The 62,414-nt window shown below is 36.8% G+C and overlaps 4 protein-coding genes, 1 long non-coding RNA gene and 4 pseudogenes across 6 annotated transcripts; 2 read left to right on the top strand and 7 right to left on the bottom strand.

Annotated features, from left to right (window-relative positions):
- Nucleotides 1-10,266: 10,266 nt before the first annotated feature.
- Nucleotides 10,267-12,825, bottom strand: LOC104724704 (uncharacterized). Its single transcript, XR_015570954.1, has 8 exons — nucleotides 12,696-12,825; nucleotides 12,531-12,580; nucleotides 12,281-12,341; nucleotides 12,099-12,173; nucleotides 11,915-11,993; nucleotides 11,782-11,826; nucleotides 10,731-11,448; nucleotides 10,267-10,655 (listed from the first exon to the last, which is right to left on the bottom strand). It is a non-coding gene; the product is annotated as an uncharacterized LOC104724704 (long non-coding RNA).
- Nucleotides 12,826-32,937: 20,112 nt separating this feature from the next.
- LOC147934728 (uncharacterized) lies at nucleotides 32,938-34,017 on the bottom strand (annotated as a pseudogene).
- A 270-nt stretch (nucleotides 34,018-34,287) lies between these two features.
- On the bottom strand, nucleotides 34,288-35,940 carry LOC104724706 (uncharacterized; annotated as a pseudogene).
- Nucleotides 35,941-38,658: 2,718 nt separating this feature from the next.
- LOC104724708 (protein RGF1 INDUCIBLE TRANSCRIPTION FACTOR 1) lies at nucleotides 38,659-41,095 on the top strand. The gene is made up of 4 exons (XM_010443254.3): nucleotides 38,659-39,115; nucleotides 39,909-40,106; nucleotides 40,198-40,416; nucleotides 40,633-41,095. Exons 1-4 carry the CDS (start codon nucleotides 39,053-39,055, stop codon nucleotides 40,849-40,851), a joined length of 699 nt encoding a protein of 232 aa, XP_010441556.2. The 5' UTR covers nucleotides 38,659-39,052; the 3' UTR covers nucleotides 40,852-41,095.
- Nucleotides 41,096-41,135: 40 nt separating this feature from the next.
- LOC104724709 (protein TORNADO 2-like) lies at nucleotides 41,136-42,944 on the bottom strand. The gene is made up of 2 exons (XM_010443255.3): nucleotides 42,232-42,944; nucleotides 41,136-41,649 (listed from the first exon to the last, which is right to left on the bottom strand). Exons 1-2 carry the CDS (start codon nucleotides 42,727-42,729, stop codon nucleotides 41,338-41,340), a joined length of 810 nt encoding a protein of 269 aa, XP_010441557.2. The 5' UTR covers nucleotides 42,730-42,944; the 3' UTR covers nucleotides 41,136-41,337.
- Nucleotides 42,945-48,319: 5,375 nt separating this feature from the next.
- Nucleotides 48,320-48,420, top strand: LOC147934729 (small nucleolar RNA R71; annotated as a pseudogene).
- Nucleotides 48,421-52,409: 3,989 nt separating this feature from the next.
- Nucleotides 52,410-54,548, bottom strand: LOC104724710 (transcription factor bHLH71-like). The gene is made up of 3 exons (XM_010443256.3): nucleotides 53,933-54,548; nucleotides 53,231-53,698; nucleotides 52,410-52,759 (listed from the first exon to the last, which is right to left on the bottom strand). The coding sequence occupies exons 1-3, from the start codon at nucleotides 54,293-54,295 to the stop codon at nucleotides 52,601-52,603; spliced, it is 990 nt and encodes a 329-aa protein (XP_010441558.1). The 5' UTR covers nucleotides 54,296-54,548; the 3' UTR covers nucleotides 52,410-52,600.
- Nucleotides 54,549-57,010: 2,462 nt separating this feature from the next.
- On the bottom strand, nucleotides 57,011-58,660 carry LOC104728517 (pentatricopeptide repeat-containing protein At5g46680 pseudogene; annotated as a pseudogene). The gene has a single exon (XR_015571091.1). The product of XR_015571091.1 is annotated as a pentatricopeptide repeat-containing protein At5g46680 pseudogene (transcript).
- Nucleotides 58,661-58,756: 96 nt separating this feature from the next.
- LOC104724711 (RING-H2 finger protein ATL30) lies at nucleotides 58,757-60,009 on the bottom strand. The gene is given in 2 exon segments (XM_010443258.3): nucleotides 58,757-59,184; nucleotides 59,186-60,009. Coding segments are annotated over 2 exon segments (870 nt in total). The 5' UTR covers nucleotides 59,896-60,009; the 3' UTR covers nucleotides 58,757-59,024.
- Nucleotides 60,010-62,414: the final 2,405 nt, after the last annotated feature.

The raw sequence follows: 62,414 nt of genomic DNA on the forward strand, positions 1-62,414 counted from the left end.
CATTAAACATATCTAAGTAATTTGCTTGTTAGGTTTAGGGTTTTTTCACAGGGTTTTTATGACTTATTAAGATCTGTTATTTTTAGGGTTCTTAATCTTTTATGATCTTCATTATTGGTTGTTCTTCATAATAATTCTTGATTAATCACCTAGAACTATTATCAAAGGGAATTAATTGATATGAAGATATAATTATTTTCCTGATATGAGCAAAATTACTTTTTAAAAAGAGATTTGATTTAGTAATTTTGTGAACTTATCTAAACCTAAATTTAAAGCTGATTTTTAACCTAGAATTTTACAAAGAGATTTGGATTTTCTGGTTTTAAATTTAGATAATATTTGCAGTGAGAACTGATTTATTTTATAAATTGTGTTTAGAGTTCTAGATCTGATTTTAATTGCTTGAACCTTAATTAATTTATTGATTTAATATTTCATAATTTCCTAAGAAATTCCCTAGGCCTAGCTTTTTGATCCTTTGAATTTTCACACTTTTATTTAATATTTTGCATTGCTTTTCTTAATTTTTAATTCAATTTAATCTGTTTAGCGTAATTATAAAACTCTATAATTTTTATTGTGTAGTATTGAGTCCTTGTGGAATTCGACCTTTAAGTACTACATTGATCTCTTAATTTGAGAGAGTAGCTCTAGGGTTTAATTTGAGCATATTAAGGACGTGTGGCGAGTTACGATGGGACGATCAAAATTGGCCTTTAGAGCCTATATGAGCAAGTGTTAGCTCAATTCTTCTCTTTATGCAAAAATCATTTCTATCAGAAAAACTTGTAAAACTTCTTAAAAAGTTCTTGTTGCTGGGTTTCTCTCTGCTTGAGAGTTGGCATATTGATTCCGTGTTTTCTTGAACATCGAATCGATTGTTTCGGAGATTTGTTGATTGATTGTGAGTTTGATTGTATCAAAGGTATCAGAGTGGTGGAGACGAGAGCGAACACGGAGAAGAAGAAGGATCCGGTGAAAGGAGATCCAGATTGTGATGCGTTGGACGAGAAGGTTTCGCGATTGGAGCTAATTCAGCTGGAAGAGCGAATGGAAGAGCGTCACTGCGAGATGATGCAACACTTGTCGGATATGTACAGGGAGATGCGATGCGCAACGACGGGTAAAGCACCGGTGGTTCAGAATACTCCAGATCTGAAGGTATCAAGATCATCAGCGTCTATGGAGGTTCGTTCCGGTTTTGGGGAATCACATAGAACTCCGCGACCTGAGGTGGTAAGATCTGAAGCTCAAAACTATTATAATGGAGTCACAAGGTTGGGTCGAATTGATTTCCCTAGATTTGATGGGGATAGGATTAAGGAATGGTTGTTTAAGGCTGAAGAATTTTTCGTTGTTGATTTCACACTGGATAATATGAAGGTTAAGCTTGTAGCAATCCATTTTGATAGTCACGCAGCTGCTTGGCACCATTTATTCATTCAATCTCGAGTGGGATTGGAAGTTTTGTATGATTGGGAAGGTTATGTGCAACTGTTGTAGGAAAGGTTTGAAGATGTTTGTGATGAACCCATGGCAGAGCTTAAGCAGTTGCAAGAAACTGATGGCATAGTGGATTATCACCAGAAATTTGAGTTGATCAAGCTCAGGGTGAATCTTTCGAAAGCTTATTTGGTCAGTATTTATTTAGCTGGGTTGCGGTTGGATACTCAAATGCATGTGAGGATGTTTCAACCTCAAACGATATGTCACTGTTTGCTCTTAGGCAGGTTGTATGAAAAGGCGCATCCTAAGAAACCTTTTACAACAACTTGGTCTCCTAAGTCAAGCAATAGTGGTCCGACTATCAAGTATACAAAGGAGAATGATGTTAGGACAGATCAACAATGGGGAAGAGGTTCTGTCAAATTTGTTGCTCCAACGCCAAAGAAACTATCTCAGCAGGAAATGAGTGAGAAGAGAGCTAAGGGTTTGTGTTATCTGTGTGACGAGAAGTATGGATGTGGAGGAAGAGTTTGTAGATGCAGAAGAAGTGTTGTGGGGAGAGTGTGAGGCAGATCTTAAAATCATGCCTCAGATTTCAGTTAATTCTATATCTGGAATATATGATCATGAAACGATGAGAGTTAAAGGGACCTATGATAAGAAGATCTTGTTCATTTTAATTGACTCAGGTTCAACACATAACTTTGTTGATTCAAAAATGGCAGCTAAGTTGGGTTGTAAGTTAGAAGATGCTGGATTTTCTCGTGTTTCAGTAGCTGATGGGAGAAAGTTGGCAATTGATGGTCGTGTGTCAAACTTTACATGGAAGTTACGGGATCAACCTTTCAATCTGACGTGTTACTGATTCCTTTACAAGGGATTGATATGGTACTTGGAGTGCAATGGCTCAAAACGCTGGGACCAATTACTTGGGAGTTCGAAGAATTGGAGAATGGGTTCAAATACAAGGGCCAAAGGGTGTTATTGCATGGTCTCAAGTCTGGTTCTGTAAGAGATGTGAAAGCACAAAAGTTAGAGAAGGTACAAGACGATCAGACTCAATTTGATGTGCTATGTGTGCAGAGGAAACAGGAAGAACAGAGTGGAGAAATTTGTACTCTTAGCACTGTGACAAAAGAGACAAAAGCTGAGGGAGTTATAGGTCAGTTGGTGGAAGGGTTCCCTGACCTCTTTGTTGAACCGGCAGAGTTACCACCATTCAGAGAACAACATAACCATAAGATCAAGCTGTTGGAAGGATCTAATCCGATGAATCAAAGACCGTATCGTTATGCTATCCATCAGAAAAATAAGATTGACAAAATTATGGAAGAAATGTTATCTGGTGGAACCATTCAGGTTAGTTCTAGTCCCTATGCTTCCCCAATAGTGTTGGTAAAGAAGAAAGATGGATCTTGGAGGCTTTGCGTTGATTACAGAGAATTGAATGGGATGACTGTAAAGGATCGTTTTCCAATACCGATGATAGAAGACCTTATGGATGAATTGGGAGGATCAAAGGTTTACTCTAAGATTGATATTCGTGCAGGGTATCATCAGGTTAGAATGGATCCTAGTGACATTCATAAGACTGCATTCAAGACTCATAGCGGCCATTATGAGTACATAGTAATGCCATTTGGCATTACCAATGCGCCTGCTACTTTTTAGAGCTTGATGAATTCAGTCTTTAAGGAGTTTTTGAGGAAGTTTGTGTTGGTATTCTTTGATGATATATTGATCTACAGTTCTTCCTTACAAGAGCATGTTTATCATCTGAAGTGTGTATTTGAAGTAATGAGGAAGAATCATCTATTCGCCAAAATGAGTAAGTGTGCCTTTGCGGTTGATAGGGTCGAGTACTTGGGGCATTTCATTAGTTCAAAAGGCATAGCAACGGATCCGCTGAAGGTCAAGGCAATAGAAGAGTGGCCAAAACCAGATACGGTAAAGCAACTGAGATGATTCTTGGGTATGGCTGGTTACTATCGCTGCTTCGTCAAAAACTTTGGAGCTATCGCCAGTCCTTTGCATGTATTAACGAAGAAGAAATCGTTTGTGTTGTCAGTGGAGGCTCAGGAAGCTTTTGATCAATTGAAGTTGGCCTTATGTCAAGCACCAGTGCTTGCATTACCATTGTTTGATAAGCAGTTTGTTGTAGAAACTGACGCATGTGGTCATGGTATTGGGGCTGTATTGATGCAGGAGGGGCATCCTCTAGCCTATATTAGCAGACAATTGAAAGGAAAGCAATTGCATTTGTCTATATATGAGAAGGAGTTGTTAGTTGTCATATTCGCAGTAAGGAAGTGGAGGCATTACTTGTTACCGGGGCACTTTGTTATTAAAACTGATCAACGCAATCTCAAGTATTTGTTGGAACAAAGGTTAAACACTCCTATTCAACAGCAGTGGTTGCCTAAACTGTTAGAATTTGACTATGAAATTCAGTACAAGCAAGGCAAGGAGAATTTGGTGGCTGATGCATTGTCTAGGGTGGAAGGTTCTGAAGTGCTGCAAATGTCCATGTCTATTGTGGAGTGTGATCTGATGAAAGAGATTCAAGCAGGGTATGAGACGGATGATTCATTAAAAAGTTTGATTCTACAGCTAAACGACATTATTCTTGGAGTCAAAAATATCTTGAGGAGGAAGAGTAAGATAGTGATTCCATCAAGTACAGCTTTGAAAGATAAAATTCTTTAGTGGTTACACTGTTCTGGAGTTGGTGGGCACTTGGGAAGAGAGGTTACTCATCAGGAGGGTGAAGGGCGTTTTCTATTGGAAAGGTATGGTGAAGGATATTCAAGCTTACATCTGAAGCTGTAGCTCTTGACAACAATGTAAGAATGATAATATTGCTTCTCCTGGAATCTTACAGCTTCTGCCTATTCCTGACACTATTTGGAGTGAAGTCTCTATGGACTTTGTTGAGGGGTTACCTCTATCTGCAGAAAAGTCCGTGATTATGGTGGTGGTTGATCGTCTGAGTAAAGCCGCCCATTTTATTGCTTTGGCACATCCTTATAATGCTTTGTCAGTGGCTCAAGCTTATCTGGATAATGTGTTTAAGCTTCACAGATGCCCTACTTCCATTGTTAGTGACAGGGATACCATGTTCACTAGTGAATTTTGGCGTGAGTTTTTCACTCTGCAAGGTGTGACTTTGAAGATGTCTAGTGCATACCACCCACAGAGTGATGGACAGACGGAAGTAGTCAATCGGTGTTTGGAGAATTATCTGCGTTGTATGTGCCATGATCAACCTCACATGTGGAGCAAATGATTGGCTTTAGCAGAGTTCTGGTATAACACCAATTACCACACATCCAGCCGTATGACGCCATTTGAAGTTATGTATGGTCAAGCTCCTCCTATTCACTTACCATATCTTCGTGGTGAATCTAAGGTGGTTGTAGTAGCTAGATCTCTGCAGGAAAGGGAGAATATGCTGATGTTGCTGAAGTTCCATCTTCTTCGAGCTCAGCACCGTATGAAGCAGATGGCCGATACACATTGTACTGAACGTAGCTTTGCCATTGGTGATTTTGTGTATGTGAAGCTGCAACCATATCGCCCGCAGTCCGTGGTGATGCGAGCAAATCAAAAGTTGGCTCCAAAATATTATGGACCATATATGATTGTGGATAAGTGTGGTGAAGTAGCTTATCGCCTTGCTTTACCCGACTATTCGCAAATTCATCCCGTCTTCCACGTCTCGCAGCTCAAGGTATTGGTGGGTAATGTTCTTACGACAACTCAACTACCATCTGTTCTGCAAGATGTTTTCAGGAAGGAACCGTCGAAGATTTTGGAGAGGAAGATGGTTAACTGCCAGGGCCGTGCAGTGACAAAATTTTTGGTTCAATGGCTCAATGAACCGATGGAGGAAGCGACCTGGGAGTTTCTTTTCGATCTTCAAAAGAAATTTTCGAAGTTTGAAGCTTAGAACCTTGCGGTCAAGGTTCTGCTAACAAGGGAGATGTGATGCAGAACCGTGCGTGTGAGCTCCCACGTGTGGAAATTCACATGTTGGTGGATGAATAAGATGAGGACGCGTGGCGAGTTACGATGGGACGATCAAAATTGGCCGTTAGAGCCTATATGAGCAAGTGTTAGCTCAATTCTTCTCTTTATGCAAAAATCATTTCTATCAGAAAAACTTGTAAAACTTCTTAAAAAATTTTTGTTGCTGGGTTTTTCTCTGCTTGAGAGCTGGCATATTGATTCCGTGTTTTCTTGAACATCGAATCGATTGTTTTGGAGATTTTTTGATTGATTGTGAGTTTGATTGTATCATTTCGAAGAACCCTAATTTAAGAAAATCAAAGAACAGCCATTGAGATATGCCGTCGGTGGAGATGATTAGTTACCAAAAATTGAATCACTCTCCCCTGCTTGCAATAGATTTTTGAGAGAAACCTTCTCTTGTTTTGCAATCTATTCGTCGAGAGAGAGAGAGAGGAAGAGAAAAAACTAATCGACAATTTTTTTTTTCTCGACCAACAATTATCGAACACGTTGACAACTCTTACGATTTCTTAAACCTCCTAATGAAGAGGTACTTCTTAGAAATATCCATATTTTTGATTTAAATTTAATTAGATAAAAGCTAAGAATTTACACTAAGAAGTCCCAATAAAGATGTCCTAAATATACCAAGAGGTCGACTCTCGTGTTTCACGAAAGTCGCACTTGCCTAGGAAATCTTGAGAGACATACACAAGGTGTATGGCGTCGTCCCACAATAAAAGTTTATAAATATGTTGGTGGAAAACTGGTAATTGTATATGAAGATGGCATCAGTTGAGAAGGCGATGATGCTTTGGTGTTGTCAAATTATAGTCGAGCATGTTGGCATGATATTATCTTTGTAGTTTACCCATAAAAAATATAATAGGTATTGTAGTGCTAGATACTATTAAAATTGTAGTTGCAATCTTGCTCTAGTCGATTTGTTTATAGACTACGTCTCATGAATATTGAGCGCGTTTTAATGATGTTACTCCATATTTATGGATTTTAATGGATTGTTGGTATGTTTATGAACATATATGAAAGTCTATGTTGTAGCTAAATCTATATGTTCAAGTGAGACGTCTGGGTGCAACTTTGAACGAGTCTAAAGTAAAAGATATATATAGTTTTTAAAAACGTTGCACTTGCCTAAGAAATCTTGAAAGACATACACAAGGATGCCATACACAATAAATATTTATAGATATGTTGGTGACAAAATGGTAATTGTATTGTATATAAAGATTCTATCGGTTGAGTAGGCGATGATGCTTTGATGTTTTCAGATGATAGTCAAGCGTGTTGGCATGATACTATCTTTATAGTTTATCCATAAAAAAATATAGCAGGTACTGTTCTGCTAGATACTATTTCCGTTTCAAAATAAATTTTTTTGCTAGACGACAAAAGAAAAAACAAAAAAGGATTTTTTGCTTTCTCTTTTTTTTCTCTTTTTTTTTCTCTTTTTTTTTCATGTAAGTTTCCATGCAAATTTCAATATATATTTCAATAATTTGTAATCATTATTATTTGTGCAGCGGAAAAAAATCGTAATATGTGTGTTTTTATCTTAAATATCTTATATTTGGAAGGAAAAGAATACTATTAAAATTGTAGTTGCAATCTTGTAGATTTGTTTATGAACTAAGTTTTATGAATATTAAGTGCGTTTTAACGATGTCACTCTATGTTTATAATTTTTTTGTGGGTTTTTGGTATGTTTATGAACATATATGAATGTCTAAATTGTATCTAAATATCCGAGTGCAAATGTGAAAGAGCATAAAGTAAAAGGTACAAATAGTTTTTAAAGAGGTTTGGTTTCCATATAGTGGCATCAAGAGTAGTTTTTGCCATACTTTTCTTTCAAAGACGAGAGAAGCGTTTAGGTGAACTTTGGATCGCTTTGAACGCATGAAAATTATAACCCTACCAAATTACACTGACCTCGTGTGTTTTTAAAAAAAATCGTGCAAAAAGAGATGTAATCCGTACGGAAAACTTCAAAAATGTGAATTGGTGTAAGTCAACAGTTGACCCCAGAAAAACTGTAGTAGTAGTTTGAGTTTTCAAGTAGAGAGTCCAAAATATAGATTTTGGAGTTTATAGTATCATCCTGATTTTATGTTTTATCTATAGATATAAATTTATACAATTTTATAGGTTTGTGTGGAAAAAGTAGACTATTTTCTCTTTAATTTTTTTTTGTAAAAAAATCCATTATGCTTCGGTTCCATTTTCTAATGGAATACGATAACTTCCAAAATAAACTACCCACTCCTAGTATGAATACAAGTTTCTTTGAATATCTAACTTATATCTGGTCAGTAGTGTTTCAACCTCAAGTTATACGTTTAATTATATAAAATACCAAGCATTAAACAAACTATTAAAATTTGAAGTCCCATCTACATCCTCATAACCAATCATAAAAATTGATAGTATATCTTTAATTTGATATAATTTACCACACTAACTATTTCGAAACGCCAAATGATATCATTTTTTTACCAACCAAAAATGCAAGAACGGTGTTCATGACCATACATATTTTATAATCTAACACAACAAAGCTAAAAAATTATATTTTATGTATGTTCATGACCATACAGACACTATGTTTTTCAACAAAACTAACATTGAAATTCAAGTTGTGCGTTTAACACAAACAAACAAACAACAACAACAAAAATTGAATGGTAAAAATGGAATAGATGTATACCGAAAGGCTACAACTGAATTTTGACATCAATCATAAAGAAAAGTGTGATTAAAACAAAAGGCATATAACAGAATAAAGAAATACACATTGCATTCTAACTAAATACACCAACCATTCGATAGAGTTCCAACTGCAAAGACTAGAGTTCCAAGCGCAAAGACTAAGAGACCAAAAGATAGGCACTAGTGTTGTAAAAAGATTAAGGCAGAGAGTACAACAAGTGGTAAAAACTAACATAATAATCGTACAAGTGTATGATGCAACTTTTGAGAATGTCAGTTAACATGTTTGTACCGATCACCAAGGATTCAGAAAATAACACGAAACAAATGCATTCATGATTTAACAAAAATACTACCATAATCTGCACGAGTCTCAACAATGTTCATTTATTTCGTAAAACAAGAGAATTTATGACATTTTCAGTTAGTGTATAGATATAGTAAACACTCAAGCCAAGGGGTATATATTATAGAATCTAACACAGTATTCATTAGAGTATAATGCATCATTCTATAGTAAATCCAGAATTCCAGTTTCACATGCTTAGAACAATCACCAAGGGTTTAGAGCATAACGCAAAACAAAGACATTCGAGATTCAGTAATATTATTACCATAATGTGCATTACTATCACAGACATTTAAAAATAAGTAACTACAGTAGATCCCAAGATGAATCTATTTTATTAAATGAAAAAGTTATTTATACATACAAACACCAAAACAGAAATATTAAGTAGTTTCAACACACAATATAATGTTTCAAAAGCCAAAGTAAAATCAACCTTTACTCAGTGGATGATGCAAAATCCTAGGATGTATAGATATAGTAAACACTCAAGCCAAGGGGTATAAATTATAGAATCTAACACAGTATTCATTAGAGTATAATGCATCATTCTATAGTAAATGCAGAATTCCAGTTTCACATGCTTAGAACAATCACCAAGGGTTTAGAGCATAAAGCAATACAAAGACATTCGACATTCAATAATATTATTACCATAATGTGCATTACTATCACAGACATTTAAAAATAAGTAACTACAGTAGATTCCAAGATGCATCTATTTTATTAAATGAAAAAAAGTTATTTATACATACAAACACCAAAACAGAGATATTAAGTAGTTTCAACACACAATATAATGTTTCAAAAGCCAAAGTAAAATCAACCTTTACTCAGTGGATGATGCAAAATCCTAGGATGTATAGATATAGTAAACACTCAAGCCAAGGGGTATAAATTATAGAATCTAACACAGTATTCATTAGAGTATAATGCATCATTCTATAGTAAATGCAGAATTCCAGTTTCACATGCTTAGAACAATCACCAAGGGTTTAGAGCATAAAGCAATACAAAGACATTCGACATTCAATAATATTATTACCATAATGTGCATTACTATCACAGACATTTAAAAATAAGTAACTACAGTAGATCCCAAGATGCATCTATTTTATTAAATGAAAAAAAGTTATTTATACATACAAACACCAAAACAGAGATATTAAGTAGTTTCAACACACAATATAATGTTTCAAAAGCCAAAGTAAAATCAACCTTTACTCAGTGGATGATGCAAAATCCTAGGATGTATAGATATAGTAAACACTCAAGCCAAGGGGTATAAATTATAGAATCTAACACAGTATTCATTAGAGTATAATGCATCATTCTATAGTAAATGCAGAATTCCAGTTTCACATGCTTAGAACAATCACCAAGGGTTTAGAGCATAAAGCAATACAAAGACATTCGACATTCAATAATATTATTACCATAATGTGCATTACTATCACAGACATTTAAAAATAAGTAACTACAGTAGATCCCAAGATGCATCTATTTTATTAAATGAAAAAAAGTTATTTATACATACAAACACCAAAACAGAGATATTAAGTAGTTTCAACACACAATATAATGTTTCAAAAGCCAAAGTAAAATCAACCTTTACTCAGTGGATGATGCAAAATCCTAGGATGTCATTCACATGTTTAAAACAATCACCAAAGTTTTAGAGCAGAAGGCAAAAAAATTCTTTCAAGGTTCAAGGAACACAAACTACATAAGTTAATCTACGAGAGACTCTACATCCACTATATAGAATAAGAGAGCTTATGATACACAAGCACTGAAACATAGAGAATAGTAAAATTAAAATACACAATGCGCTCATCTAGAAACGCAAGCAATTTTTATGATTTTCAAACTGAAAATAGTACCTAGTCTCTCGAATTGGAATCTGTTCCCAACTGCGTCATCATTAAGGCTTGATAAAAGCACTAGAAACTACCACTTTGGAGTTCAGGATGTTGTATGGGTCTCTCACTTGTGATTTTCATATACTAATTACAAACAAGTTTCGAAAGCACTTAAACAAAAATAAAAAGGTTTGAAAGCATATACCTATCAAAATTCTTAACAATCTGAACACCGTGACTTGAGAAGCACATACCTGAAAGGAAAAGAAAAAAAGAATTTGTTAGTCTTCATTTTATGTGAATGTATATACTTACCTCGTTGGGCTAACCTTCTTTAAGCCGTACGTTGGTCCAAGTTCTGGTCATTTTTACCATCAAACAAGTCACAATCTTGTCTTAAGATTTCTTTAGTCCGCTCCATCCAACATATCGCAACTCATTTCCTTACATGCATGCACTACCCTTACAATGTCTTTTGACTCCTTTGTCTTATGGTTTTCCATTCTTTTATGTCTTTGTCTTAGGAATCATTAGGCCGCAAGGTCAGTCATTCATGTCTTATGGTTTTTACCAGCCGTGGGTACTAAACTTTGAGAACTCTTTGGTTCTTTCTTCATGTCTTATAGTTTTTACCAGCCGTGGGTACCAAACTTTGAGAACTCTTTGGTTCTTTCTTCATGTCTTATGGTTTTTACCAGCCGAGGGTACCAAACTTTGAGAACTCTTTGGTTCTTTATTCATGTCTTACGGTTTTTACCAGCCGAGGGTACCAAACTTTGAGAACTCTTTGGTTCTTTACTCATGTCTTGTGGTTTTTACCAGCCGAGGGTACCAAACTTTGAGAACTCTTTGGTTCTTTATTAATGTCTTATGGTTTTTACCAGCCGAGGGTACCAAACTTTGAGAACTCTTTGGTTCTATGTCTTTTTTCTTTTCCCATTCCCAACATGCATGCACTACCAAGCCAACAGTTCACGGTTTTGCTCGGGACAATGTCCCCAAAATAGAATATGACAGAACACCATTAGATTAGTGTCTGCCCATGATCTTTTTTGGGTTTTGAAAAAAACAAAACCAAAACAAAACCATCAAAAACTAAAATCCCCGATACATAAGAATCCGCAAAACAAGAAGCCAGAACCAAATAAAGGCTTTGAATTCTTTGTTAAAGAGAGGATCCTTCTTTGTAAATGGATCAAGAAAACGAAAACCAAAATTAAAACCACAATAATACAAAAGCCAATTGCTTAAATACAGGAAAAATAAATCTGATCAGATCATGAACTCAATCAGTTGTAATAATTCGACTTCAATCCTCAAAACAAAATTGAAAAACAAAACATAAAACACAAAAACAAAATGAGAGAGACAGAGTAATACCTCGATGAAGCGGAGACAAGCTTCCATGGATTAGATTCGAAACCCCTAAAACAAAAGTTAAATACAACAAAGGATTAGTAAGATTTCGAAACCTTAAACAAAATCACGAAGAGGTTCAGGGTAAGAAACTTACGAGGAAGAAGAAACAAAACGGATTGAAATAGCTTCTTGCCCGAATCAAACCAAACAACCCTAGATCAGATCAGTACAACCTATATATATATATATATAAGAATGATTAGTGAGTAAAAGTAAATCTAGAAACCTTTAAAAAAAACAAAGAACACGAAGAGGATCAGAGGAGTAAGAACCCTAACCAAATCAATCACGAAGGAGACCAAGCCCAGCCGATTGTTGTAGTTTCGTTCTCGAATCAAACCAAAAACAAAACCCTAGATAAATCAATACAACATACATAAGAGCGAGCGATTACAAAATAAACTTATGAATCCTAGAAAGGAACTCACGATACAGAGAAATTGAAATACATAGAACTAACCTTAATCTGAACCAATCATCACGAAGGAGACGAAGCCTAGCCGATTATAATAGTTTCATGCCTGAATCAAACCAAAAGCGAAAACCCTAGAAAGATCAATACAACATCTATAAGAGCGACTAGAAAAAAAAAAACTTATCAATCGTAAAAACGATAAGAAAAAAAAGGAAAAAAAAAGAAAAATTTGGGGAAAAAGAAGAAGAAACCCTAAAAACACACACACACAGAGGATCGGAGGAAGAAACCTTACCAAATCACCACGAGGAAGAAGAAGCCCAGTCGATTGTAACGGTTTCGTGCCTGAATCAAATCAATATCAAAACCCTAAATCAATATAAGAACGATTACACAAAAAATTATACAATTCCTGAAAACAAATTAGCGATACAGATTGAAATACATAAGATTACTCAACGTGAATTTCCTCAGCAGTCGTCGAATCGAAGCATTCTTCATGCGAAAACCCCCGAAGCGAGAAAAAAAAATTGGGAAAATACAAAATAGGGCCTCATTTGTATTTAGCTTTAGGCCTCATTTTAAACCATATGTTTCTGATATATATATAAAGTATAAAGAAAAATAATCTTTTGAAGTAGTTGAAAAAAAAAACCTTCATGAGGCATTGTTGCATTTTACAACTTTCATATTGACTACACAAATGTGTGATCATACTTAAATATAATTTCTCTGTTTCGAAATTAGGTGACAAAGAAGATTCGTGTAGCAAAATAAAATAAGTTGAGGTTTATGTTGGTGGCTTCTCAACCTTCAATGAGCTTCAGATCTGCTAATAAATCTCTAAGAGGATATTAAGATTAGCCTTGTTAGTGCAAGTGGATACATTGATGCTGGGGTATTTTAAAAAAAATTCTTGGATTCACCCCTTTTTATTCTTCCCCACTTAATCAACTAATCAAATTACAACAATTTTATATTTTCTAACTGGTGGAGAGCTTCTACTCCTCCCTTTAGCTTTTCTTGTGATATTTGACTTCTGTTCCTCCACGGTATCTGATATAGAGGCCATTTTTTAATCTAGCTTCCCAGAACTAGACTCACCCACCTCTGCCTGCGACACTCCCACTCCTAGGGATATCTTGGTTTTGGCGATAGCTACCCCTTTGGGAACAAAGCCTGCATCCTTTCCCTCCACAAAATTCTTCTTCATGAGAGGCAATATATTGTGTGTTTTAAAGATCAAATTTATATTTATAGTTTGTCGAGTAACTATAACAATTTTGCATAATCTAATAATTAATAGTTTTAAATATTTCAAGATTTTTTAGGTAATAAGTTTATTTATAATGATAAGTTTTTTGTCTCAAAACTTTTAATAGCAAACAGAAGAATACACAATTAGAACACATATTCCTTTTCGATTATCAATATTTCCATTTTTAATTAAAAATCACACTAAATATTGATATTAATTAATTTATATACTGAGATATACATATAAATAATCACACATCACGATATCTACTAATTTATTTTCATTTTTTATATTTATGTATAAATATATATAAATCTATATTTATTGTAAATAAGTTTTCAGTTAATGAGTTGGAGATAATTCAAGAGTAATATACTCCTCTCTATAATTAATTATAATAACTATTGAAAGCATGTTGTTTAAATTACTATGGTAATAATACTAAAAGGAACATTTTTTTTTTGATAACTGTTAATTATATTACCAAAAGGAACTTGAAGTTTACAAGAGTTTAATTAGGTAACTACAGCCAAAAAAAAATTAAAAAGCCATAAGTTACAGGAGAGCAGATTAACCGAAGCAAAAAAAATCTCAGTAGAGGTGCGCTAGCCATTTGAGTAGAAGTCCTTTTCCTTGCTTGATGTATTGATGAGCTAAGAGGATGTCTATGATTGTCCTGTCAAGAAGTCTAAACAGATAATGGCTTGGGAGACCAGTTTCTTAAGCGTGGAGGAAAGACCTACCGTGGTACCTAGGAGCCAAGTGATCAGAGTTTGCCAAGAGGTAAAAATGAGGTTTGGGAGACCAAGCTGTGGGAGGACTAATCCCCAAACTTGGAGGGAGTAACTGCAGTGAAGAAACAAGTGGTCCTTGCTCTCCATTCCATTAGAGCATAGATGACAATTTGTGTCTATATTCATTCCCCAATTGGCAAGTCTCACTTTCACTGGGAGCCTATTGAGATTTGCAACCCAGAACGTGAACGAGTGTTTGGGAATACCTTAGCGGTCAATGCACTGAAAGCCACAAATAGCAACACCAATTCACAATGCCGGTTCACTCAACCGGTTGGTTTGGTTCACTATATCGATGAAGAATGAAGATAGTAAATTTCACTGATTCGATTCGGTTTATTCTTTTACGGTGTATTATTCTATAATTTGGTTCACTGTATGGATTATACAATATGAAATTACCAATTTGTGATTGGTCCCATAAAAAAGTAAAATAATGTGTAATACAAAAAAAAGTGTGTGTGTGTGTGTTAGTGTGGGGGAAAGGATGGATATTTCTGGGTCAGATATGGCGTGCCGTGTCTCACTGCTTCACTTTATTTCAAAAATATGTTTAATATATTGTCATTGTGGGCATATGTACGATACCTAGATTTTTCTATAGGGGCCAGTCCACTTCTCGATGGTATTTTTGTTATCTTTCTCGTTGATATTATTTGTTGTTAGCTTGCTTTTTAACAACATAGGATACAAAAAAAAAACATGCAAATATCTTCTTTTCTTTTTTTGTCATCTCGTTAATATATATTGAGAAGAAAGCAATTACAGTAAAATATCTTTCAACTGTTTTACGAAAATGAAAAACAAGAGACATAGTTTAGTTCTCCTATGTATATAATATATTAATCTTTTGAAAAATGATTCATAATTAATTTTTTCGATTTCTTCACATGCAATTTCAGTTACGATCATTTCTTTCAACCTTTTAATTATTTTTGGAACAGAGAAAACTCCAACTTTTTTTTTCAAAGATACTTTACGAAGTTTATGGATATTATATGTTGTTTTAAGCATATGATCTCTTTTGCAGATTTTTGTTCAAAATCTTTGTGACTATGAACAAAAAGTTGTATATATCGTTTAGCAAAAAATACCAAAAGTTGTTTAAATGAACAAAGGACTTCTCATGATGATCGAGATCATAAATTGCACATAAATTATGTGTCATCTTTAGTAGTATAATAGTTTTGCCTTGTTTTTTTATTTCTTTCTATTTTTGATGCGGATGTCATATAACATGTATGTGTACGGCCTTTTAAATCTCTAAAGACATAGTTTATGCATGGTGTGATTCATGACACAAGAACGCTTACTTGTCATGCCAGTAAATGTTTCTAAGTATGCATGTTTCATGGAGGCTAAATTAACTACGTAATTAACGTGATATTTAATCACCATCAAAACTTATAATTAAAGATCGTGAGTGAACTTATTTGACAAAAAAAAAAAAAAAAAAAAAAAAAAAAAAAAAAAATCTTGAGTGAACCTAGTGAAAATGGTGCACTATATTAAAGCATCAACTAACTTGGCATTATGGGTTAAGTATAGTTCAGTTTTGTAAGATTGTATTAACTAACATTTCCTTGAGCTGATGAAGTATTTTGTTATCGTAAAATATCCCGCATCGAAAAAATATGAAAGGATTTAATTAATATATAAAGGGTTTTGGTCTTTCTATTCATTGTCAAATGGTTTTAAGTTGGAAACCCACCGTAAAATCCAAATTTAATATGGTATCATAGCAGGTTGATTGTTGGGCCACCCTAGATGTTGTTCCCACATATGCCCACGCTTCAGATGGTCATGTCGAAGCGTGATAGTATAAAGGGTTAAAGTCTCTCTACTCATTTTTAATTGGTTTTGAGTTGGAAACCCACAATAAAGCCCGAATTTAATAAATATTTTTAATTAAATTTGATCATTTGAACTTAATCTATAGTTCTATACTAAATAAAAGTATGAGCTATAAGCTCCTAAAGTCATCCACATGTGATTTTAAACAATCTATCGGGATTTGACATGTCACTCATTAACATTTTCTAAATTTCTAGAAATTTCTATATTAAGAATTATTTTAAACAACCTATCAGGATTTGACATGTCATTCATTAACATTTTCTAAATTTTCAGAATTTTAAATTTATGGAAATAAAAGAACTATGTACAACGTCCCACATCGGCTAGAATTTTTTTAGCCAATGGTTCAGAACCAGTATAAATAAGATTAATATGCTTCCAACAACGAATGAGTAGGAATGCTTTATTTATCAGACGTCCAAATTTAAAAGTTTTATTCGGTTTGATCCAATTTTTTACTTGATCAAATTAAAACTTTAAAAAGTTTCAAAAAAATTGAAACGACCGACCCGTTTTTTTTTAAATAATAAATAATAAATATAATATAATAATAATAAACTACAACTAGTGGTCCCATATCCACTAGCCACCTAGTCACAAACACAATCAACAGCGGAAATAACCAATAATAATTCAATATCCAACATTAATTCCAAATCATAAACTAAAGAAACAAACAACATAAACCAGAGAACCAACAATCTTGAACAACATTCTAGGACTCAACTCTAGCAACCTAACAGAAGCCAGACAACCAAGCGAACCACTAGAGCATCCTCCTCTTCATTTCCTTGATTCCACGATCACACTTTGCCTTTACCTGCACCACAAACACATATTGCAATGCATGAGTATTTAATAAACACTCTGTAAGGCAATCCTCCCATCTACTGGGCTATACACACAAGCAATAAAATCATCTCTAAAAATCAAACAACAATCAACACACAACAAATAACAAACCAGGACTCTGCATCGACCGACACCAACATGCATCGACCGACACCACATGGGGATGCATCGACCGACAGAGGGTTGCATCGATCGATGCTCGATGCACTTGCATCGACCGACACTCGCACTTGCATCGACCGACGCAAGATATACATCGACCGATGCAATGCCGAGCATCGTGTTTTCCCCGAAGCTTCTCGCCAGATCTTCGTTCCTACAACCACAAAACTCGATCCCAAGCCACAAGAAAGCTTCCTAACGTCCAAAATAACGATCTAACAAGTCTAATAACACCTAGCAAGCAAATTAGAGAGTTCTCTAGCTTAGATAAGCCATGGTCCTGCACTTACCTTCGCCAAGACGAATCTGAACCTTAAACCAACAAGAAAACACTTCCAGGAAGCTCCTACAACGATCCCAGCTACAGATCTCTACAGAAACAGCTTCCAATCTCCAGAAATCACCAAGAACACTCAAGAACACTTACGGAACTTTTCTCTCTTTCTTTTTCTCTCAAAAGCGGCCAAAACCCGACTAATGAGACCAAACTCGTGTTAAGGGTTTTCCCTAACCCAAAACGCAGCGTTTAACTTAACTCGTCCGCAGAAAACTGAACCTGCATCGACCGATGCACTATATGCATCAATGCAATCCCCTAAATCGGGATTTCGGTTCACGGATGTTACAATTCTCCCCCACCAAACTAGATTCGTCCTTGAATCTCAAACAACCATCAGCCAAGGACTCCCGTGAAATCGTCTCCCCGGCCCGCACTCCTCCGACCGATCTACGAAAAGTCACCTCTAGGCGATAGACTCACGCTCCAGGCATTATTTGCTCGACTTTTTGGACTTTCCTTTACTCATAGGCCTAAACCTTGAGTTTCTATTGGCTCCTCATCAGGCCTAAGCCTGCTTGCCATAATATTGGCTCCTCATCGGGCTTAAGCCCGCATGCCATAATATATAAGGAAGTCCAATATTTGTCTCTCGGGTTGCCACCCTACAGCGCGCCCCCGGATCGTCAGCCGAAGTCGATATACCAACCATACTCCCAAGCCATAAAGTCTCAGAATATGGCAGTACTCGGAGAACCTAAGTCCCCCAAGAGTCGCGAGCAAACAATTCTGAACACGTCTGAGTCCTTTCCCTAACCAGGTTTCCTTCTCGTGGCTCGCGTAAGACACCACAATGTCCTACCAACCACATATCCCCTCACTGGGATACCTCACTGCCACAAGGGCCGCCACAAAGGCCAAACAAATGTCCTAAACAGGACCGCAACCAAGGCCAAACAAATGTCCTAAACAGGACCGCCACCAAGGCTAAACAAATGTCCTAAACAGGACCGTCACAAAGACCATCTGTCCCGAAGGACTGCCAAAACAGGCACTCTGGCTAAACAGCCCGCCACAAAGGCCACACATCTGGCTAAACAGCCCGACACAAAGGCCACACATCTGGCTAAACAGCCCGCCACAAAGGCCACACATCTGGCTAAACAGTCCGCCACAAAAATCATACAATGTCTCAAAAGACCGCCACTAAGGCCACACAATGACTAGAAAATTCTGCGACTAAGGCCACACAAGCCCCTCCATGGCTTCTTCCACTAAAATGGACAAATTTTAACTCACATAAAACTTTTCACTTTTACCACTTTCCACTTTTGGAAACTTCTAAATCAGGAAACTTTCCTCCAAAAACCCCGCCTCACAGAAACTTTGTACCCCGAGCACCACCTCATCTTGTTACTTAGTCGCACAACCAACCACCCCAAGCGACCAAGTAAACAAGAGAGTTGGACTGGAATACTCCATTCCCTCTCCAGCCATGGATTACAGATGGGACGAGGCTAGACAAGCTCAAGTCGCGGCTTGCTTCTCATACCACTTCTTAAACCTTGCCTTCATCATCGCCTCAAGCTCCCAAGTCTGCTCCTCAACACCATCACAGTCCCAAAGAACTCTCATCAAAGGAATCTTCTTCTTCCGAAGTTCCTTAATCCTCCTCTCGAGAACCCTCACTAGTCTCGCCTCCAAAGTCATGTTAGGCTGAAGATCCTCAGGAATTTTAGCTAACAACTGATCATCCTCACGGAGACACTTCCTCAACATAGAAACATGGAAAACCTTATGGAATGCACGCATAACCTCAGGTAACTCCAGTCTATAAGCCACTGGTCCAACACGCTCAATCACTCTGAACGGACCCATGTACCTCGGACTCAACTTAGTCTCAGTCAATGACCTGTTTGGACCCCGAAACATGGTCATCTTGAGGTACACTCTGTCTCCTACCTGAAACTCAAGATCTCTCCCATACAAAGCATCATAAGGAGCCATCTTAATACTCGCCTAATAACTTTTGTTGTAAGCAAACTCTAACAAGCTCAAATGATCTGCCCAATGGCCTCCCCAATCCTTCACACACATCCTCAGCAAATCCTCCAACGTCTATATCGTCCTCTCTGACTGTCCATCTGTTTGGGGATGATAAGCTGTACTCATATGCACCTTAGTGCCCATCTCTGCCTGAAACGCTCTCCAGAACACCGAAGTGAACTTAGAATCCCTATCAGACACAATGCTCGCTGGCACCCCATGCAACCTGACTATCTCCTTCACATACTTCTTAGCCAATACCGCTGCTCCATCAGTCTTCTTAATGGCCAGAAAATGTGCTGACTTAGTCATTTGGTCAACAATGACCCAAATAGCATCAAACGTCCTTGACACTGGTAAACCCACCACGAAGTCCATAGTAATTATATCCCACTTCCACTCTGGAATGGGAAGACTCTTCGGTAACCCTCCTGGAACCTGATGCTCAGCCTTCACTAGCTGGCACACATCGCACCTCGCGACCCAACTAGCTACATCCCTCTTCATCCCGACCCAATGATAGTACCTCTTGAGATCACGGTACATCTTAGTCGCTCCTGGATGAATAGAAAACTTGCTCCCATGAGCCTCTCTCAGGATCTCCTGCCTCAACTCCTCATCCTTGGGCACACAAAGCCGACCGTGCACCAAGATAGTACCATTATCTAAGACCTGATGCTCTGAATCCACATCCTTTGAGGCATTCACCAGCCCTAAATCCTTCTCCTAAGACAACTGCACCCTGCTCAGAAGATCAGCTCTATCAGCTGCCTCCAAACCCAACGGTTCCTGAGACACAACACACAAACTCAACGCACCAATCTCTCCTACCAGAGACTCCATCTCCTGCTCCTGAGCCAAAGCTACCCTCTTCCGACTCAGAGCATCTGCAACCAAGTTAGCCTTACCAGGATGATAGGCTATCTCCAAATCATAGTCTGCCACAAGCTCCATCCACCGCCTCTGCCTCAAATTCAGCTCAGGCTGAGTGAATATATACTTCAGACTCTTATGATCTGTAAACACATGTACCTTTGCACCATAAAGATAAGATCTACAAATCTTCAGGGCAAAAACTACAACACCTATCTCCAAGTAATGAGTAGGATAGTTGTCCTCATGCTTCCGCAACTGCCGTGAAGCATAGGCAATCACCTTCCCATGCTGCATCAACACACATCCCAAACCAACTCTAGATGCATTTGTATAAACCACATAGGGTTCTCCCTGCTCAGGCAAAGCCAACACTGGCACAGTAGTCAAGATCTCTTTCAGGCTTGCAAAGCCTTCCTCACACTCCTCTGACCAAACAAAAGGAACATCCTTCCTTGTCAACTTAGTCATTGGACGTGCTCTGCTAGCAAATCCCTGCACAAATCTCCTGTAGTAACCTGCCAATCCAAGAAAACTCCTGATCTATGTAGCATTCTGCAGTCTAGACCAATCCCTAATAGCCTGAATCTTCTCCGGATCTACAGAAACCCCATCTGCAGACACAATATGACCCAGAAAACCCATCTCACGCTGCCAAAAACTGCACTTTCTCAACTTAGCAAACAACTTCTGGTCCCGCAGCTTCTCCAGAACTGCCCTCAAATGCACTGCATGCTCCTCAGGACTCTTAGAATAAACCAGGATATCGTCGATGAAAATGATGACAGATACATCCAGGAACTCCTGAAACACACTGTTCATCAATCTCATAAACGCTGCTGGTGCGTTAGTCAACCCGAAATGCATCCCCACAAACTCATAATGCCCATACCTCGTCCTGAATGCAGTCTTCCTCACATCTGCCTCATCTATCAGAATCTGATGATAACCCGACGCCAGATCTACCTTGGAGAACCAAGTAGCACCCCTCAACTAATCCAACAACTCATCGATCCTCGGGAGAGGGTACTTGTTCTTCACAGTGACCCGGTTCAACCCCTGGTAATCAATACACAACCGAAAACTCTCATCCTTCTTCTTGACAAACAACACCGGTGCTCTCCACGGTGATACGCTAGGACGGATGAATCCCTTACTCAACAAATCCTCTAGCTGCTTCTTCAGTTCTGCCATCTCTGTTGGAGCCATTCTGTAAGGAGCCTTGGATAACGGCGTCGTTCCCGGTTCCAGTTCAACCGTGAAAGGATCAGACCGAGATGGTGGTAACCCTTGCAACGACTGGAACACATACTCAAACTCCTCTACAACCGGAATACCGCTAACGGTAGACTTCCCCACTGACTCTGGCATAGATATGGTAACCAAATAAGCCTCACGACCCTTCTCGATCATCTTCCCAGCCTGAATGGCTGAGATCTCGAGACTCTTTGAAGTCGGTCTAATCCCCTGAAAAACCAACTTCCCTCCTGGAAGCTCAAACTCCACTTTACCCCGATAGCAATCCAAATGCACAATATCCCGATGCAACCAATCCATCCCGAGAATTACATCATACAGCTCCACTATACTGATAAGCAAATCCGCTGGCCTCGACTCCCCTGCGATTTGAATATCAAATTCCTCTGGCTCGTCCAATAACCCTCAGAAACTTGCCTCCCGCAACTCTAACAACTCTTGTACACTCCCCGGGATCCCCTCTGATTCTCGCGCTCTCTGCACACTCCGGAGTAATGAAGCTATAAGAAGCTCCAGAATCAAACATAACATGAGACTTAAACCCGCCCACCAACAAGGTCCCCACACAAACCTCATGTGTTGAGAACCTAACACTTTATCACAGGAAAACATAAAATCTGAACTTACTAAGAATTCACAAAGTTAAAGTACCAGAAATTATACCTATGATCACCCTGGCACTGGGTCAACCAGTCTCTGCAGTTGTGTAAACTTGTGGCGCCTGCTCAATCCGTGCAACCTACTGCCCTCCCGGATGCACCTGCTACCACTGCCACCGGCTGCAACTTGGGACACAAGGGCCTGATATGCCATGGCTCCCTACAATGATAGTATACACGAGCCGCTGTCGTCGGAGCACTCCTCTTGGGACAGCTAGCAATCTTGTGATCCTTGCTTCCACAACCGAAGCAACTCGCACCACTCGGCCTCTGCGTAGCCTCCCACCTCCTCTTGGTTTCCTGCGCAGTCTTACCGCCCCTGCTAGAATCACCCTGCTGCTGAGCCCTACTAGGCTGAACTGCTGGACTAACAGCCACTGACTGTGCCCGGATATCCTCCTCAATCCCTACTGCAGTCTCAACCAGCTCTGCACGCGTAGCATAATTCCGCCCTCTACAGTATCATCACGTAGAGCCCTCAAAAACCTCCTGATCTGAGCTTCCTCAGACTCCATAGCCCGACCGCCATAACATGGAAGTCGACTGAACTCCAAGTCCAGCTCCCGCACTAACCGCGTCCCCTGAGACAACTAAAGGAACTGCACCTCCAACCGGTCCAATGCCTCTCTCGGAAAGTACTTGCGGTTGAACTCCCCCACGAAGTCAACCCAAGTCATCTCCCGCTGCCACTGATCTCCACCACAACTCAGCATCACCAGTCAAGTGGTGAACCCCTATGTCCACCCAAAACTCCTTAGGACATCTCAGAGTATGGAAGTTATATTCCACACTCGTCTTCCACGCATCTGCAGCAGTAGGATATGTACCACCTGAAAACTGCGTGGTCACGAGACCCTTTATCTCCTTGAGCATGGACAAATAACGTCCATGTGCTCCTGCATCCGCAGCCACTGGCTGCCGCTCCTCCGCCACCACTGGTGGCACAACCTGAGCCTGAGCCGGTGTCATAGAATGTTTAAAACTTTTAAAAAGTTCAAATATTAAAAATATTTAAATTTCATAGAATGTTTTAAAATATTACAATTACTTAACCTCTACAGAAATTTAAAAATATTATATCTATACTAATAAAAAGTTGAAGCTATAAACTTCTAAAGGTGTCCATAGAGAATTTAAAACAACCAATAAAAATTAGATATTTCACTGATTAACATTTATGGAAATATAGTAGTAATCTATATTATTAAGATTTTTTAGAAAAAACAAAAAAAAGTATAATCTATAGAAATAAAAGAAATATGTACAATGTCCCACATCGGCTGAAAATTTTAGACAAAGGCTGAGAACCATTATAAATAAAACTAATATACTTTTAACTATAAATTAGCTGGAAGCTTGATTTATCAGATTTTCAAATTTAAAAGTTTTATTTGATTTATTTAAACAAATTAAAACTTTAAAAGGTTTAAATATTTATAATATTTAAACTTTATAGAATGTTTAAAAATATTATAAATACTTCCATAAAAAGTTTAAAATATTTTAACTATTTAAACTCTAAAAAATGTTACAAATATTTAAACTATGTCTAAAGTTTAAAATATTTTAAATATTTAATCTCTATTAAAATTTTAAAAGTTTAAGAATTACTAAATATTATATATCAAATTTTTTAATATCTTGAAAATATCTTACTTATCTCCGTTTGTGCTTTATATCTTTTATGAGCTGTAAAACATGTTTTTTTGTGTATGACTTTACCGATGATTTGATATTTTTGCAGTAAAAGTTTTATTTTTAAGCACAAATATTTTTTCAACTATACATGTGTTCATATTACTTTTTCTGCAAGTAAGGATTTTGGTTTAAGAAGTTTCAATATGTGTGGATCTAAAACCGAATAAGTATATGGATGAAATTATCAATAATTGGGTGCATGTGTTGACTATGCTGGTGTTCATAGATTGCACAAATTTTATGAGAAAAAATTATTTTGGTTTTGGAGTTTGATTGGTTAACAAATTGTGTGGTAGTCTAAAAAAAAAGTTTTTCATTGGAAGAATGTGAAGAAGTTGACGAGGAATAAGAAGAGTATTACGAAGAACCGGATGGTAAAAGTAAAAATGACAATTACCATAAAATTTGACAATGAAAATGACAAGAAATAATATGAAGAATAAGAAAAAATTAAATAAAAAACATGACAGGTGGTAGCGATCAATTAAATATGAAAAACGAAATAAATTCATGATTACAAAATTGTTTCGTTTTTCTGCTGGTCAAAGAAATGGTTTAGGATATGTGAGGACACCAGTTTGATCCACCTCACATGGACGTTAAGTTAAATTCATGATTTTTTTTATCAGACTTGATTTTATAACACAACTGATTTTTATATTTTTAAAAATTGTATCTGAAAATTACTTTTTTCCTTAATACTAATTTAAATTTTTATAAGATCATATTTCATCAAAAGTCATCAATCATATATAATTTTTATCAAAATATATCAAATAAAAGTGTGGGTTCAAAACCTAGTTTAGATAAAAGTTTAAATTTTGAACTTTAATCCATATACAATTCATATCGTATAAATCTCCTTGTCGTTAAATATATTCTTTAGTTTATAACTTCTTGTCACTAGCAAGTTGACAATTCTTGTCATCCATAATTCATATCAATCAATTATTTTCAAAATTTCATTATGTAACATCCGCGAACCAGAAATTTGATTTATGGTAGGGGTGTCGATCGTGTGTGGGTTCACTAGGTTTTTGTTGTGATGTTTGGGATTGCATGTCTTGATTGATTATGTGAATTAGTCAATTGTGTGTGGCATGGAGTCCTTGAACATCCTCTTCGAGCCTTCAATGAGATTCCATGGTGAGTTATTGTTATGTTTCTATGTGTGGTTTGATTTGTTCTATGCTTGTTAGTCTCTGTTCTTGGAAGATCAGTGGTTAAGGTGGTTTAGTTTCTGGTCGTGGACGTAGACGTTGTCGTGGCCGTGGTCGGGCGAGTTCCCGAGGCCAGCGAGTGTGTGGTCCAGAGTTCCACGAGGAGGTATGTCAGAGGGTCGTAAGTGTATCAGGAGGGACCAGAGAGGGTTTCAGCCGGTGAGCGTGCCGGATGTGCTGGGAACCCAGGTTTGGGGTTGCAGCGGTGAATCCCAGGGTTGAGATGATCGCTTGGCGGATCTGTTGACGTGATGTTGGAGCGGTTACCGTGAGGGGTACCAGTGCAGGCTCCAGTTATACCGCATGTGGCGGGGTGCAGCCTATGGCTGCGGATGTTGAGGATTTTCCATCTTATGTTGGGAGGATGGAGCAGTAGTAGATGACCGATGCGAGATTCTTCGCGAGAGATGTTTATAGCCTAGAGAGGCAGATAGATGGACATATGTAGTTGGAGCACATATTTCTCTGTTTGGTGGGTAATCCAGTTTGATATTAGAAGTTGTGTGGGTAAGTGTAACATTGTAATGTTATACTCGTACCACGGGAAGTACCTTTTGTCGAAAGATGTTTATAGTCTTTAAGGATTGTTGCTCCTGAAGGGATGGTGGATTTCCCAGAATACCGATAGCTCGAGGGGTTGTGGGCTCTGAGAGTAGCAGAGGGGATGATGTTTTCCTGAAGGGATGAGTAGTTCCCCTGATACCGAGATCTTGAGGATTGTGGTCCAAGAGTGAGACGGTATAACTCGAAGACGGTGGTCTGAGAGTGAGATTGGTATGGCTCGAAGGTTGCAACCTAAGAGTGGGATGGGAGCAAGCAATGCCTAGGACGTGAGTAAAAACATAATGAATGAATGTAGATCTTGAGAGATTGACGGTGGGTTAATCTCGGGGTTTGGATGTGTGACCAATGGGTCAGGGTTTTATGACCGGAGCGGTCACGAATGTGTGGCTGTTGTGCCAGGATTGTATGGCCGGTGGCGCTAGATTCTCAGGAAGGGGAGCCGCAGTAGGTGTGAGCCGGCAGGGGCAAGGTTGCCAGGTACATAAGTTCACGAGAAACCTTCATTGCAGGATAAACTAACCGTTGCGACGATGTTGGATGAAGTTCATTGGAGATGGACAAGGTTGCTAGATTCAAGGTTTTGGTAAGCTTGTTGGAGGGAATAAGTGAAGTGGTTTGAGTTAACGGCCTGCAAAGCATTTGATGCGGTGAATCAGAATATGCGAACGTATGGTACTTGTTTGTTTTATTACGCTCGTATTGATGATTTGCTGTGGAAAAATTGCTAAGCGGAAAGCTAATTTTGGATTAAGTTATCTTGTGAAAGTTTTCTCTAAGAGACAAGTTACTAGAGGTTCTTGTATGGACAAGAGATATTGATATTCGGGTGGTGGTGAGATGATGTCAGCATACTGGATTATTAGTCTAGTAGAGCTTAGGAAATAAATAGAAAATTCTTTCGTCTTATCACTTCACCGTGGGGAGCGTCGGTGTTGTCCGTCAAGTAGAAGGACGAGGTATGGGTTTATGAGTTCATGGCGATGCCTTTCAGGTTGACTAACGTGCCAGCAGCGTTTGTGAGATTGATGAACAGCGTGTTTCAGGAGTTTCTGGAAGTGCCTGTCATCATTTTCATCGACAACATCCTGGTTTATTCTAAGAGTCCTGAGGAGCATGCAGTGCATTTGAGGGCAGTTCTCGAGAAGCTGCGGGAGCAGAAGTTGTTTGCTAAGCTGAGCAAGTGCAGTTTTTGGCAGCGTGAGACGGATTTTCTGGGTCATGTTTTGTCTGTAGATGGAGTTTCTGTAGATCCAGAGAAGATTCAGGCTGTCAGAGATTGGCCTAGACCGCAGAATGCCACAGAGATCAGGAGTTTTCTTGAATTGGCTAGTTACTAGAGAAGATTTATGCAGGGATTTGTGAGCAGAGCACGTCCTATGACTAAGTCGACAGGGAAGGAAGTTCCTTTTGTTTGGTCACAGGAGTGTGAGGAGGGCTTTGCAAGCCTGAAGGAGATGTTGACTACTGCGCCAGTGTTGGCTTTGCCTGAGCAGGGAGAACCCTATGTGGTTTATATAGATGCATCTAGAGTTAGTTTGGGGTGTGTTCTGATGCATCATGGGAAGGTGATTGCCTACGCTTCGCGGCAGTTGCGGAAGCATGAAGGCAACTATCCTACTCATGACTTGGAGATGGGTGTTGTAGTTTTTGCCCTGAAGATTTGGAGATCTTATCTTTATGGTGCAAAGGTACAGGTGTTTACAGATCATAAGAGTCTGAAGTATATATTCACTCAGCCTGAGCTGAATTTGAGGCAGAGGCGGTGGATGAAGCTTGTGGCAGACTATGATTTGGAGATAGCCTATCATCCTCGTAAGGCTAACTTGGTTGCAGATGCCCTGAGTCGAAAGAGGGTAGCTTCGGCTCAGGAGCAGGAGATGGAGTCTTTGGTAGGAGAGATCGGTGCGTTGAGTTTGTGTGTTGTGTCTCAGAAACCGTTGGGTTTGGAGGCGGTTGATAGAGCAGATCTTCTGAGCAGAGTGTAGTTAGCTTAGGAGAAGGATTTGGGGTTGGTGAATGCCTCAAAGGATGTTGATTCAGAGTATCAGGTCTCAGATAATGGTACTATCTTGGTGCACGGTCGGATTTGTGTGCCCAAGGATGAGGAGTTGAGGCAGGAGATCCTGAGAGAGGCTCATGGGAGCAAGTTTTCTATTCATCCAGGAGCGACTAAGATGTACCGTGATCTCAAGAGGTACTATCATTGGGTCAGGATGAAGAAGGATGTAGCTAGTTGGGTCGCGAGGTGCGATGTCTGCCAGCTAGTGAAGGCGGAGCATCAGGTGCCAGGAGGGTTACTGAATAGTCTTCCCATTCCAGAGTGGAAGTGGGATATGATTATTATGGACTTAGTGGTAGGTTTGCAAGTGTCCAGGACGTTTGATGCTATTTGGGTCATTGTGGACCGGTTGACTAAGTCAGCACATTTTCTGGCCATTAAGAAGACTGATGGAGTAGCGGTCTTGGCTAAGAAGTATGTGAAGGAGATAGTCAGATTGCATGGGGTGTCAACGAGCATTGTGTCTGATAGGGATTCTAGAGAGCGTTTCAGGCAGAGATGGGCACTAAGGTGCATATGAGTATAACTTATCATCCCCAGACAGATGGACAGACAGAGAAGACGATCCAGACGCTGGAGGATTTGCTAAGGATGTGTGTGTTGGATTGGGGTGGCCATTAGGCAGATCACTTGAGCTTGGTAGAGTTTGCGTACAACAACAGTTATCAGGCAAGTATTAAGATGGCTCCTTATGAGGCTCTGTATGGGATGTCATGTCGTACACCGTTATGCTGGACTCAGGTGGGGGAGAGGAGCATTTACGGGGCAGATTTTGTTCAGGAGACCTCAGAGAAGATTCAGGTTCTCAAGCGGAACATGAAGGAGGCTCAGGATCGGCAGAAGAGTTATGCCGATAGAAGGAGGAGAGATCTTGAGTTTTAGGTAGGAGACAGAGTGTACCTCAAGATGGCCATGTTGTGGGGTCCGAACAGGTCATTGACTGAGACTAAGTTGAGTCTGAGGTACATGAGTCCATTCAGAGTGATTGAGCGTGTTGGACCAGTGGCTTATAGACTGGAGTTACCTGAGGTTATGCGTGCATTCCATAAGGTTTTCCATGTTTCTATGTTGAGGAAGTGTCTCCGTGAGGATGATCAGCTGTTAGCTAAGATTCCTGAGGATCTTCAGCCTAACATGACTTTGGAGGCGAGACCAGTGAGGGTTCTCGAGAGGAGGATCAAGGAACTTCGGAAGAAGAAAATTCCTTTGATGAGATTCCTTAGGGACTGTGATGGTGTTGAGGAGCAGACTTGGGAGCCTGAGGCGAGGATGAAGGCAAGGTTTAAGAAGTGGTATGAGAAGCAAGCCGTGACTTGAGCTTGTCTAGCCTGGTCCCATCTGTAATCCGTGGCTGGAGCGGGAATGGAGTATTCCAGCCCACCTCTCTTGTTTACTTGGTCGCTTGGAGTGGTTGGTTGTGCGACTAAATAACAAGATGAGGTGATACTCGGGGTACAAAGTTTCTGTGAGGCGGGGTTTTTGGAGGAAAGTTTCTTGAAATAGAAGTTTCCAAAAGTGGAAAGTTTCCAAAAGTGGAAAAAGTGGAAAGTTTTATGTGAGTTAAAATTTGTCCATTTAAGTGGAGAGAGCCTTGGAGGGGCTTGTGTGGCCTTATTGGCGGACTTTTTAGTCATTTTGTTGCCTTAGTGGCGGACTTTTTAGTCATTGTGTGGTCTTAGTGGCGGACTTTTTAGTCATTGTGTGGCCTTAGTGGCGGTCTTTCGAGACATTGTGTGGCCTTTTTGGCGGGCTGTTTAGCCAGATGTGTGGCCTTTGTGGCGGGCTGTTTAGTCAGATGTGTGGCCTTTGTGGCAGGCTGTTTAGCCAGAGTGCCTGTTTAGGCAGTCCTTCGGGACAGATGGTCTTTGTGACGGTCCTGTTTAGGACATTTGTTTGGCCTTGATGGCGGTCCTGTTTAGGACATTTGTTTGGCCTTGGTGACGGTCCTGTTTAGGACATTTGTCTGGCCTTTTTGGCGGCCCTTGTGGCAGTGGGATGATCCATATGTGGTCATGAGGTATCCCAGTGAGGGGATATGTGGTTGGTAGGACATTGAGATGTCTTACGCGATCCACGGGAAGGAAACCTGGATAGAGATAGGACTCAGACGTGTTCAGAATTGTTTGCTCGCGACTCTTGGGGGGACTTAGGTTCTCCTAGTACTGCCATATTCTGAGACTTTGTGGTTTGGGAGTATGGTTGGTATATCGACTTCGGATGACGATCCGGGGGCGCGCTGTAGGGTGGCAACCCGAGAGACGAGTATTGGACTTCCTTATATATTTTGGCATGCGGGTTTAGGCCCGATGAGGAGCCAACATTATGGCATGCAGACTTAGGTCTGATGAGGAGCCAATAAAAACTCAAGGTTTAGGCCTATGATTAAAGGAAAGTCCAAACGTCGAGAGCAAATAATGCCTGGAGCGTGAGTCTATCGCCTAGAGGTGACCTTTCGTAATTCGGTCAGAGGAGTGCGGGCCCTGGAGACAGTTGCACGGGAGCCTTGGCCGATGGTTGTTCGAGATTCGAGGACGAATCTAGTTTGGTGGGGGAGAATTGTAACACCCGCGAACCGAAATCCCGGTTTAGGGATTGCATCGGCCGATGCAGGTTGTGCATCGGTCGATGCAGGGTTGAGTTTCTGCGTTTTGGCTTAAGTTAAACGCTGCGTTTTGGGTTAGGAAAACCCTTAAACTCGAGTTTTGTCTCATTAGGCGTGTTTAGCCGCTTTTGAGAGAAACGAAAGAGGAAAAGAAGAGTTCTTGGTGTTCTTTAGTGTTCTTGGTGATTTCTTGGAGTTGGAAGCTGTTCATGTAGAGATCTGTAGCTGGGATCGTTGTAGGAGCGTCCTAGGGTCGTTTTCTTCCTGTGTTTGGGTCGTTTTCTTCTGTGGCAAAGGTAAGTTCAGGACCATGGCTTATCTAAGCTAGAGATTTCTCTGATTTGCTTGTTATGTGTTGTTAGACTTGCTAGATTGTTATTTGGGACGTTGGGAAGGTTTCTTGTGGCTTGGGATCGAGTTTTGTGGTTGTAGGAACGAAGATCTGGCGAGAAGCTTCGGGGGAAAACGAGTGCATCTGTCGATGCAAATGCGAGGACGATGCGTAAACTCTAGAGCTTTCGTGCTATGTCGAGCATGCGTCGGTCGATGCAATGGGAGCATCAGTCCATGCAAGTTAGCCTTGCATCGGTCGATGCAAGTTAGCCTTGCATCGGTCGATGCAGATCTTTCGTCGGTCGACGCAACCTCCAGCTGGTGTCAGTCGATGCTGAGTCATGGTTTGTTATTGTTGATTGTTGATTGTTTATTGATGGTTAGAGATGTCTCTATTGCTTGTGTGTATAGCCCAGTAGATGGGAGGATTGCCTTACTCAGTGTTTATAAAATACTCATGCATTGCAATATGTGTTTGTGGTGCAGATAAAGGCAAAGTGTAATCGTGGAATCAAGGCAATGAAGAGGAGGATGTTCTAGGCACTCGATTGGATGTTATCTGGCATTGCTAGGTTGCTAAAGTTGGGTCATTAGAAACATTGTTAGGTTGCTGGTTTCATGTTTTCTGATGATTGGTATTGGATTGTGCTATATTTGATTATTGATTATTTATTGGATATTGATGTTGGTTATTTTCCGCTGTTGATTGTGATTGTGGTTAGGTGGCTAATGGGTATGGGACCAATAGTTGTAGTTTATTTATTATTATTATTATTTATTATTTATTAAAAAAAAGAAAATGGGTCGGGTCGTTTCAGTTAGGAATGTTATTGTATTGATGATGTGTTGGTTTTATATTATTAATATGTTTTCGCATTGTATATTGGTTGTTTGTTGGTTTAATGAAGTATTGCGATTTGGTTGGTTAATTAAATAGCATGTAATGTTTAATTATATGTTGTTATTATTATTAAAAAACGGAACGGGTTGTTTCACATTATTTATAATATTTTATTTAGTTTAGGATAAGAAGCATGAAGGAGAATATAAATTTATTTTTTAATCAATGTTTTCAGTTTGGTTTGTTTTGGTTGCAACCTACAAAATTAGGTTTTATTAATTTAAAGCAAGAATATTAAATTTTCCACCTACAAAGTTTGATTGCAACATACAAAACTAGTTATTAAAATTGTATTCCATCAAAGACGGTATTAGTTTAAACTTGAAATGGAACTTCCCTCTCAGGTGATGCATGTTAAAATAGTTAGTATTGACTTTGCAACTTAATTTCCAAATTAATGAATTAAATTGAAACATCAGTACACAGACCAATCACTAAAACACAAAAGAGCATTGTATTAAACCACTCATCTTTAAACCTAGATTTGTGCAGTAATCTCCTCCTGATTTTATTAAACCAATGAACGAAAACCATATATGGATCAGGTTTAGTTGTCCAAATTAAAAAGCTTATCTCTATTTGTAGCTCTACGTACTATGAATACAACGTCGGTTCGTTGTTGACATCACACTCTTTCCAACTCATTCTTATGAGTTATGTTATGACTTATGAGTAAGCATATAATGAAAATTATTAATCAAGCTGTTTTATACTATAAAAGCATAATTAAATGATGTTTATTAACTTTAAAAAAGATAGCTTTGCATCGCTGTCACATTGAGTGAGCGGTTAGGTGAATGGATATGGATTTTATTATAATAAAATAGGATATAATTAAGATAAAAATATAATCAACTAACGATAGTATTTTGATTTTATGAAATTTTATTGATATAGGGTCCGAATGGTGACTGCAGTTTTGGTTGTGCGAGGAAAGCGGTTTTAGAGTGTGGTACGGTTCAACTGCGGTATTTACGGTTTGCGGGACAAGTACGATTTATACAAAATAAGCGGTACAGAATGATATTTGATTGGTGAAAAAACTATTTGCGGTTCAGTATTAATTGTGTGAATGGTAAAAAAAGGAAAAGCGGTGCGGATTACATATATTATAAATGAATTTATTAATAATTAGTATGTTTATATATTATTGTATGTTATGAATTAATAATAAAAATAATTGTATTTATAAATCTTAAATACTATAGTTGATCAAAAAGTATCTTTTTTTTGGCCGGACATATTGATAAAATGTTCAACTATAAAAAGATACAATTTTTTTTGAGAAAATTATCGATTATTTTGATTTTCCCATAACATATTTGCAATAGTATCTCTTATTTGCGTCATAGCTTCTCCATCTGCTATCTCTGTTACATCCATGTCACCTATATCATGCTCAAAATTTTGGTTGTTGTTCGTCTCAGTCAGTACATCTACGAAATCTGCATCCGAGAAATTTGAAATCCTGATGAAATTATGTAGTCACACTGTAGCCATTACCACTCTTTTCTGAATTTGAACATTATATCTTGGAAAATCAGAAAGTATCCTCCACTTCTTCTTCCAAACTCCAAACGTTCTTTCAATAACAGAACGTAAAGATGCATGACATTGGTTGAACAATTCATGTTTATTCCTTGGAGGAGGACCAGAATGAAACTGGGACATATGATATCTCACAACTCGATTTCGTGATGATCTATAAGGAGCAAGAAATCCTTGTCTGTTTGGATAACCAGAATCAACGAGATAATACTTATCTGATGGAGGCAAAGGAAACTCGGTATCACTTTGTTGTGTCATTTGCAGAACAACTGTATCGTGGCATGATCCTGGTGCTCAATTCCAGATATATGTGAATAACATATTCAAATCACATATTGCCATGATGTTCAATGATGCATTATCGTGTCGATTCCAATACATTCCTTGTAACCCAGGCTTTACTTTAACACACACATGAGTCCCATCCATAGCTCCAACGAATCCACTAAAATATGGCCAATATCTTTGGTCTACTTGAAGTCTTTCAGGAATGTGATACAGCTCTTGTCTTGTTGGAGTTCTAATATAATCACATGCTAATAACTCGGTTGCCTTAAGAACTTCCCTAAATTTTTTTTGCACAGTCTCTAGATTTCGGCCAAATCTTAAACCAACATCCCTTTGAACTTCATTGTGCCCACATATCCGTAGAAACATAGCCACACTCTCTTCAATCCCTACATTTAATGTTGGTTGTAGACCATAGTTTGTTTGCAACATATTACACAATGCCGTGAAACATGGAAGTGACATTCATAATAGTTGAAGACAAGTAGCATCATCTTGTTGTAGTCGACGCCAAATATTCCTCCATCCCATACCTCCATCAGTTTGTGCTGGTGCCCTTTGAAAATATCGATCATAATAAGTCAAAGCTGGTTGAATTACTAATTCTTCAAATTGTTCATTTTCCAAATTCCACAGTTCAATTCTCTCTTCATAATTGAGATTGTTGAGGCCTTGTGATCGCAGTTGACATATATGAAATGCCTGAAATTCATTACAAACGACATGTCATTATACATATATTATTTTAAAAGAACAAATTACATTAAATTTAAAATAAATTTTTAACATAAATGAGCCAAAAAAACAAATTGATAAAACGAAATTACAACAAATTAATCTTCATCTCCGACATCGCTTTGATTATTTTCATTTGGTCCTTGAGAGGTTCCCCAAATATTGAAAAGACCTCCTGGTCTAGGTGTTTGTGGTATTTGTCCACTTTCAAAATAGTTTGTGAAACCGAGACCAGATGATGATGTTTGTTGAATGATAGGTGAAGTTTCTTGTTGAGTATTCCTCGTATTTTCAACTTGGTCACCAAGTGAAAATCCGTATTGAACATTTACCGGAATCGTTCCTGATGATCCGCCTTGTTGAACATTTTGTGTTTGTTGCCATGGTTGAATGTTTGACGGTGTTCCCCAATGTGAAGCATTTGGCGGTGTGCCCCACTGTGGATCATTTGGCGGTGTGCCCCACTGTGGAGCATTTGGCGGTGTGCCCCACTGTGGAGCATTTGGCGGTGTTCCCCATTGTTGATAACCAGGTCCCCAAAAACCAGGTGATTTTGCGCTCCTAAATTATTATCCACAGAAGATGGACTGTTGGATGATAGACCTCCTGAATGGGGACTCCCAAATGAATGGCTTGCACCTAACTGTTTTGGCACATCTTGGTTATTCCGCGAAACACCAGTCATCACTTCCAACAATTGTAGCTTATCCTCGTCGGTGCTTGAGGCTATGTCAATGAAATACTTACGCCAAAATACTAGCTCCTTAAGTGCATTAATGCAGGCCCAATAAAATCTAGTATGTTTGGGAAGGTCAAGATCATTAAATATCGCTTCTGCCTTTTTAAATTCATCATAATCATCTTGGTCAAAACCACCAGGGCGTAGTTGTTGAAAGTTTTGTCGTTGGAATTCTCTATAGCCAGCAATGGTGTCTTGTATTGTTGTCTCAAAAGATTGTCTCCTACGAGTTCCTCGTGAACCACTGCCAGTAGAAACTCGTGAGCTTCCTCCAGATCTTTGTGAATTACTCCCACATCTGGCGGTTGACTGCAAATTTAGCCTCCCACGTTGTTGGCCTCTATGAGCAGAATTTTGGTTCGTGTCATCGTCATCAATGGTAACATGATACCCTTCTTCTTCTTCGTCTTGCGTCACAGGAATTTGAGGTGGAACGTCACCACTATCGCTGTCTGAATCTTCATGCTCGTTCATCAACTGTTCTCTTCTTTGTCGAGCAGAGTGTTGAGATTGTGATTGAACATCATGTAATATGAAACATCGTTGCATCACATCCCAAAATTGAGGTGGCTTTCTGTTCAAGCTTTTTGTTACTTTGCATCCCTATAAATTAAAATTATTTAGATTCGTGATACCAAAATTTAAAACATATCTTGATGATTAGAATAATTATTTATACTTACAAACTCTTGATCCTTCCACCATGAGTCAGATGCATATATCATGGATGTATCATGATCAACCGTGATTCCGGTTTTATGTGTAAGAACCTTCCACCTCTTGTAAATTTTTTTGAATTCATCAAGTTTGTTTTTGAAGAATCCATAAGTTATATTCATGTTGAATGCTTGGTTAAATTTTTCTACCATATACTCTCTACCGATAGCAGTAGGATTCTTAAGAGTATAATTATTCATCGCACTTGCTTCGTCGAACAATTGAATTAATGTTTTTTCCTGAATGTACGACCATTTATACTTGTCTTGTTCTACAAATTTTGAAAATACAATGTCATATATTATATAAAATATAACTATTATTTTAAGTTTTTAAAGAAAAGCTAAAGAAAATTTACCTGTACTGTTGTTTCCGTAGGAGGAGTTAAATTTTTGGTTGGTTGATTTGAACTTGTTTGTCTAGAAGAATTTGTGTTTCTTCGAAGATTAGAAAACATATCTACATTTAATGAAAGTCACTGGTTATTATACATTAATAAAGTATTAATAATTTTATTGTTAATAAGAATTCTTTTAAATATATAGTTTTACTTCCAAACTAATATATATTTTCATATATACATATACATATATATATATATATTTATCTATTAGTTAGGAAAAAAAATTAAAGATGATATGAAACATAATGAAAATGTTCAACTGCTATATAAATAAACTAACATGTATAATTTTTTAAAAATAAGTAAACTGGATTACAAATTTTTTAAAAATAACAATATAATTAATACATGGGTGTTTTAATAACCACTATGATATTTAAATAGCATATACAATAGTATTATTTACTGAACAATAAAATTATTATTTTTATTAATTTTCAACTTAAAACACATACTACAACTCTATTTATTGACAAGGAAACTGCACTTTAAATCAGTTTTTATAAATTTAAAATTTAACAAATCATTTAAAAGTGTTTTTTCATAAATTCATTTTAAAAATATATTAAACAAAACCTATATAACATTGTTTTTATAAAAAATGAGAATAGTTTTGTCAATAATAAAAAAAAATTATATGAGAGTGATAAAAACATTATCTTAATGGAGTAGAGTCAAATCTGAGAGAGAGAAGATTAGCTTTTGATAAAAAATATCTAAAGAAAATAAAAAATGTGAGAGTGATTAAAAAAGAAAGAACATTAGAAAAAAAAAAGAACATTACCTAGAAGGAGAATCGTGGGTTCGTGAGAGAGAGAAGGGAGAGATTATAGTTTTTAGGTTTGTAGCATAGATATATATAGTACATTTTAATATTAAAAAAATGTATTAAAGGAAACATTTATTAACTGCGGTCTAGAAATCCGCTGATTATTGCCCATAAATTTTTTGAAACGCGGTCCAAGTTATTATCTTCTCAACAATCCGCTTTTTGTTTTTTTTTAAACGCACATTAACTCTTTTTCTTCTGATTGGCTACACCTGTGCGGTTTTGATTAATTTTTTTTGAAAACCGCAAATTATTATAATAAGATAGGATATAATTAAGATAAAAATATAATATAGTATTTTGATTTTATGAAATTTTATTGACATAGTGTAATGATAAAAATATACTATATTTTCTCAGTAAAAGACTAAAATCTATAAAATTTGTAAACTAAAGACCTTTTCAAAAGTTTACTTTAACACGTATATCCAAATATAAGCATAATCATATTCAAAAATTTAAACACATGAAATTTTTTTGACATCGTGAATGATAAAAACAATAATAGCAAAATTATATTTTTAAGGGTCCGAATGGTAACCGCGGATTTAGTAGTGCGGGATAAAGAATTTGCTAGTACGGTACGGTTCAACTTCGGTACGTGCGGGACAAATATATTTGCGGGACAAGTGCGGTTAATACAAAATAAGCGGTACAAAATAACTTTTGATTGGTGAAAAACTATTTGGAGGGCGGATTTCATATTATTTTATTAATAACTAGTTTAATTATATATTTCAATTTATTTTGTATTAATAATTATATATATATTTAACATAAGGTATAATTGTAATATATTTCATAGATTTTGTAAATAGATCTTTTATATAAATTATATCTAACATAAGTAAACATAACTGTATAAAACCTAATATCTCTAATTATTAAAATACAATATTATTTTAATATTATATAACAATGATATGAAAGGAAAGATAGTAGAAAAGAGATAATAATACTAGATAGAATTTATATATCTATCATAGAAGTATATACTAGCGAAAGAAAATTAATAAATATATAATATTTTAACAATAATAAAAATTAAAAATTAAAAGTATATATAACCAATTGTGTAATTTGTAAAACCGATAGATAAAACTTGTTTTGGTTTTTTAAGTACGGTTCATACTTTATTTATCTTCCCAAAACCGCACTTATCACTTTTTTTTTTCTATTTTGCAAAACCACAAACTTATTAAAAAAATATTGAATAGTAAACGAAATGCGTTTTTCAAAATCTGTTTATCAATTACGCAAATAAGAGGTTCCATTCAAGGCCTAAAACATGAAAACATAAATAATTGATACACTTTTATCGAAAAAAGGCACACCATTAATCGATGTAATGATTTCCAAACCCAACTTAAAAAAAATAGAGAAAGCACCTGATGAAGAAACAAAAGAAATATGTAAATGGGGTTGAAGATAGATATGAGATGTCAAATTGCAATAATGGAGCAAGAACTTTCTCAACACAATAAATAAACTTTTCAAGAAAAAGAGAATCACAACTTTTGTAGCATTGGACATAGTAATCAAACCCTTAACAACCAATCAGTGTGATGACTATATATAATAGTAGTATTATCTTTTTTTTTCGGGAAAAGAAAAACCAAAAAAAAAGAATAAAATTTGACGAGATTTACTACTAATATATTTCGGAGAAAAATAAAAGAAAGAAAAATAATATATTTTGGAGAAAAAATAAAAGAGGGTAAAATAATAGTGAGAGATGACAATAACAAAGAAGGACAGAAAGATATTTTTTTAAAATACCAAAAAAAAAAAGAAAAAAAAAAAAAGAAAAATCAAATCAAAGAAGAAAATTCCAAGGAAAGACCAAAGGATGGTTCCTTGAACCCAACGCTTCTTAGGCTCGGGATTTTAGGTTCGGAATTAGCTTCGGAATAGTTTTTAGTCGACATTGGGAGAGGAGATAAGAAGGCGAGGCTCTTTCTCTTTACTTCTTCGTTTCTTCAAACTCTTTCGCTGCAAGTAAAAGAAACCAAATCTCTCTCTCTCTCTCTACTCTTTCGCTTTCTTAAACCCCTTTATCTCTCTCTAAAAAAACCCACCTTTTTTGAGTAAAAAAGTTTAGGTGCTGACTCGAAATAAAGGTTTGGTCTTTTAACTGCATTCTGAAATGGCGATTGAAGATTACGAGAACCCAAATCGAGAAATCAAACCTAAGAACAGAAGATTCATGGTATTTCTATTCATAAACCCTTTTCTGGATTATCACATTGTTCATACTCTTCCTCTGTTTACATTGTCTTCTCTTTGTGCTCATACGAAATGTCTACTCTTTTGTGTTCATACGAATCTTCTACTCCTTTAATTTTCAATTCCAAGATTTGGGTTTTGGTTAAATTGGAGTTTTTTTCACTGGAAGCAAGAAAAGTTGTGTTTTTTCTGATGTTCAAATGCTCTGTTTTTGGTGTAAAGAACAATGCGATTTTCTTGGAAAAAGCAAAACAAAACAATGTTCTTTGGAAATTTCATATCTTTTTGTCATTAACTTTACTTTATTACTATCTGTGTCACGAAGAACCAAAGCTTGAAGTGCTTGAATTGAATAATGTAGTTTGGTAGATTAGGGTTTCAAATTGGGGGAAATGGAGCAGAAGACGAATCTTTAGGATTAGTAAATAGGATCTTCTTCGAACTAGATTCACGGCGTGTTTTTCGATTCCGTACTTGTCGCCGTTCAAATTGCTTTTGTTTTTATGTTTTTATAAAAAAACTTAAAAAGCCAGAATATATTCTCCGAGACATATTTGGGGATTCCTTACTATCTTTGGTTGCAAGATTATAAAAAAATGTTATTGATAATCTGGTTTATAAAACCAAGAGTCTTCTCAAGTCTATGTAAAGGAGGAGACTTTTGTTTTGATATGTTGAAGTCAATGGTGTTTCTGGTATTAGATTATATATTGAAGTTGTATTGTTTTGAGTTCTTTGGGATAATAATGAGTTATGTTGTTAATGGTGTATTGCAGGGAGCTGGTGGACTTGAGGAAGAAGAGAATAAGTGGCCTCATTGGCTCAAACCTTTACTAAACGAACATTTTTTTGTTCAATGCCAGTTTCATGGACACTCACCTAAAAGCGAATGCAATATGTATTGCTTAGACTGTACCAATGACTCGCTTTGTTCTCTCTGTCTTCCTCACCACAAGAACCATCGTACCATTCAGGTGTGTTTTGCAATTTCGCTATCCAAAGTTCTCTTATTGTTTTCTTTTTCTTGGCTTTGAAATTTGTTAAGAAGTTGTTGGTTTGCTGCAGATAAGGATATCATCTTATCATAATGTGATAAGGATCAATGAGATACAGAAGCACTTAGACATATCAGGCATTCAGTCATATGTGATCAATGGCGCAAAGGTTGTTTTCTTGAAAGAGAGGCCTCAGCCTAGGCATGGAAAAGGGGTTACTAATACCTGCAAGGTCTGTGATCGTGGCCTTGCTGATAATTTCTTCCGCTTCTGCTCTATTGGCTGCAAGGTACCATATACCTACTTACACTCCAATTACCATTCACTATTGCTTGTTTTCTGACATGGAAGAACTCTGAGTATCTATTACAGAACTTTCCTTTGTTTTGTGGGTTACTTACTTTCTAGTTACAGAAGAAAAGGTTTTGGTCTTCTTTTTTCCTGAGCAAAAGAGACTTTCTTCTGATATACTTCTTCTCTGTATTTTTGGCAATTGAATCAAAAGGTTGCTGGAACATCTGGAAGCTTTGAGAAGAGACTGAAGCATACACCGAATGAATCAGAGAATTCTCTCAACAGTTCTGGATTAGAGAATAACAGTTCAGGAGTAGAGAATGACAACTCAAATCTGCAGAGTGTCAGCCCAACAAGACCTCAATTTCCTCCTGGTTCTCTCCGAAAGCGACGAAGAAAGGGAATCCCTCACCGAGCTGCAGTGAGTTGAGATTGAATCAAGAAAAAGCTCTTGTTACGTTTTCAGGGTTCTTTAATATATTTAGAGACTTCCTCCGGCAAAGGTTATATAGCTTTATAGATGCAGGGTTTGAACTTTCTCTTAAGTGTCTATACCACCAAAGAAAGGTCTTAAGATAGTAGTAAGTGTATATATCTTCTTGATACCTTCTTGTGTAAAGTGGTAGTGTGGTGCAATGAGACTAGGCATTGAGTGATAATATGGTGTTTTTCAATTTGGTTTTGATAGATTACCTAACAATAACGAGAATCACATACGTGAAATACGGATTAGATATTCATAGTTTCACAAACCCAAACCAAAGAGATTATACAAAATATTCTTCAAGTTACAGCAAATGTTCTGGTAGTAGTTGCACATAAAACAGACTACAGGGGCCAAAACGTAGAGAAACGAAAATACAGGAATCCAATAAATTTATAAAAATTCCTCCCAGTTTTGCCACTTAACTTCTCATCATGTATAACCTTGCTTGTACTTCCTGAAAATATCCTCAGTTTCGGCATTTCGGAAGGCGCAGCACCCGATAATGTAAACGATGATCAATCCAATAAGCGTCAAAAGGAGAAAGATATCAGCTTTTAACCAATCTACCTTGATATTTGCGAGCAAACCGGCTTTACAAGAATCACAACCGTAACACAATGTGTTTTGATCGTTGCTCCATTGTAGGCAATCCATATCAGCAGACATATCTATGGGACTTATCCAATAAGTTGGGTTTACAAATGTGAAACCACATTTTGTTGGTGGCTTGCAGCAACCAGACTGAAAATAAAAGAAACGGGGTTAGATTTTAAATAAGATATAAATATTGGGGTCAAAAGAGTTGTACCGCGTGAGTGATTAAGTGCACCTAGTGGAAGAATCTAGAAAAGTTGGGGAGTTTTTAATTTTTTAATTAAAAGGTTAAAACTTTTCCAGTTTTTGTTCCCACAGGCCACAAGCCTATAAGCTAAGAATCAATTATAATTTACAGTTTATCATTTCATTACCCCATCCACCTGTTATTTCCTGGCCATTCGATTTCTACCCTGTACTTTTTATTTAATTCAATTTACACCCCTAGATTTGAAAATTTTTAAACAAAAGAGATCTTCATATGAATTTAAGAATTTAAATTAAAGGATATACTTTTCAGTCTTATTTTAGACAAACCTAACAAGCAAAGCACCAATTTTATCTTCCATTACAACCCCTGTTCTTTTCTTGGGTATTCGACTTTCACCCCCAAACTTTTTTACTTATCAATTTACACCCTACTTTTTCTTCTTTAATGAACAATCAATGTTTCATAGCAAAAACCATAAAAGAGAACAAAAGCTTAAGAAAAGGGCAAAAAGAACTTACTTGAATGGGACTAAGGCGAGCATTGAAGAAATCTTGAGCCATAGTGAATCTCTGGTTTAGTTCAGGGCAGATAGTAGTAGTACTCAAACAAGTACGGATCCTTTCCCATTTATAAGATCTCTGAACTCTTCTACGTAACCAACCAGAGAAATCTTGAAGACTATACTCAAGATAAGCTCTACTTGGCTCTGGATGACCAGCGCCTATAATGGTTACCATGTATATAAACCCGACAAGAAGACCTAAAAGTACAATGAGAACAAGCATGGCGATTAGGTAAACAACAAGAAGCCACGTGATTCTCCAAAACCCTCCGATGAAACCAGCGAGACCCACTAGGAGGATTAAGATCCCGAGGATTATAACTGGCCATTGAAGGAGCTTGACGCAGGAGTTTACTGTTCCCATGGCTAGCCAGATTCCGGCGCCGATGACAGGAATGGAGAGGAGGACGGAGATGAAGTTTATGCAACCGATTACATTGTTGCTCAAAGGCATCTTTTTTTTGGGGGAGAGGAAACTTTAAACTCTGTTTTTTTGTGTTCTTGAAATGGATTTTAGGGTAATAATAACTTTGAGAGAGAAAGAGATAGATAGAGATTTATCATGTGTGAAAAGTGAATAATGTTATATAAATATTATTTTTTTTGGTTTGAGGGGATTTAGGGTAATGGTAATAATAACTTAGAGAGAGAAAGGATTACATGTGGGATGAAAATGAAACATACTATATAATAAAGGAACTAAGTATTTGAAAAGGAAAAAAAAAGGTGGATTTATCATTTCTTAAATTAGGTATATTGACTATATCTTTCTTAAAAGAGAAAAAGAAAATCAAAATTATACATTACATTTTGAAAATATATTTTAAAATTAGTGTAAAGTTTTCAAAATTGATTAGCAAAGGTGAATACAAAGATAATGTTGATTATGCGTTTTTTTTTTTTGCTAAGATTTTAATGAATTAATCATAAGAAAATTTTCGGAAGATAAATAGATAACACACCAATCCAAAAGACAAATATATATATATATTTTTTTTGAACAAAGAAAGACAAATACTTAAAATGTATTTATTATTCATTATTATTGTATTTAAGATTGAACAAAATTCTTTTTTTTGTTGGTGAACTAAATTAAACAAAAAAATAATTTTCAAGAAGCGTATTCTAATAAATTTGAAAACTAATCAGTAATTTTTTTTAATCTTGATTAACTTTCCGCTTACATTTATGTTTTTAGAAAATTTTGAACAACTTATACTGATGAAATCTTGATAATTTAACAATTCACGTTAGAAAATGTTGAAAAGTTAACTAAAAAAAATCCTTAGTCAGATTTGCATCTGTGCTGAACATCCTTCATCAATTCTCAGTAGCGATTTTTCATTTTAAATGTACCATTTTTCTCTACAATGAAAATAATAGCTTTATTTTAACCATAGAATCACCAAACCACAAAAATCATTAACTTTACATATTACCTATAGGGTCAGTGTTTCAGATGTTCGACATGAGAAACCATTTCACCGTGAGGTATTCCCCTTTTTGTTTCAAAAAAAAAACACCATTGGATCGATCTTCTCGTCTTCTTATGAAAGTTGGCTTAGATAATTGGATAATTTTGAAAGTTGTTATTTTTTGCTGAAATGTTTCGCTACGGATTGTTCAGATCTTCTAATCTTCTAATGATGATGTCTAATATCAAAAATTGGCCGATCTTTTCGTCATAATTGAAAAATTTTATTCATTTCAGGGATCGATTTGCTAATTTTAGTATTAAATACATTCCTCGAGAAGATAATATCTGTGCCGATAAACTTGTGAAATGTGCAAGAACACGCGGTTTCTGTTTTTTCCATGTAAACTCGTCGATACCTAATTGGTTTTCTCTTGAAGACAGTCATTTCCGATAACTTAATATATTGAGTTTGATTATCAAATATATATATAAATTCAATACATTTTGTTTGTTATATATATATATATATATAACAAACAAGATGTATTGAATTTATTCTTACCGACGATTGTTTGGGTATATACTGAACAAAAAAATTTAGATTCAACTCAAACACAAAAGTATCTCCAAACTTCTAATCTATTAAAGACAAGAAAAGTAAATTTGTAAACTTTTTATAATTATCTTCAAATAAATAGACAATCTAACCACATTAATGAGATGACCAAGGGGCTTATAAACACTATAAATATGTCCTAAAACACGTCCAAGGGCTTATGTTGCAAATATGGAAAACTTTGGCTGAATTTGTAAAACTTCCAAAACTTGGCTTCTCTCGTAGACAAAACAGGGTGTCGATCGACACCAAGGTGGTGTCGATCGACACCATCACTCTTCATCGATTCCAAGTTCTCTTCCTTGATGAATTGCTCCAAAATCTCTCTAATTGCTCTATTTTGCTCATTTCATGCCAAATTCCTATAAAACCTATAAAGACTCTCAAAGAACCTAAAAGCACATCAAAAAACTCTAAAAGACTCTATATACCATGGTTAAAAACCACAAAAACCATGATATATCAACTCCTCCAGACTTAGCCTTTGTTTGGCCTCAAGCAAAACAGAAACTTAGACCTGTGAAAGAGGTTTGAAAACTGGGAACTCACTCAATTGCATGATGATTCTTATTCGCACTCTTCATTTACCTGACTCAAGAACTTACTTCTTATACTTAACCATGATAAGCATCAACATTCCTTACTCAAATCCCACAATCCTTTGGAATCTCTGAGATCTTCATTGTCATCTCATTACATAAATTAAAGCAAGTACATGTGAGTTCTTACCTTGGTGTATCGATCAGTGGCATATAGACTCTCTTCAAGCCAAGACATTCTTCATACATCTCCTTTCCTCTCCTTTTTCTCACTTCAAAGGAGTTGATTTCTCCCAAATTTTTTTTTTTTTTTAAGCAAAGGTGTAAGCGAATACCGGGATCATCGGTAATTTACCTACCCCTCGCTTCCAAGCTTTGTGTGATCATTTGACTCAAGAGTAGAATAATGAGGTCACAAGTAATTTATCTACCTCTCTAAACTGATCAAAATCATCTCATCTTCTTTTTTTTTTTTTAAAGTACTGAAGGGGGAGAGAGAGGGGAGACATACTTTGAAAAATTGCACAGTCTTGTATGGCCCGAAGAAGAAGTCTAGTCCACTGATTTCCAACCCCAAAGTAAGAGATTAAGTCCGGTTAAAATCCTGATAAAAGTTGAGACAACGTTAGATCAATCAGATATCCATTGAATAAGGGCTTTCAGGATTGTTGATAAGGCTCATAGTCTTTCTAAGCTTCAGTTCTGAGATCAAGCATTAACAAATAATCATTAGAGTGCTAGCCAAATAAGAGAAATCATTAATCAAGATCATAATTCCCAAAAACAAAAAGAAAATTTTTTAAATATTTGACTCAAACTTTATGGTTTTGACTCACACACACTGAAACTCAAAAACAGAAATGTAGTTAGTAGACAACCTTCCCCAGACTTAAACAACACTGTCCCCAGTGTTATCAAGTAAGAGGAAAGCTAAAAGAAACAAAAATGTATGGAAATTGTAATGAAAAGATGAACTGTTCTCGGGTTACCCAGCGGTGTCGATCGACACTCATCACGAATGGTGTTTTGTTGGCCGAAACTCCTTGTTAGTTGCAGAGAGTTGTGTTGATGGATCAATCCTTGGATGATTATTCTGGTAAGAAGCACTCAAACACAAGTTAAAAGCAACATGATAGATAGACAATTCATAATTTCAAACAAAAATCAAATAAAAACTGACTCAATGCAAAAATGAAAATGACTCAAAAGGAAAAGAAAAAACTAGAAGTGGGTTGCCTCCCACTAAGCGCTTGTTTTCAGTCATTAGCTTGACTGTGTTGAAGCTCAGGCATCGGGTGGAGAAGAACATGGCAATGCATGCTGCCTAGAGGAATGTCTCATCATCCACGGTGGTGTATAAGCTTTAGGTGCATGAGGTCTGCCAAGGATGTGAGGAACAGAACCAGGGTGGGATTTAGGGATGGGTTTGCTTCTCTTATGTCCTGCAAAATCATCAACAGAAGAAACAAGCGCTCTACGATAATCTCGTGGCTTGGTTAACTGAAAAACAGTTTTTGTACCTTTGAAAGTCTTATTGATGATAGGAGGAGGTTTGGGTAAAGAAGATACAAACCTTGGCCTTACCTGTGGACTCTGGACTATGGAGTGGGGAGGTTTCTGTGTTGGAACAGGTTTCTGACTTGAAGCATAGAGAATGTCATGTGAGCTCTCAGTTCTGGTCAAGTGTGGGCTTGGTCGCGGAGGGGTGTCGACCGACACTGATGGTGTGTTGATCGACATTGAGCTTGTTGCTTGTGTATTTGCTTCTTTGCAGCTTATCTCAGCAATCTTCTCAACAGAAAATGTCTGTCCATCAATGGTAGGAGCTCTCCTCAAATTATCCATCTCAAAGTTCATAACCAAACCTTCCACATTCAGTGTTATGTGTCCCTTCTGCACATCTATGATAGCACCAGCTGTAGCCAAGAAAGATCTTCCTAAGATGAGAGGATCTTTAGGCTCTTTATCATACTTCAGCACCACAAAGTCAGTGGGAATCATGAAATTTCCAACCTTAATTGGAATATCCTCTAAAACACCTTCAGGAATTCTTTGAGATCTATCAGCTAAGATAAGAGATAATCTAGTTGGCTTGAATTCTGTCATCTCAAGTTTCACAGCAACAGAATATGGCATCAAGTTGATACTAGAACCGAGATCACAAAGTGAGTGAGCAAATCATTCTGCAGAGATAGTGCAATCAAGTACAAAGCTCCCAGGATCTGGTAATTTCTCTGCAGTCCTACACTGAATCATTGCACTCACTTTCTTAAAGACAACCACTTCTTGCTTCCTCTCTTTCTTTTTCTGTGGAGGCTGGTTCAAAAGAATTGCACTGACATCCTTGGTAAGCAGTGCTCCTTCTTCAGGGCTCAAACCATTTGATACCATTCTCTTCACATAGCGCTTAAGTGGTGGTGAAAGCTTTACTGCATCAATCAAAGGCATCTCAATCATCACCTTGTCCATCATTGCCTTGCATCTAGCATCTTCAATCTCTTGCTTGGACCTTCTTGGCTTAGGAAAAGGAATCTTAGGTTGGTACACCCTTTCAGCAGCTAGAACCTGAGATTTTGCAGTTTCGGGTTCTGTCTGAGAGGGGTGTTGACCGACACCCAGGTGGTGTCGATCGACACTATCATCTGGAGCCGACATAATTGTCAATTTCTCTTCTGTTTCTGCAGAAACAATTTCACCATCATCTTCATCTCTCAGTGATATGGCATTACAAGCATGCTTGGGGTTTGTCTCAGTTCTTCCAGGGAGAAAACCCTCTTACCTTTTAACAGACCCAACAGTTTGTGCCACTTGACTCTCCATCTTTTTAACATGAACATTCAGTGCATCAATCCTTCTAGTAAGCTCTGTGTAGACATTATCAATCTTTCCATTGAATGTCACAATCAAATTCTCCTGACCTTGCAAAAGTTGCTCTAGCATAGCTTCCATCTTACTCTCAGAAGAAGTATGGGGAGGAGGAGACTGATAAGATGAGTTCCCATAGGTTCTAGTATAACCATTGTTCTGTTGCTGCTTCTGGTAATCCGGTTTGGGAGTATAGCCTGAAAAGTTCCCACTGTAAGGCTTGTTGCTTTGCTGATTACCGAATCTCTGACCATGATTCCCATATACAAAGTTGACATCTGCTTCTTCATTCCCAGTCTCAGGTTGTGGCTCAAATGATTCAACTTCAGCAGCAAAGTGAACTGATTTCTTACCAACCAGGAGATTGTGAACTGAATCAAGCTTAGCATTAACAGAAGCTAGCTGGTTTGAATCAAATCCTCCATGTAATCTCTTCCTTTCAGTATCTGCTCTCTTAGTGTTATTGCTGGAAGCCAAATTCTTAATCAAAGCTTCAGCATCTTCTGGAAATCTTGTCTTGAAGTTTCCATGGCTTGCAGCATCCAAAGCTAGCTGATATTCCCAGTCAATTCCTCTGAAAAAGATACTCAATAGCTGCACCCTTGAAAAACCATGGTGTGGACAGTCCCTCTGATAGGCTTTGAATCTCACCCAAGCTGCTTTGAAGGCTTCATCAGGTCTCTGCTTGAAAGAGGACAACTTGACTCTCAACTCCTCTGACATTGCATCATCATAAAAATTTTAGGAAGGCCACCTTGACGTCATGCCAATTTGTCAAAGATCCAGCTGGCAACTGTTTCAACCATTGGGATGCTTCTCCTAGAAGTGAATATGGGAAAAGCTTGCAGTAGATGTAGTCTACAGTCACTCCATTGGCTTTGATACTAGTCACCATGTCTTCAAAGTGCTCAATATGGTCCAGAGCCTTCTCATTTGGCAGGTTAGAGAAGGGTCTTTGTCCAACTAGCTGGAAATATGCAAGCTTCAGCTCAAAGTCATTCCTTGGAAATGGAGGTGGAACAATTGCAGAGCGGTTTTCATACATTAAATCAGCTCTGTTGAAGTCTGCAATAGTCCTGATCAGATCTTGGTTGTTCTCCTGTCTTTGAACCCGGTTATGAACGTGGTTGGCAGCTCCACGTAAGTATGCTGGAGGTGGGTGTCGATCGATACCCTCTGGTTGGCGTCGATCGATACCAAGGTTAACCTCCTCATCGGCAACAGTTTGCTGGTTGACAACAGCTTGTTCGTTGACAACTGGTTCAGCAATCACATTACCCTCTGCATCAAGCTTTTGGCCCTGCTCATTGCGCAAGTGGCCCTCTTGATCTCTCAAAGCACCATCCTCATCACGAACCAGAATGATTGTGTTAACCATCTTCAAGGATTTGGCTGCTTTTCTGTTCTCACGCTCAAGTTTTCCCAACTCTTGGTTTGAAAGATTCACAGTAGGATCAGTCTTGTTGCTCCTTGTATGAGGTCTAGGAGGAATGCACCTGAAACACCAAAGAGAAGAAAAACAAAAACGTGTAAGTAGAAAATAAAAAGAAAAATTTAGACGAAATTAAAAACTCAAATCTAATGGTAGATCAAAGAGTCCCCGACAATGGTGCCAAAATTTGATATGCTCAAATTAAACCCTAGAGCTACTCTCTCAAATTAAGAGATCACTGTAGTACTTAGGGGTCGAATTCCTCAGAGACTCAAGATCAAACACAATGGATTATAGAGTTTTATGATTACGCTAAATAAAATAATTTGAATTAAAATAAACAATGAAAAATATTAAATGAAAGTGTTGTGAAATCAGAAAATCAAAAAGTTAGGCCTAGGGAATTTCTCAGATAATTATGAAATATTAAATCAATAAATTGATTAAGGTTCAAGCAATTAAAATCAGATCTAGAACTCTAAACTTTTTTGTAAAATAAATCGGTTTTCACTGCAATTATTATCTAGATTTAAAACCAGAAAATCTAAATCTCTTTGTAAAGTTCTAAGTTAAAAATCAGCTTTAAGAACAATTATATTCAAATCTCTTTGTAAGAAATAATTTTGCTCATCAATGGTTTAATCAGGAAAACAATTATATTCTCATATCAATTTATTTCCCTATGATAACAATTCTAGGTGATCAATCAAGAATTATTGTGAAGAACAACCAAGGATGAAGATCATAAAAGATTAAGAACCCTAAAAATCACAGATCTAATAAATCATAAAAACCCTATGAAAAACCCTAAACCTAACAAGCAAATTACTCAGACATGTTTAATAAAGAACAAATCATGATTTTGAATAACATGCAATATATATTAAAAGTAAAAAGAAGGAGTTCAGGAATTCTTCTCTCGAAAGAGTTCAGATCTCTCTCCCAAAAAGCTCTCAATATCTCTCTCTCAAAAAGCTGCTTAGAAAATAACTTCAGGGTTTACAAAACCCAAAAACACTATAAATATGTCCTAAAACACGTCCAGGGGCTTATGTTACAAATATGGAAAACTTTGGCTGAATTTGTAAAACTTCCAAAACTTGGCTTCTCTCGCAGACAAAACAGGGTGTCGACCGACACCAAGGTGGTGTCGATCGACACCATCACTCTTCATCGATTCCAAGTTCTCTTCTTTGATGAATTGCTCCAAAATCTCTCTAATTGCTCCATTTTGCTCCTTTCATGCCAAATTCCTATAAAACCTGTAAAGACTCTCAAAGAACCTAAAAACACATCAAAAGACTCTAAAAGACTCCTTATACCATGGTTAAAACCACAAAAACCATGATATATCAGATAGATTCAAGAGGTACCGGTAACCATGGCTCCATAGGGCCAAGATCATAATGCCGGACCTTCTCAAAAGCCGGTAGTCATAGGTAGGGACCCTAACCAACTCTAAGGGCAGGAAACTCAAATACTCTTTGCAACAACAGAGCAAACATGGGCGAATATGTTCTAGTTGCAGTTCTTGGGGCCTTGTCGCGGCCAAGCAAAACGCTTGGTGAGGGGATCTATATCCAAAGAACAGAGAGATGATAGGGTTGACTTCAAGGAAGCGTGACAGAGACGAGCGACAAGGTTACAAAGGCTTTGGGAAGTCTCAGATCTGATTGAAGCTGAAGCATGGCCGAAGCCGCGGAGCAGAGACACGGTGAAACTTCGGTGCGTTCACCAAAGGACCAGACGGAAAGTAAGCTTAGATGGACTAGGGGAGCACGAGAACGATGGAACAGAGTTCCAGCAGCACCGATCGAACTCGACGCTGCTGAAAAAAGCAATTTCGAAAAATGTGCCAGAGAGCAAAGCGGCTAGGATGAACTGCACGATGGGATCAATAATTAATTTACTAGATAGAGTAACCAACCACAAAAAAATCGTCATACAACCTAAAAGATATTGTGTTATTCATTCAGCTTAATTTCAATTGTTACGAGCATATTTTTCTACTCTTATATTTCATAAAAGGGTGGTGAATGCTCTTGAGTTGAACAAATTTTTCATAAGAAAATAATAATAAAAGGTACCTTGGGTTCAAGAGGAGATGGGGAACTTTATTTGCGAATGCATCTCTTCTGAGGATGAGCCAATGCAAATATCTTGTCCCATCGGAAAGGATCATATTTCTTAATGCTCATTATTAGATGACAATCTTTAGTGCGATGTCTAATCCAGCATTAGGCTTCATTAAAAAGTGTTCTGCTAATGAACAAAAAAAACGAGCATTTAACCTATTGTTTCAACTTTCAACAAACAGTTATATAAATTTTATCTCATTTTCAAATTAAAGAAACTATAAAGGTACATATTGATAAAATCTAAACAAAAAACTATATCCATCTCTTAATCTCGTTTTATATAGAAATTGATTGTATATATGCATACAGTCCATAAACAAAATAAATTTGTTTTCATGTAATAATAAACAACACAATACCTTCGTCGTACGAACCAGATAGTATGAGGAAAATGTGAACAGGTTGACCAAATTCAATATCCAAAAGAGACATGACAAAAGAAAAGAATTATTGTGAATAGTTCAAATAATATTTGGAGATAATGAAGAGAATCTTTATTACGTGAAGAAAAGTCAAGATTTCCACTTCTTTATACGAGTACAAGAATACAACAAGATCATTGGGTTTCGAGTGGAGTAGAAAATGATAAGCAATGAACAGAACAATTAAATAATGAAAAAGTTCATCGTGTACGTGTACGGTGTATCGGTGTATGAGACTGAATGAGTGCAGGATACACAAAACAAAGCCCATATCATAAACTATTAACAAGGGCCACTGGTCCATAAAATAGAGTTGTTGATGTAGATGGTAATGGAACATAAGCAACCGAACACAATCCACTCGCAATGATGGTGGGGTGTCCCAAATCTTGTGTAAACAGTATATTTTAAATTAATTTATCACATCATAATTTACATACGATAACACCACGTACGTAAAATACTTATTTAGAATCAGTCGTTTTGCATGCTAGCACTTAGAATCTTAAATTGGATAAACTCTCTCCAAGAAATATCATCTCTTTAGCCCTTGGAATTTCATATAAACGAACTACTTAAGAAGATAGCCTATCTGAAAAATGTGATGATTGATAAATCTATTAAATATCCAAAGCAATCCAAAACCCTTCACAAAGTGTGACAAGTGTACTAATTTATAACTTACTATCAGAAAATGCATGAAAATAAGAGTAAAACAACTAACATATTAAGGGCCACTATAATCCACATAATTCACATTTAGCCTTTACAAGAGTCAGAAAAGAACCTAGGAAATTTAAAAGAAAGAAGTAAGATTTCTTTATTCTGAACACAAAAAGATGTAAAAAATAAAACTAAAATGTTAAAAAAAAGGAACCAAAAAAAAAAAAGATTTCTCAGAGAGAATGAGTGGCATTTGTGTGATTCAAAGAGAAATCAAAGGGTAGTTCTGACATTGATGAGCAACAAATAGGCTCCTCTTCAATGATACTTAGCATGTGGTGAACTGCTCCTGCAATGTCATCTACTGAACTTAGCTGGCAACTCTCTTCAACCTTTTACAATCCAATTAAAACAAATGATATAAAATTTACAATATTAACTAAAATAACATTATGTGAATTTGTAAAAAAAAAAAGGTTTAAATTGTTATTATTAACTCACGTGGCAATAATTGAACCTGTTTTCAAGAAATAGGTAAAAATAAGAAAAATGACTCCACCAAGTATGGTAATAAATGTTGGACCAAATCTAGTTAAGAGTTCATAGACATTCCTTTTATATGCTCTGTCCCTTGGACCGCACATAATCTACCCGTCTTGCTTTAAATGCCTAACATACATTCCCAAAAACACCCCTCAAATTCGGTTTAGTCCGGTTTAATTTGGTTTTGTGTATACTAAGATGATAAGAGCTTATATAACCCTAGTACTGATAGAGTAAAGTAGCAGAAATGGGCAATGCTAAACTTGCATTTGAAGTTTTGAACTAATCCAATTTAGTACGGTTATAAGTTGATTTATTACCTTAGCGCTGATGGAGTAAATAACGTAAGTGTCCATTGTTGTGACGCTAAGATGAAGAACCGAGAGTGAAAGCGATTGTAGAGCAGCCACCAGCCTCGAAAGCTGCGGTGGCCTAGGAGTGGCCATCGTAATCCACCGGAAACCTCTCCTCCTCGACAAGATTCTGATGTTAGCATGAGTTTCGATTAGAGTCACCTCGAGATCTTCCAAAGCGGTTTTCACCGAGCTTGTTGAGCCGTTCCTACTCTCTTGGCTCGGATCGTAAGAGTGAAGAAAGAACTGTGATATCGACAGCGGAGACTGTTGATGAGGATTCTCCGGTTCGCCGTTTGAGTCTTGACTTGTTGAAGTAGTAACCGACTGGTTTAGTTTAGCATTGTGAAGCTTTTGAGCTTCAAGAGATAGTAACTTGTGTTCGAGTTCTTTGATGAAATCTATGGCTCCACCTACTATTGAAGCTTGATCACCCTTTCAAGAAAATAAACCCACCAAAAGTAATAAACGCGTATAAGTGAACCCAAAACATTAAATTAAAAAAACTTTTGAAAGATTTAAACCTTTATAGTGAATCTTTCATATATAAAAGAAAAGATAAAATTTTAATAATTTTCTGAATTCTCAAAAAAAATTGAAACCCTAGCTAGTTTAAAATTCGTAAACTTTTCTTAATAAGAATTATGAAATTATCCATAAGAACTGAACCTTGTGAGCAAAAGGTTGAGGCATGAGAGATCGTAAGACAGAGAGATGTTGATTCATTTGTCTTCTCCTATTTCTCTCGACGGCAATGTGAGTCATTCGTTGATTCTCAGCTTCTTCTTCGTTTTTGCAAACCCTAGGCTTCCTCCTCCTCCGCTTCTTCCCTCGATTTGTGGCCGGTGGTTGTCGCGGTGGTGGTGGAGATTCTTGACGAGATATATCCTCCATGATTGTGTTCTTGGATATGATGACATCATTTCCCGGCAGTGGCTCGAGGTCAACGAGAGACTTGAATGGAGTTGGTGAAAGAGTTTCGGAGAGCAAAAAGTTTAAGAGACCATTTGATGATAAAGCTTCTAGAGTCATTGCTCTTGACGTCGTTTATTCCCTTATTGAATTACCAAGTATCATTGATTTATATAGCAACACTCCAAATCTCTAATTTCTAATTTTTGAAAAAACATATATATATATATTCAGTTTAAAAAAAAAAAAACTTGCGGGCGAAAACGACATTTTTCGGAAAAATAAAAGGCAATGATTAAATGAGAAAAAAAAATTGACAAATGTTGAAGCTATGGTGCTCTGAGTGTGTACATGTGAGACATTATTTGATTGTGATCGGTACTATCATGGAAGGGTTAATTATCAACTTTGCTGAATCACATACTTTTTCATTTATTTTGTAATAGTTTGACCATTGATAAAAACATGCATAATCACATAAATCATTTTTATGGTTCCACATATATTATCAGTTCGTAAATTTTAGTTAACTTATTACATGTATACATTTTCATAGATCAGAAAAGGATTTGAGAAGGAAGGAAGAGCAATGGAGTGCTGGTGGCACGTGAGATGGGTCAGATAGAGTCTAAGGTCTTGTTATTTTCTCGAAACTCTGGACCATTCTCTCTTTTTCACTTAATTTACCCTTTTTACTACCCTAAATAACCTCTAGCTATTCTTACAGTTTTTCAAGAAGCAACCCCTAAAGAATCTTATACATCATCATACATAATTCTTGGTAGTTGCAAAATTCAGAAATCTATACAGAAATGCTAACGCAATTGTTTGCATTTTCAAACTCTATATATGGGAGCTTCAAATCTTAGCAAATATGATATTTTGAGAATTACTGTTTGTATATCAAATTTGATATTTTTGAAGACAAATTAGAATGCAAATCTGTGGTACGTATTGTATTCGAAAAAAAAAAAAAAAAAAAGTAACACTCAAACTCAATCATAGAAATGGAGAGCAAATTCCAAATATTCGACTCAAGAAGGAAAAACAAATGGGACCAAAACCGGTTCGGTATTTAGCAATGTTGGACCGTGGGGACCGGACAATAACATACACAAAAAGAGACAAATTAGTGCTGGAAGAAAGCAAAAATTCACATTTCCTATTTATATATTCCTCTTGAATATATTTGTTGTGTGCTTAAATTCTGTACAATATCTATAAGATATATATTTTGTATATGTATGATATTGGGAAAAGTGATAAATTATTAATTGCAATTGTATGCTTATAATTAAAAAAGGACTGTCTCCATTTCATCAGTCAGTTTTGTTTGCACATTAGAAGGACCAGAGAAGAACCTATGAAGAAGGTAAAAAACACAACCCGTGATTACACAAAAAAAAAATTCTCTATTCATTTTCATTTATTTGATTTAGTTTTAAACTATCTGTACTTTTCTGTGTTTTTTTCTGATACAAATTGTCAGATCTCTCAAAAACAAAAAACGTTAACTTTCACGAATTAGACAATAGCTCCGGACACAAGATCTATCAAATGTTTTTGGTAGCAGAAACAAAACACCCCATGCAAAATTCTACAATTGATCAAACATACAAAACCAAGTTAACAACTAAATAATTAGACCACAACTACTAAAAATTGTTTATTCGTTTAACACTCAACAATGACCGTTAACGTTGCTCTAGTATCCATTAAATAACGAGAATATTAACTTTCACGAATTTGACAATAGCAAACGAAAAACCAACAATATTGTTTTATAGCATACGAAAATATAGCAAGAGTGTGTTTCTTTTAAGAATCATATTAGTGGCTTGGATTCTTTGGTTAGTAGTATATAGTGTGTGTGTTTTTATTTCATTTTTATTAAACTTATTATTCTCAATAAATATACTTATTTTGGTTAGAATTATATAACTAAAATTAGAATTGTATATTGAAATGTATATCTGCATATAATTAACTAAATAATAAATTTTAATGCATTTTGATTGATTTGGTTCGGTTGCAAAAGCTAACTACATAAGTATATTACACACTTAACAATTATCAATCAGTCTCAATTTATTAGTTAACGAAACGATGCAAACCGCAATCTGAAAATTTCTTTGACAAGAAACAAAGACCGTTTGCTTACCAAGTTCCAACGTCTCTATCTATTCTCAAGAATTTATCTTGAAGATTCCTGTGAATGTTTTTCCAAACCTAGAAAACGTGTCTACTCTAATCTGATTCGTTGCATCAACAAACAAACACGTGTTCATGTCTCTTAACATTTCTGATGAATGTATCATCTCTAACGTAACATGCAATAGATCTTTGTACTTATGTATAGAGAGATTAAGAGTAAACAAAGTGTATCAAATTTACGAAGTCCGAGAAAGAGAGAGACAATAACAACAAAGAACGAAGAGCAGAAACTGTTGTTTTGTCAGATTTGTCCACGTCGAGAGGGTAGGCTCAGTCTTATCTTTAGTCCTCTGCCAAAAAGAAAATTTCTTACTGTTTTCTGTTAAAAACAAAAAGGAACCCAAATAGTTAAAAGTCGTATAGAGAAGGTTCAAAGTTCAAAGATTAGCTTTTTAACTGTGTTCAGAAGCAGCACATGAGTAACATGGCTTCATTTTGGGACCAGTTGTTCCAAAAGTGGCGTCTTTGGTCATTTTCCTGAAGTTGCTTTGTGTCCTCTGAACCAACCTCTAATCAAATAACTAAATTAAACACATAGAATTTACATTTAGCCTTACAAGTTATCAAATTTAGATATAGTTAAGAGCTCTTAAACATATAACTGATCTCAAGTCACTAGTGTTGTTAAACAAGGTTTGGTTTATATTCTCTTATCTAATCGGGTATATTGATCGATAACATACTATTTTTTCCGATGACCCTTGAGGCTCATGGATGAATCAATATTTTTCTTCTATAAGATACACTTTCTAAAGTCTTTAAGGATACATTAATGCATTGGATTCAATAGCTGCTTTGATTTTAAAATGTGTCTTCCTTGCTGCCTGGTAAGATACCGTCGTCCGTAAACCGGACAACACTGCTCGTCTAGCCGATGACGGAATCTTCATTCCTTTATTGTAACAAGACAATAGCAGCTTCGAAGCACATACGAGCTGCCCATCTTTACATAGATTATGCACAACAGAAGTGTAAGTAAACTCATCTCTAACTTCCATCGACGCAAACAACCTCATCGCACGATCTACATGACCCGCTTTACACAACCCATCAATCATACAGTTACAAGTGACCACACTAGGCAGCGTCCCCATCTCTCCCATACATGCCATATGCTTCTCAGCTCCTCCTGTATGACCTATGTTTAACAAACCATTGACTATAATCGTATGCGTGTAATCATCAAGTTTCAATCCTTTAACCTCAATCTCTTCCAATAGATCCTCCACCGCATCTAAATTCCCATCTTTAAAATACAGATTCAACAACGTGTTGTATGAAACAATGTCTTGACTCCGTGTACCGCTTCTCACAAGCTCTTGCATACACTCGTAAGCCTCCTCTGCTCTTCCTGTTTTAATCAAAGCACTAACAACCGCACAGTTCGCATACCCGTCAAAGGTATACCCTTCTTTCTTCATTTTCATAAACAGCTGAAGCCCTTTCTCAATCCTCCTAGTCTTAAAATACATTTTAAGCATTGTTGTGTACGTTACCGCATTAGGAGTGTAACCCGATTTCTTGAGCTCTCTCAACATCCAATTCAAGGAACCAACCCTTCTCGCTTTACAAAGACCATTGATGAGAATGTTATAAGTCATAAGCTCAGGTTTAACCCGAGTCCTCAGATGCTTAAAGAGCTCAATCGCGTTACCCGTATGACCACTTTTACAAAGCGCATCAAGAAGAATGTTATAAGTATCAACACCAGGAACCAACCCAGCTAACTCTATATCCTCGTTAAGAATCCGAAACGCTTCACCATGTTTCCCTAATTTGAAGTAACAAGACATCAAAGTGTTGTAACTCCAGATATCAGGAGACAAACCTGAGTGAAGCATTTCGTCGAACAGTTGGAGTACACGATTTAGCATCAACTGTTTAGCAGCTCCGGAGATCAATGAATTGTAAGTAGCAACGTCAGGTTCGATCCCAGCTTCTCTCATACGACGAGTTACAGCGTAAGCTTCATCGATCCCGACGAAACGAGAGTACCCTTTGATTAAAGTGTTGTAAGTGATAACATTGGGGAGAACACCTAATCTGATCCCGTCTACGAGTAAGGATTCAGCTTTCTCCAAGTTTCGGAATTTACAGAGAGAATCAAGGCATATGTTCATTAACTTGGTTGAGATTCTTGGGAAATTCATTAACCCACGAACCATTCTTCGAGAGATGAACTAATAAATCGAATCCACCACATTGTAAAGAAACTTGAATTTGGAAACAGAGCTTGACGAACAAGAAAAAAGGCAAAAAAAAAAAAAATGAATCTTTGGTCTTTTCAATAAACGTCGTCGTCTAATACTAAAAAAAATACTCGCAAGTAAACGGCGCCGTATATACGAAACAGAAATAATATTTGAATAAAATATAAGAGTGTCTTTAGATGTCATCATTACTAACATAGTACTAACAAGTAACAACATACAATAAATTTAGGTTATAGTTGACAAAAATTGTTTGACATGAACTATTCAATTTTTCTAAACTCATTTGGATAATGTATCTTAAAACCTATATTTTGACCCCCAAAAAAAAAAAACCTATCTAATTAAGAAATACAAAAAACAACAACAAAATAATGAACTAGTTAATTTTTTTTTAAAAAACGACAAAAACTGTTAATCTTTTTTTAACTTCCTGATTCCGGTACAAGTGATTGACCAGAAACTTCACCAAACCGGCCTCCTTTGTTTCTCATAAGCTCACCAAACGAAATACAACTCTCTGTTTGATTATTGTTATATCTTCTCGTAACCTTAATCTTTACATGATCCGGTAACCTCAATGTAATCTTCTTCCTCCGGTTTATTCCTAACAATTGAATGACCAGTCGTTTTCGATCTCGAGAACTTATCCGGTAACGTCTCGATCTTTCCTTCGTTGTTACTACTACTACTTTGTCTCGACAACATAACCTCGTTTGGAAGAGATGGCGTTTGATCGCGGTTTTCATGTCCGTTTTCTTGTATGACTTCGATGATCAACTCTTTGATGTTTTCGGGTGCGTTCGGATCTAAATTCCGGCGACAAAAAGGACATGTTTTGTTAGATTCAAGCCATCGATCAATGCATTCTTGATGGAAAACATGGTAACAAGTTGACAAGAGCCGGAGGAGGATGTGTTCTTCTTCGAATTCAAGAAGACAAATCGCGCATTCGAGACCGCATTTGTCTTCCCTAAGATCTTTGACGGATGAGAATGGAAACGTAGGGAAGGATTGGATGACGTGTGGCTCTAGACCAGGGTTAGCCGGTGGTGGACCAGGATTATTGTCTTGTTGTGCTTGAGTTTGATTTTCGGACAATCCGTTGCGGTAATGGTGATTCCAAGCTTCGGTGAGAGTGTGGAAGAAACATTTGCAAAAATAGAGAGCGAAGAAACCTATAAAAAAGACGACGAGGAGGATCACGGTTAGGATTATGACTAGAGGCGGTTTGTTGTAATGTGGCGGTGGATATTGAGAAGTAGTGTTTCGATTGATCGGTTGTGCAATCGGCATTGAAGAAAAGTGTGTCGGAGATGGTTTATCTCCGACAAAATGTTTTATTTGGTTTTGTGATATATATTTTCTGTTTAATTTAATAAGTTTTCTTAAGTGTGTTAAAATTGTGTGTATGGTGACAATGTGAGAGAGTGTATGTGCTTAGAATTTGTTTACTTAATTTAGAAATGAGTTTTGTAAGTCGTGTGTGTGATTGATTTAAGTTGCATTGAACGAGTCTTTAGTGACATTGTTTTGACGATTAAACCGCATAAGCTACATACACTCTGAAAAGTTGTAACAAGGGTCGATTAAATTTAAGTTATTATTTTTAATAGCATGCTGAAAAAAAAAAAAGCTTTTAAACGGTAACGCACTACTTGAATACAATTTTAACTTACACTAAACGCAAACAACAGTTTGAGAATGAATTATATACGAGTAAGACGGTAGATGAGTGCAACTATTCGAGCTGGCTTAGTGGTGCAGCTAAGATATGGTCATATGGGAGAGTGAGCTTAGCTTAACTCTATCCACAGTGCGACGAATAGTGTGCGCCTTGTATAAGCATAGTCTCTGCACCTTTAAAAACTATGTAATACTCTCTCCCGCTATCCGATCATCATAAACAGCTTTCCCACCTAATTAAGGTATTCTAAAATACCTTTCTCCATAAATAAATAAATAAACAAAAAACAATATAAAATGAGGTATTCTAAAATACCTCTCTTCTTTTGATCTGAATGCTTTTGATTTTCACAAGTAGACATATATATATATATATATATATATATATATATATATATATAGATATATATTTCTATGAAAAACGAGGAAGGTATTGTTTTGAAAAATTTGTGACTGATGAGAATGTGAGTGTATATGTTATGATCCGTTTACTTAATTTGGAATGAGTTGTGATAGTTGTGTCATGTGTGATTTGCGTAAGTTATATTTTACAGAATGATGTATTTTAGCCAGACGTTAAACGACAAAAGATAACGTCTTATATGTTTTACGTGGATTCACAAATCCTGTAACTACTCGTGGGATAGTGGTGCAAGGTTGTGTTATTGCCTTGGCAATTACAAGCGTTCGAGTAGTTGCGTCAGTCCAAAACCAAAGTCAATGTCGAGTAGTTGCGCCTGTGCATAACCAAAGTAATGTCGTCTCACTAATTTCTATTAGGAGATGCAAATGAGGTATTCTTAAATACTTTTCTTTTTTTGTGTTTGTCCTTATTTTTTTTCTTCTAAATTGATTTATCGTTTTAATATATATATAGGATGAATTAGCCCAATAACCAAAACAAAAAAAAACTATAGTAGAAAATAACATTATATTTAAAAAAATTAGAAAATTAGAATGAAGATAGTGTAAAATTACTAATTTAGTGTTTTTAAGTGGTGGAGGGCAGTGGTGGTTGTTGGTTGGCGTGGATGGACAGCGGCGGTAGCTGGTGGCGGTGGCCGGCAGCGGTGGCTGGCGGCGATGGCCGGAGAAATTGGTCGGAGGTGGCGGCCGGTGGTGGTTGCCGGAGTTCGCCAGAAAATGTTGCTGGAAAAGTTCGCCGGAAGAGGAAAACTATACTCTAAAAAATTGTACATTGAGAATCCAAGTAGTGATGATGATAAAGAGGTGAAGGTGGTCGCCGTAGATGGTTGCCGGCGGTGGTTGCCGGAGGTGATGGCGGTGGCCGGTGGTTGGAGAGTGGTGGTGGTGGTGGTGAGAGGATGGTGGTGGGGGCTGGAGATAGGATAATGAAAGAGTAAAAATTGGCATTATACATATAATATTGGGTATATAATTAATACATGGTTAGTGTAGTTAGTTTGTACATTATAGTATTTTTTTGGTTATACAACCCAATTTCCCTATATATTATCAGTGTTTTTTCCGTGTTTAAAAAAAAAAAATTCGTTGTTTTAAATTTAATTTTCTTAGTTTTCTTTTTGTTAAACATTAATAAAAGAAATCATGATTTTACTCCAGCTTAAGAATTACATATTGATTAAATTATCAAGAATTTGAAGAGGAAAGCGCATGACTAATTATAATAATAGAATCTCATGATTAATGATCTCTGTTTTTTTTTTTCCGAAGAATTTGGTCTAATACAAATTCAATTTATGATATTTTAGATTTCTTAATTTCTTCATCTTTCAAATATTAAAGAAGACCCTTTGGTTAGTTCCATTAAAGCTTTATTTATTGATGTTTTCCAAGCATTCTAACAGTAAAACCTTTTAAGTTAGTTGGCAAAAAAATAATAATTAAATTACCACATACCTTTCCTTTTTAAAAATGATGGGATTTAAACACCACCAAATAGAGAAAACACACCCCAAAAAAAAAACTGTTTAAGCAAATGTGTAATCGTTTTTTGGAAATGAAAAGTTGATGCTGAGCCAAACAAAAAAAAAAACTAATCAATCAACTCAAACCCAATAAATAATATAACTCATGGCAAAATACTTCCCATCACAGAAATTGAAAAAATAAAAAAAAAGAAGAAGATATGAACGTAGCTAAGAAAT

This window comes from Camelina sativa, chromosome 11 (assembly GCF_030686135.1).
Source record: "Camelina sativa cultivar CO46 ecotype springtype chromosome 11, ASM3068613v1".
Taxonomy (NCBI): Eukaryota; Viridiplantae; Streptophyta; class Magnoliopsida; order Brassicales; family Brassicaceae; genus Camelina; species Camelina sativa.

What these genes read in the sequence shown, in the direction of transcription:
- LOC104724708 (XM_010443254.3), top strand. Translation starts at nt 39,053, where the DNA reads ATGGCGATTGAAGATTACGAGAACCCAAATCGAGAAATCAAACCTAAG. An exon ending in CTAAGAACAGAAGATTCATG is followed by an intron (nt 39,116 to 39,908) that starts GTATTTCTATTC and finishes GGTGTATTGCAG; the next exon opens with GGAGCTGGTGGACTTGAGGA. An exon ending in AGAACCATCGTACCATTCAG is followed by an intron (nt 40,107 to 40,197) that starts GTGTGTTTTGCA and finishes GGTTTGCTGCAG; the next exon opens with ATAAGGATATCATCTTATCA.
- LOC104724709 (XM_010443255.3), bottom strand. Translation starts at nt 42,729, where the DNA reads ATGCCTTTGAGCAACAATGTAATCGGTTGCATAAACTTCATCTCCGTC. An exon ending in CTCGCCTTAGTCCCATTCAA is followed by an intron (nt 41,650 to 42,231) that starts GTAAGTTCTTTT and finishes TTTTATTTTCAG; the next exon opens with TCTGGTTGCTGCAAGCCACC.
- LOC104724710 (XM_010443256.3), bottom strand. Translation starts at nt 54,295, where the DNA reads ATGACTCTAGAAGCTTTATCATCAAATGGTCTCTTAAACTTTTTGCTC. An exon ending in CTCAACCTTTTGCTCACAAG is followed by an intron (nt 53,699 to 53,932) that starts GTTCAGTTCTTA and finishes TTTTCTTGAAAG; the next exon opens with GGTGATCAAGCTTCAATAGT. An exon ending in TTTACTCCATCAGCGCTAAG is followed by an intron (nt 52,760 to 53,230) that starts GTAATAAATCAA and finishes GGATTGTAAAAG; the next exon opens with GTTGAAGAGAGTTGCCAGCT.